This window comes from Poecilia mexicana, unplaced genomic scaffold (assembly GCF_051168715.1).
Source record: "Poecilia mexicana isolate PSO_F unplaced genomic scaffold, ASM5116871v1 scaffold_14, whole genome shotgun sequence".
NCBI classification, from domain to species: Eukaryota; Metazoa; Chordata; class Actinopteri; order Cyprinodontiformes; family Poeciliidae; genus Poecilia; species Poecilia mexicana.
The window spans coordinates 3,926,941-3,998,667 of NW_028263383.1; the positions used below are offsets into that span (position 1 = coordinate 3,926,941).

Sequence of the window (71,727 nt, forward strand, 5' to 3'; positions counted from 1 at the left end):
TTAAGAAATGAGTGGGCCTGTGTGTAGGCTGTGCAAGGAGAAGCAATCATTGAACTCTGGATTCTGAATATAAATGCACATTCTATTTCCAGATGTTTTGTTATGAAAATGTTGTGCGCTACTTTGAGGTTATCTAGTTCAAGTTACAGATTTGGAATTCCAAGTGTGTGAAAATGTTAATAACTATGAATACTGTTCAAACCGCTGACAGAAATTATTTAATTTATCTTCATATATTGCACCTAAGACAGTTTTACAAGAAAAAAAAAAACTAACCAAAAATAGATGTTTTCATTATTATCTCACACTTGTGTTGCATACCAATGATATAAGAAAGGAGTAGGTTCCAGCCAGTAATAAAAGCCCATATCTCCCCCACGGTCACATAGCAGTAGAGATAGGCTGAACCTGTTTTAGGAACCCGAGATCCAAATTCAGCATAACACAATCCTGCAAAGACGGAGGCTAGCGCTGCAATCAGGAAGGAAATAATTATGCTGGGACCAGCTGAGGTCCTGGCCACTTCTCCTGAGAGCACATAAACACCAGCCCCCAGGGTGCTGCCGACCCCCAGAGCCACCAGGTCGAGGGTGGTCAGGCAGCGCCGAAAGTTGGACGCTTCTCCTTCAGGCTCCAAAGGTTTCCTACGGGAAATGATCTGGAGGAACTGTAACATCTTTGCCCCAGACATCTGTAAAATCAGATATGTTGAGTTAATGGTGAGGATTTTTCAAGGGTATCTAAAACATTTATCTGAATTATTGTGTATCTACAAAAAAACCCAAAAAAACCCAGATACTTCAGTTGTTGGGAAATATAAGAAATAGAAATGAAATAGGTGATTTTATTCGATGTACGCCAATGTTTATAATCAATCCAGTAGGTGTTTTTGATATGGCTGACTTACACCATTGAAGGTACGTTACCTCTTTTGAAATGGCTGACTGTGCAGGGATACACCCCAACATGTTCACTTTAAAAGATGGTGCTCTCAGGTATTCAACACATTATATAAAAAAGCTTATGGCAGCACATCATAAAGCTGGTATCTGCAATTTGGTGGTAAAGTAAAGGACAACTTTACTATTCTTTGAAAAATCTCGACTGTGATCTGTCGCGTCTGTATCAAAATTTATACCTTGAACAAATATTCCTTTGAATATTTAAAATATTTGTTCAATATTTGCAGTTGTGGGATGGTGCTAAAAAATTTGTTTGGTAATAGGCAACCATAGAATGATACTCAGATTAAAGCTGCAGTACATAAACTGGTCAAATCTTATGGTTACAGTGTTTACAAATCAAATTTTCTTTCATTTACAAAAAAAGTAAATAAAATACTGTCCCATTCATGCCAAGTTAATATTGTGCATAATTTCCAGGTCTGGCATCTCTTTGAATGGTGGCAGAAGAAGAATGGGGTTCACATAGTTCACCTTTTATACAACTGTTAATGGTGACAACTGATGCATGTTTAATGACTCATTCAGTTGAACCGAACCAACATCATTTTGTTGTGAAGACCCACACTTGTCTCCTTATTCAGAGTTTTTTTAAAGAAATGCTTAACCTGTAATTCAACTAATCTTTCAAGCCAATAATAAGTCTTTTGAAAAACTTGCAGAATAAGATCTTGTGTTTTAGGCCTCAGGAAGCTACAACGCCATTTATCAGAACACCTAGCATTAACTTTTCAGACACATTTTCTTCTTGGCTGATTTACTAAAGTAAATAATACATATTTTGTCTAGTATTTAATTCAAACACCACCAGGACGAGCCCAGTGTTGATTTAACTCCCACAGAGTTGATATTAACACCTTTTCAGCAGTTATATAGTCCACACTCTTCAGAGTTAAATTAACACTTTCAAAATAGTTACATTTTTAACACTGGATCAGTTGTTTTTTTTTAAACTCACAAAACAGAGTTAAATTAACTCTGTTTGGGATGCAATGGTTAGTGTTAATTTAACACTTTCAAGTGTTAGGTATTTACTCCAAAATGTGTCACTTTATAGTTCTAGTTAAAATTAACTATAATAAAGTAAAACTAAAACAAATAAATCAATTTTAAACACTTGTTTTATTTATGCAGCTGTGTTTCCAACATTATAAACTGTTGTACAGTGAACAAACATTCATTAGCAATCCATATGAGTTTTGAATATCAAAAGGCTTATAAAATTTTAGATCTGGGTTTTTCACAAGATATCTTTCACTATAAAAAACCCTGAAAGCATAAAAATGAACAAAGGTCTCTGTAAATAGCTGTTTAGGTAACAAAGGAAAAAGTAATTGTCAACTGAAACTGTATCACTTATCTTGCTCTCAAGTCCCCTAACTCTAGGTGATTCCTTCATTTTGCCAACATCAAAGTTATACAAAGAAAAAATGTATAAAAATTAATTAATGCAGGGTCATAACAGACATAACACAAAATGTATTTTGAATAACTCATCAAATTCTGCAAGAAAGCAGTTTGCTTGGCAAAGTCACTTATCCATCATGATGTAGAGCAGTGGTTCCCAAACTTTTTCTTCTGCACCCCCCCCAGTGGTTTCCTATAACCCTGAAATTTTAACTCTTCAGTTTTTGCTGTGTACCTCATTATTAAAACAAATGTGTGTTTTACATAATCCCAGTTTAACAGGTATTCATATTCAGCTAAAAAAATGTATTTAAATACATTATAAAGTAAATACCTTTGAGAAAGAGATTTTACCTTTTCAGCTGAATCTTGAAGAAGGTTTCTGTTTAAATGACAACAAAAGTGTTTTTATTTGTTTTGCTCAAATATTGTTTAGGTTCAAATTTGGTAATATAGTTTAGGTATGGTTTGTGTTAAAATTTGTAATTACAAATATATAGATAACGCGGTGATTGCTGTCTTACTATTTATGCTACTTATGTCTCAATCCTGCTTTTTTAAAAATATCAAGCTGCAGTTGTCTTATTTGCTAAACATGATTTGATGTCCCGGTTGTTAACATAAAAGCAGGTGGCCATTTAACTTCGGTAAATATACTTTCCATGTCAAGTTTGGGGATTTAGAATATGGGAAATGTCCTGGTAATTTTCTGCCAGTACATTTTCTGTAATTTAACAGGTTTTTTTCCTATAATTTCACAGTTTTCTGTGTTTAAAATTTGACATATGAAAACTGTTAAATTACGGGGAAAAAACCCTGTTAAATTACGGAAAAAATTCTGCCGGAAATTCTGTCAAAAAAAACAGAAAATGTACTGGCAGAATATTACCAGAACATTTCCCTGTTTTTTTTTACGGATTTTTTTTTTTTTACTGTGATATTCAATCTGATACAGAAGCTGTGGCATCTGGCACCAAATCAGTGGCAGTTGTACTCTGTTTATTATTATTATTGCTACTTATTTGTTCGACATAAAATTATTCATATTCTATATTAAATACTGTAAAATCTACTAATCTGGTAAGTCGCCTGTGACAAGGGGATCAATGAATCTTTATAATGAAATAGCATATCAGAACAAGGTTCAACTAAGGAGGAGCAAGGGATAAATATGTATTTTGTTGAACAAAATACATATTTATTACACATTCTGACAATAACACAAACAGAACAAAAACCATCCATCCTCTCTGTACACCCTTGTCGCTTGTGGGGTCGGGAGGGCTGCTGGTGCCTATCTCCAGCTAACGTTTCGGCGAGAGGCGGGGTACACCCTGGACTGGTCGCCAGTCTGTCTCAGGGCAACACAGAGACAGAAAGGACAAACAACCATGCACACACACACCTAGGGAGAATTTGGAGAGGTCAATTAACTTGACAGTCATGTTTTTGGACTGTAGGAGGAAGCCGGAGTACCCGGAGAGAACCCACGCATGCACAGGGAGAACATGCAAACTCCGTGCAGCAAGACCCCGGCCGGGGTCTTGCTGCAAAGCAACAGTACTACCTACTGCGCCACTGTGCAGCCCGCTTCTTTTAACATTGAAACTAAAAAATGAAATTACAATCTGACTTTTAGTACAAAACAGCAAAATGCTTGTGGCTAATCGATAGCCAACGAAGCCCAAGTGTTGCTCAAGAACCTAACATCCTCAAGTAAACCCTCTCTGAAGGATCTTCTGGTTTTCTTCATCCATTGCTGGCAACAAATGCTCCTCTTCATCCACTGCCCGTGAGTCTCCAACGCAAGTCAAAACCATCTGTCAGCTCTCGGCTCCCTCCCCAGAACCAACCTAACCCCACCTTACTGGATAGATGGATTCTTCTCCACCTATCCAGTAAGCTACTTAGTCAGTCGTCAAATTCTCACTAAGTTGTACATATCTCACCTCTGCTTTCATTTTCCCTAGTGTCCCAGCAGCCTGGTTTGCTGACCAGTAATCAAGACCCCACTTAATGTCATTTTTGACATTTGCAAAATAAATCAGCTTTATCTGATTTCCAGGTTTCCCTGGTATGTGGGTCAGGCATCCAGCCTCCAACATGAGGCTGGATCGAGGTGAGGCTGGATCGAGGTGAGGATAATAATGCTGTAACACTAATCAGTGTTAACTACTATCGTAGTTATTGTAGGATTGATAATAATGCTGTAACACTAGCCAGTGTTACAGCATTATTATCAATCCTACAATAACTACGACAGTTAATGCAATAACATATCCTGCAATCTCTGCCACACACAGCTTTCTGAGAGGGCTGTTCTCATATTCTTTAAAGGCCTTTTTAATTTCCTCTCGTAACAGCTCGATCATCTTGGCAATGATATTTTCATCCTTTGTTGTTAAAAAATGTTCTAGTTCTGAGCTACTTTGTGTTTTTTTCAGCTCATCAAGAACATTCCTGGCCATACGTTTCTGCTTTTTGGAGGTTGCAGAAAATTTCTTCGGTTTGGTGATCCCTTCTGTCACCCTGTCTGTCATTTTGTTGATGAGAGCGATTTCCTCTTTGCCGAGCTGATCAAAATCTTTTAAAATCCCGCCTTCAATCAGCATCCTAAGTGTAAAATTTAGTGCCAACAGCTTCAGCTGTTGTCTTTCACGTACCTTCTCCGTAGGATCAGGAACTTCAGGAATATTAAAAAATATCCTTTTTACATTCATTTCTTCTTCAAAAGTCTGCAAAACACAATTCTACACTTTTGACTGTAAGAACTCTTAGAACTTTTGTTTGTGGGAGACAGTAACTCAAAAGGTATGAAAGCCTTTGAAGTGTTATCATTCAGTTACGTCCTGTTAGTGACGTCATATGGCATATACCTTGTCAAGTTTCCCGTTAGTTTTCCGACCACGTTTTGGCCCTAACGTATTTTTCCCGCCGCGCTCCCGTATTAGTATTGTTAAGTAAAGTTCCCGCATTACTATATATTAATTTAAAATAATTTCTGTGCCTCTCCAAGCAGAATTAAATCACTAGTTTCGCGAGAACTGATACCGGCGCGCTTCGAGAGTGCATTCAGGCTACTTGAGCTCTAGTCTTCTGTCACTGAAAGAGCCATAGGCGTAAATCTCGGGGGGAATGGGGGAGAGATCCGGACCCCTCAATCTTGGAAAAGTCTAGAATTGCGCCCCCTCCAAAGAAATCAAGAAAGAAACCCTTGTGTATCAACCCTTGCAATATCAATATAAAAAAGACAATAGAAACAAAGAACGAAGTAAATCTGTCATTCATCTAAGAAAGAAAAAAAAAGAATACAGTTTTAGTTCCCCCCACCATTGTTAGAACAATGGTTCAGTCCAAAGTGTAGGACGAGCAACAGCTGCGCTGCTGATCGGTAAAGGCTCCGTTTGAGCCGGAGAAGTGAGGAGCTGGCTGTTAGCAATGACTGCATTACTCACAAAAAACCCTCCAGTAAGTAAATACTTAAAGCAAAAGACATGTTTTAATTACTTTCACTGCTCAATAGGAAGAAACCCATTGACAATAAAAATCAGTCCAGTTTGTTATTGCATTACTTTGGCTTGGAAATCAAAACTAGCGAAACTGCTACATTTCTTTCATAGACTTAGCTCCTTTTTCTGTCGCAGGTAGCCAATATTTCAATTATATTTAGCTCTATAACTGTTTAATAAGAAGAGTTTGAAACATTCAATATAGCGGACGCTGTGACGCATAGCAGCAACGGGCCGACCCACTCCATGAGGCGTCTAGGTGTTCATGTCTATGCGTTTAAAGCCGGGGGAGGTGGGAGGGGACACAACGGCGGCAGCGCGTCGGTTGGTCTGTGTTACCCAGAAAGCAGTTGGGCACAATATCGCAACACCATGAGTGATACAGTAATACCCCACTGACAGTGGAGAACCATTCCTATTTGAGTTCTGTCGCAAAAACTTTGATTGTGTAGATTGTGGTCTGCTAGTCCACAATCTACATTAGCATGTGTATACTACTTTAGCTTTTGTTTGTGAGACGGTCAAGCACGTGGTAGCTCCGCAGTGACGTCAAATGGGCATTAGCCAATGAAACGCGGACCCTGTGGTAAGGTCCATAGTCCACCTTTCATACAACTGTTAATGGTGACAACTGATGCATGTTTAATGACTCATTCAGTTGAACCGAACCAACATCATTTTGTTGTGAAGACCCACACTTGTCTCCTTATTCACAGTCTTTTTAAAGAAATGCTTAACCTGTAATTCAACTAATCTTTCAAGCCAATAATAAGTCTTTTGAAAAACTTGCAGAATAAGATCTTGTGTTTTAGGCCTCAGGAAGCTACAACGCCATTTATCAGAACGCCTAGCATTAACTTTTCAGACACATTTTCTTCTTGGCTGATTTATACTTTATAGTTCTAGTTAAAATTAACTATAATAAAGTAAAACTAAAACAAATAAATCAATTTTAAACACTTGTTTTATTTATGCAGCTGTGTTTCCAACATTATAAACTGTTGTACAGTGAACAAACATTCATTAGCAATCCATACGAGTTTTGAATATCAAAAGGCTTATAAAATTTTAGATCTGGGTTTTTCACAAGATATCTTTCACTATAAAAAACCCTGAAAGCATAAAAATGAACAAAGGTCTCTGTAAATAGCTGTTTAGGTAACAAAGGAAAAAGTGATTGTCAACTAAACCTATATCACTTATCTTGCTCTCAAGTCCCTAAACCTAGGTGAGTCCTTCATTTTGCCAACATCAAAGTTAGACAATGAAAAAATTTATAAAAATTAATTCAGGGTCATAAAAGACATAACACAAAATGTCTTTTGAATAACTCATCAAATTCTGCAAGAAAGCAGTTTGCTTGGCATGGGATGAGTCACTTATCCATCATGATGTAGAGAATGTCAATCTTGCTCTTCTGACATCAAATAGCAAGGAGGTGTGGCTGCAGACCCCGTTGGTCCAGGAGATGTTCCTCTAAACTGCAGCATGACTAAAACTAAAGAATACATACACCAAACATAAGAAACCAGACATACGGCTACAGCCAAAACTTTAAGGATTAATAGAAACCAATAAAAGAAATTAATATTTTCCCAGACATATTCAAAGCTGCCATTTAATCTTGGAGACCACCATATGGTTTTGTAAGGAGATATCACCGTCCTCAGGGTATACTCCTCTCTGATTGGTTTAGCAGGAAGGTGTCTAACAGGAGATTTCCTTTTGACTTTTTAACATAAGGTCACAGAATATTTCTCCATCAACTTCAGTATCTGTTGCACCACTGGATGCAACTTTGGCATCAGATGACAGGCAAAATCTTTTAATGACTGGAAAAGTAAGAAGGAAAAATTTAGAGTGTAATTGTATAATTAGCAAGATTTTGTAATTGGCTTTATTTGAGTTACTAATTAGTATTTTGAGTTAATTACCCCTTTTACTCACCACAAAAGTAGTGTTATGAACTAAGAACATTTAAAAAAGAAAGCCTATTATTCCCTCCTACCAACCTGACCGAGATTAAAATCCACAAACCTTCCTCATGGAGCTGATGAAAGACAAACTGCCCTCCAACCCCGTCCAAGTTCCCATACGTGTCCAGGTAACATGAAGCTGGATCAGCATTTTACTGATGTATGGAATGTAACCGGGTGGTTTTACTGGAAAACATAGTTTACATCCAGTGGTTGTAAATTCCCACCCGGTTTGGGCCCTTGAACACATCTAGGCCCCGTTCCCCACCTTCACTTCCGTTCACAGCCTTGTCGGGCTCATTAGCGTATATAGGCACCGGGTGTGCACGCCAATCTGAGTGTGTTTGTTGGGTCCGTTGTTTGAGTTGGCTCTCAGTCAGATGAGCGCTGGCGCCGTGCTCATCGGGTTGCTGTGAGAGTGTTTAGATCGTGGACATTTGATACTGGTATGATAAATGGATTTTTGATGTCACTACTCTACCTGTCTATATTATTGTCAGCAGATACGTCATTGTTTTCTTTTGGTATTGCAGATTGCTGCTGTTGCCTATTATGCTCCCACAAACAGTGCAGAACCAGAACAGTGCATAGCTCCTTATTTTTATTAGCTTATTGGGCACAGTCTTAGGACTGGGTTGGGCCAATGTGGGGTTTGTTTTTCTTTTGTCTAACATTATTTTGTGTTTCTACTAATTTGGTTTGCTTTTGTTTTTGGTTCCAATTGCTTATAGTCTTGTCCTGGGTTTTTGAGCCTTATTGAGTTTTAAATTAGAATGTCTATTTTTAATATTGTAAAAGAATGTATAAATAAAATATATTTTGTATACTATTTCTGTTTCATCATTCTCAGCCAGACCTACCTGGGTATAATTAATTGGGAAACTCTAGACCACTTGATCTTTCAGTGGTCTACCAGTTGGCTTTAGGGCCACGTCCTCAGTCACGATCCGGGTTGTGTTACAGGAATAAACCTAGACAAAGCAAATGTAATTTAGGTCAAGTGTTCCCCTTGGTGTAATACTCTATGCACGTTGGAGGACGTAACACTTCAGCATTGCTACCTATGTATTAGCCATGTGAATGTACAGGCTGGTAACATTGACATTACCATGGCAAAAATTATGATTTAAAATTATACAAAAATGTAACTTTATTTTTCATAAGTACACACCCCAATATTTGTGTGTAAAAGTTGCAGTTACAACGGTGTTAATGTTGTACGTGCTACAGCAGCTAACTAGCAACCCACACAATTGGCTGCTAGCTAATACATCGGGTATAGCTGTTGCAAATAGACGAAGTATTAAACATCACTATCAACTTAAAAGTGCTTAACCAAAGTTTTAAGAAGTTGTACTTACCGTTTAGAACAGGAGAAGGAAAAAAAGTGGAGCGGTTTTCAAATTTCACTCCAAGGAAGACGATGAAGGAGGGAGGAGCTTATTTTCCTCCCATCAGAGTTGATTGAACACGATGGAACCAACTATGGAAAATAACTCGAACACTGGACACCATTTAACCCATCAAAGGTTAAAACAACACTTAACGGGTAAAATCAACCCTGACGCAATCAACTATTGGAAATAACTCTTTAAAGGTTAAATGACTCAACACTGGATGCCATTCACTCAAGGGTTAAAACAACTCTTAATGAGTTAAAGTCAACTCTGAAGCCTATAACCCTGAAATTTTAACTCTTCAGTTTTTGCTGTACCTCATTATTAAAACAAATGTGTGTTTTACATAATCCCAGTTTAACAGGTATTCATATTCAGTTAAAAAAATGTATTTAAATACATTATAAAGTAAATACCTCTGTTTATTTTTTGAGAAAGAGATCTTACCTTTTCAGCTGAATCTTGCGGAGTGTGGCTGTATTTTGATCTTTCAAGTCAACACCATGTGTGAGGATAAATCCATCCCCTTTGAAGTCTCAACTGCCCAACATGTTTTACACATTACGCTACGTTTCATACTTATGTGCCAATTCTGTGGGGGAAAAAAAGGACAATATCTGAAGAATTTATCAAAGGCAACGACAGGCAGTACATCTAACATTAGAGAAGGTTAGATGTACTGCTTTCTGTTTAAATGACAACAAAAGTGTTTTTATTTGTTTTGCTCAAGTATTGTTTAGGTTCAAAATTGGTAATATATTTTAGGTATGGTTTGTGTGAAAATTTGTAATTACAAATGTATAGATAACATTGACCTCATCAAATGCAGGTGGTCTATATTACCTTTGAATAATTGCACATTAATAAAATGTTAGGTACTTTCCTGCTATAAAAAGAAGTTTGTAATTAAATGTCCTTTTTTTTTAGATTCTTGTACTTGATGGATACTGAGCTGGTTGGGAACACAAATGAGTCAACATGTTGTAAATTGAAATATTTTTCCTTAGGTACGTCTGCTCAGCAACAAATTGAATACAAGTTCATGTGGGCGGAAGGAATTAGCCCACTGTTTGTGGAACATTGTGGTGCAATCCAGCGCGTCCAAGGGTTTCCCTTAATCATGCTGCGGGTTAAGTTTAAGCATTTCAAGGAAAAGCAATCATGGAAGAAAAACAGTTGATTTTGGAGACTCTGTCAATTAGATTTATTTCTTATATGACTTTCCTTATGTATTGGGACCTCTGGTAAACAAATATTTGTTTTAATTTATTAAAACAGAGTTATGATCTTGCTCTGAAAATGTTAGTAAAATTATCAATTTTACTAATATTTCTTTTGTAAAGAAAAATAATCCCATGTTAGAAAATTATTTTCTTTTAAAACACTGCCACACATACTGGATCCTTTGCATACCTCAGCTGCTTTCTGCATCTTTGTCATAAAAAACAAACATAACTTTATTAATTCTGTCATAACCACATTTTTTTTGTTTTATTTGCCTAAATTTAAACATTTAGATATTTATTTATTTTATATAATAAAAGCCCATGTTTTATGCTTTATATGATGCTTGATTTGTCTTTTGGCATACCAGGTGATTGCAGCTCATTTTTATCACTTTTCCATTGATTATTTTCTGTGTAATACTTTGAATTACCTTGTGTGTGAATAGTGATACAAAAATAAGATTCCCTTGATGTACTGGGGCTTTAAATTGAACTATGTCATTTGATCACATGAGACTATAGTTGAGTATTTCTGTAACAAACAGTCCAGGTGAGATTAAATATTTAACAACCACAGATAGGTAGATGGGTAATCTGTGATGTTGTGGGCCTTTTTCCTCTGCCAAAGGCCTAAAAACCTTATTGTATTTGATGTCATCATTTACTATTTGAAATATCATGATATTTTATATAAAAATCCAGTGGACTTGGAAATCTAAAAGTAGCTTTGCACTGGATTTTCTACAGAATAATCATCCAAAACATACAGTTGAACTACAGTCAGCATCTCCCTTGGCCATCCCAGTTCTGTAAAACTAAATTTTATAGAAAACATACAGGAGAGCTAAAGAAAATGAGTGTAAGCTAGAACCCAGGACTTTGCATAACTAGAGAGACTGTGTAAACAGTATTATTTAAACATCTCTCTCTTGTGCCCTCTAAAATTTTAGTCTTGTGAAATATTATTGGGCACAATGCTTTCTTTTGCAAAAGGAGTTTGTGCAGCATATTAGGAGCACCAACAACTGTGCTGTTTTGTTAAAAGCTAAAATTATTTTTTTAATCCACTGAACAAATGTTCAAAGTACTTGTACTTTAATGAGATATAAACCTCCTGTAGTAAAAGATGGCTTTTACTACAGGAAGGTATTTGTCTGCACCTGTACCTTAGCCCATACTTATTCTTTATCTGCTTGAAAAGTGGCTAAAGAATAATTGACAGTAGCAATAACGTAAAAATACGAGACAACTTTACATTGTGACCACTTTGGGAGGAATTAACCATGAGCAGACTTCATTAGCTGAAGGAAATGAACAATCCTTCTCTCTGTTAATGATTTATCCAACAGAAAGAGGTTTGGACGGCAGCGGAGTCCTTTGAATTCATTCAGCATCCCGGACATTTCAGATAAAGTGCTTGAAGCTGGGTAAGAGCTGCAGGATGACTGTTTGAGGTTTATCTGCTTTGGAAGAACTCGGATGGTAAGTTTTCTCCTTATGATTCATCTTTAACTTTCGTTTTTATAGTTGGAAATTGTTCAAAGTTGCAAAGAAAATGCGACTGGAAATATTTTAAGGTTTTTTTCTAGCTCAAATCAGAAAATAACACTTCTCTTGGGACTTGGAGGTCACTTATTTTAACTTCCTATTAAGTATATTTATTTATTTTTCTTTGATGTGGAAGCACAAAAAAAAAATCTGTGGCGTTTTGTTTACATTTTTACATTAAACAAAAAGAAAAGGCCCTTCACAATTTAAACTAGGAAGTTGTATTATTTTTCAAGGAAACATTTCCCTTGGACACTACAAAAGCTCTTCTACTGTTCCTTCCTCCAAAAAAAAGTTTCAGGGGAAGTAGTGACTTCATTATCAGAGCTCTGCTCCAGCATTTTTCCAGGAGTATTAACTAGTTTTGGAGGAGCAGCCATGGACTTTCTCCATGGTTACTGCAGTTCACTGGCCACAGCTTTAAGGTCTGCCTGAAGGAGGGTCGTTATGGTGTGACTCAGCTCTCAGCTGTGGAAATCCTGAGTCTGTCCGGCGTATTTCAAGTAGTATGCTGACCTTATTACTCAGGAGAGAAATGTTCAATTTTGTGTCTGTCTAATATTATTACCCAAATAACTCGCATATTAAACGAACTGTTGGTCAGTGATTAACTGTTGCTTTATTTGTAATGTAGTCCTTGTTATTTTATATATAGAGAAGCGATCTTGGCACTTGAGGTTTATTATGCGCAAAACTCTTAATATATGCTAATTTAATTTTGTTGTCTGAAAAGGCAAAACATGCTTTCCCTTTTTATTTCTCCCACAGGTAATTATTCTCACAATTACAAACATGAATAAAAGAAATCAGAGCATCAAGGAGACTGGAGGAAGAAGAGCATAATACCACCTTAATTCTGACAAGGCACAGAAAATACTCCTACCCAATTGAAGATGAGACTGTTCCTGTGTTACCTTATAGTGTTGGGGTCCAATTATGTGATTTCAACATACGGGCCCCACCAGAGAGCACAGATGACTGGAGACATTTTGCTCGGAGGTCTTTTCCCCATGCACTTTGGTGTTGCATCTAAAGACCAAGACCTAGCAGCTCGACCCGAATCTACACAATGTGTTCGGTAAGATTTGTGATTAACTCACCAAACCAGTTTTTAAAATGTGGTAGCAAAAAAATATGCAAGTAGAGACTTAATGAATGTCTACTGGCATTTCAAATAAAACTGAAAGAAAATCTCATGGTTTCTTCACAGGGCACAATATTTTTTTAAAACGGCAGAATGGCAAGAGTTGAAAGCAAGTTATATTCACTCTCCATATTTAGCTTCATGACACACGTGTTACTTGGATGGTAAAATAGTGCTTATATGAACTCTCTTGCAACAGTTTTAACCAATATGTAAAGTATATACATTTTAATAAAAGTTACATACTGCAGCTTTAAGTGAATGTATATGACTTTTAAATGTTTTGTTACACAATCTGCCTCTTGACTGAAAAGAGATTTTATCTCTTTTGGGAAGAAACCTAAAAATTATGGTTAAATTAAAAAATATATATAAATTAAGTCTTTGATGGTACAAGGCCATTTATTATCACCCTTATCTTTAGCTCCCTACACATATTCTCAATATGGTATAATAAATATCTCATTTTTATATAACTCTTGTAGGGGAAAAAAACCCCATTTAATATGATTACTCTATTATTATTCCTTTTAGTCAGAAAATGATTAGTCTGAAGTAGACCATAGACATTTTGCACCTATTAAAGTCCAGTGCAAAATGAAGAATAAGATGACATATGGCATGAGGGGGGAAGTTGACCAGCAATTGTGCGAGTGTGCTGCATATACATTTACTTTTCAACACTGAATTTGTTGAACTCATCTTGTTTATTTTTACAGATTCAATTTCCGGGGTTTTCGCTGGCTGCAGGCAATGATTTTTGCCATTGAGGAGATCAACAACAGCAGCATTTTACTGCCCAACATCACCCTGGGCTACAGGATCTTTGACACGTGCAACACCGTGTCGAAAGCCTTGGAGGCTACCCTCAGTTTTGTGGCTCAAAACAAGATTGATTCCCTGAATTTAGACGAGTTTTGCAACTGCACTGATCACATCCCATCAACCATTGCAGTTGTAGGGGCTGCTGGATCTGCGGTCTCCACAGCAGTTGCCAATCTCCTTGGTCTCTTCTACATCCCTCAGGTCAGTATCTGGTCAGTTTGTAACCAAATTTATTGATCCAACTTATCTGTGAGGTTAAATTAAGAACCAAAGTAGAGATGATGATAAAAGTATGCAGAGTACTTGAATTACAGAAGAAAGTTTTCTGTGGTTAAACAACATGAACCTGAAATATAAATCTTTCCTGTTTCAGATCAGCTATGCTTCTTCTAGTCGACTCCTGAGCAACAAGAATCAGTACAAGTCTTTCATGAGAACCATTCCAACAGATGAATACCAGGCCACGGCCATGGCAGACATCATAGAGTACTTCCAGTGGAACTGGGTGATTGCTGTTGCTTCGGATGATGAATATGGGCGCCCAGGAATAGAAAAGTTTGAAAAAGAAATGGAAGAGCGAGACATCTGCATTCATCTGAATGAACTTATTTCTCAGTACTTTGAGGATTATGAGATCCGAGCTCTGGCCGACAGAATCGAAAACTCCACAGCTAAAGTAATTGTTGTTTTTGCTGGTGGCCCAGACATTGAGCCTTTAATCAAAGAGATGGTCAGGAGAAACATCACAGATCGCACCTGGCTAGCTAGTGAAGCATGGGCAAGCTCCTCTCTCATCGCTAAACCAGAATTTTTAGACGTTGTTGGAGGAACTATTGGTTTTGCTTTAAGAGCAGGACTTATACCCGGCTTTAGGGAGTTCTTACAGCAGGTCCAGCCGAAGAAAGACAGCCATAATGAATTTGTCAGAGAGTTTTGGGAAGAAACCTTTAACTGTTACCTAGAAGACAGCCCAAGGCTTCAAGAAAGTGAGAATGGCAGCACTAGTTTCAGGCCCTTGTGTACTGGTGAGGAAGATATTACAAGTGTTGAGACCCCATACCTGGACTACACACACCTTCGTATTTCCTATAATGCGTATGTAGCAGTTTATTCCATTGCACAGGCCCTGCAGGACATATTTACCTGCACACCTGGATGTGGACTTTTCGCAAACAATTCCTGTGCAGATATTAGGAAAATTGAAGCATGGCAGGTAACATGTTTTGTAAATGATTAAGACAGTTTTACAAAACCAAGTTTACAAATGTGTAAATCATCTAAATATATTGGTGTTTGTCATAGGTACTGAAACAGCTGAGACATTTGAACTACACCAACAGCATGGGTGAAAAGATGCATTTCGATGAAAATGCAGACCTGGTAGCAAACTATACCATTATAAACTGGCAGAGATCCACTGAAGACGGCTCTGTGATGTTTAAGGAAGTTGGATACTACAATATTCATGCGAAGAGGGGAGGCAAACTGTCCATTGACAAGACAAAGATTCTTTGGAATGGATACTCCTCAGAGGTCAGTCAAATTAAGATAAAGATATTCTTGAAGTACACTGATGTCTTATGTTGAAGTCCGCCAGGGTTACCCCTTATCTCACCCTCACCTACAGTCATGGGATATGGGTCATGACCAATGAGAATACAAGTAATTGAAACTAGTTTCCTCCAAATGGTGGCTGGTTTCAGCTTTAGAAATAGATTAAAGATAGTGTATCTGTCATCCAAGGAGAGTTTATAGTACAGCTGCTGCTAATTTATGAATTGCGTCAATGTATGATGGCTTTATTTGCCAAATGGACAATTAACACCAACTGGGATTTTCAAGAGGAGTTAGTTTTTTTTTTCCAACTCCTCTTAATCTGTCTCAGTGTAATATGAGACAGATTATTATACTGCCATGATGACATAGTGACAGTTTTAACAAATATGTAAAAAAAAATATATATTTTTTAAAAGTTACATATTGCCGCTTTATTTGCCCCAAAAGCAACCCCTGGTATTGTTATTCTGACTTTATGGAGTGTTTTTATAGATATGCAAACAGGAAGCGTCCAGTCAACACGCAAGGTGCTAGAACGTGCATGAAAGCCACAGAAAATTTGCTTAAGGTGCAAATTAGAGCTGCCAGGATATTTTCTTAAATCAGTATTTTTAGATTCTGAAAAAAAGAAAAAAAAAATCTCCTCATGGTTACTGAATTCCAGTTAAAAAACTGTAAAATCAAAGACATTGGGAGGCAGTAGTGTTTGACGGAGATCCTGATCATTGTTTATGGAATGCAAAACCAAGTCTTCTACACTTCTCTATAATAATACTAATTTGTACTTTGTATTTTGTTTTCCTTGGCAACATTTTTTCTTAATTGTCAGTCATTTCATTCTGGAAAGTGTTTCTCATAATCAAAGTTTTTTTTTTTAAAATAAACAAACAAAATCAAACAAAATAATAAAAAAAAAAAACCCTCCAGAGTGGACCAGAGGTTCAAACGCAGCAAAATATCTACACGTTGCTAAGTACTGATATTAGCATGAACAGGAGAAATGTCAGCACATCTTTATATGTGTGTCACTTTTTGTTCTCCTCTATCCCCATGACGCACACACCTAAGTTACTAATCAGATTTGAAAACATTTGCATTCATTTGTCTGACATCTTAACAATAACCTAGTCATTTTCAATGAGGAAATGCATCCAGGTTTTTACTGCTACTCTATTCGTCGTACATTTGTTTTTATGTTGCTGTCCTCATGCAACTTGTTTACTGTTTGCAGGTGCCGTTCTCTAACTGCAGTGAGGACTGTGAACCAGGCACAAGAAAAGGAATCATTGACAGCATGCCCACATGCTGCTTTGAATGCACTGAGTGTTCAGACGGAGAGTATAGTAATCACAGAGGTAAAATGCTATGCTCCTCATGGTAGTCCTTGTAGTTATTTTAGTTTCTAAAACAGATTGTGTTTTTGGCTTTACACAGATGCCAGCGTCTGCACCAAGTGTCCAAACAACTCTTGGTCCAATGGGAACCATACGTTCTGTTTCCTGAAAGACATAGAGTTCCTCTCTTGGACAGAACCTTTTGGGATAGCTTTGGCCATATGTGCTGTGGTTGGTGTCGTCTTGACAGCCTTTGTGATGGGAGTTTTTATCCGATTCCGCAATACCCCAATAGTAAAGGCCACCAACCGCGAACTGTCCTATGTCCTCCTGTTCTCATTAATCTGCTGCTTCTCCAGTTCTTTAATCTTCATCGGAGAACCACAGGACTGGACATGTCGCTTAAGGCAGCCCGCCTTCGGGATTAGCTTTGTTCTCTGCATCTCCTGCATCCTTGTGAAAACTAACAGAGTGCTTTTAGTATTTGAGGCAAAGATCCCTACAAGTCTCCATCGTAAATGGTGGGGTTTAAATTTGCAGTTTCTCCTGGTGTTTCTGTGCACATTTGTCCAAGTCATGATATGTGTGGTCTGGCTTTACAATGCCCCTCCTTCAAGCTACAGGAACTATGACATTGATGAGATCATTTTCATCACATGCAATGAAGGTTCAGTGATGGCTCTTGGGTTTCTCATTGGATATACATGCCTGTTAGCAGCCATTTGTTTCTTTTTTGCATTTAAATCCAGAAAGCTTCCAGAAAATTTCACAGAAGCCAAGTTCATCACCTTTAGCATGCTCATTTTCTTCATTGTTTGGATCTCTTTTATCCCTGCCTACTTCAGTACATATGGCAAGTTTGTGTCAGCTGTGGAGGTCATTGCTATCCTGGCATCCAGCTTTGGACAACTAGCTTGCATTTTCTTTAACAAGGTGTACATCATCCTCTTCAAGCCATCCAGGAATACCATTGAAGAGGTACGATGCAGCACCGCTGCCCATGCTTTCAAAGTGGCCGCCAAAGCTACGCTAAAACACAGTACACTTTCGAGGAAAAAATCGGGGAGCATTGGTGGGTCCTCTGCCTCAACTCCGTCCTCATCCATCAGCCTCAAGACCAATGGCAATGACTGCGACACGACTTCAGGGAGGCACAGGCCGAGGGTGAGCTTCGGCAGTGGAACAGTCACTCTGTCGTTGAGCTTTGAGGAGTCAAGAAGGAGTTCTCTGATGTAGTTGAGAACGCATTGGCGTGATCTGCATAACCTGACCTCAACAACTTCAATAAACTAGACACTTAGCTTTTCACAGAAATGTTAATACTGATGGATTGTCCAAGTTACACATGAGAAGACGATTTTTTTTTTTTTCTTAGAAAGCTAAAGTGCCCACCATGGTATGCACAAGAGTGTAAGGGTCAGAATGAGGCACCAAGATGGGAACGGAGATTGACAAAATGAATTCATAAAATCTAAATAAGTACTAGTTTAAAACTCGGACCCATTAGTTGTACACGGAACAAAAATGTATGATTCACGGTACCAACTCAAAGATTCAATGTGGAACCACTTATTTTTTATGAATTGCTCAACTTCTTAAATTCTAATTAATCAGTCAAAACATGAGATGTATGTCAGATTTTATTTTTTAATAATTGTTTTTTTATTTTAATTTTCTTTGTATGTTGACCAAATTTTTTTTTTTACCAAATACAGAAAATGTCAGTCCAACTTACACTCAAACTTTGAGATTAGTTTTCAGCTTAAATCTGCTTTACAGTAAGGATTTTAAGAAACAATTGAATATTTTGTATAAATAAAGCCTTTAAATCACGACCTTATGTTTATTCTTTATGTGAGTGGGATATCTACAGGACATTTGTCTTTATTTCTTCACTGATTGTCACTTTTAGAGCTGGAGAGGGTTGGTAATGGCCTTGCTTTTCTTGTCTTTTCTTTTACACATTTAAAGACACTTTGAACTTATGTTACATTGTACAGCATTTTCACCTCTGCAACTGAACCAGATGACCCCACATTCTTAGTCAAAGAAAACAAAGACAGTCCTGAGGAAGAGCCTTTCAAAAATAATCCATAGTATTATATTATCTTACAGTCATTGCCCTCAGATTATAGGGATTTTATGTGACAGACCATTACAAAGTAGCACATAATTATAAAAAACATGTCTTTTTTTATGTAGTGTGGAAGCCCCTTTGCTCTGATAGGGGCTTTCATTGTTAACTAGGGGCTAATATTGTTAATTGTAAAAAAAAAAAAAGCTACAAAAACATGGCTGGAAACATAAACTGAGAGGAAGGGAAAGGAAGACTTGAATCAGAGGTCAGAGAAACAGCCAAGAGCCCCATAAAAACTCTGGATGAATCTCACATAGCATTGTGCTCTAAGGATGCCTTTCAACACAGACAGAAAAGCTGATCAGTGCTGAATAGAAGGTGAAATTCATTGCAGAAAACCAGCAAAAGGCGTCAGAAAATTGGACAAGATTTGCCTTCCAGCAGGACCATGAAATAAAACATGAAAGACCAAAATTGTTTGTAAAAAAAACGTTTGAAAAACATGTACCATTTTCTTTACACATCACAATCATGGTCTACTTTGTTTTGATCTATAACATGAAACTCTAGCAATGTGTGGTTGTGCAGTGATCATATGTCTACGCTGTTCTGTTGCTTTTCTTTCGAGGAGTGCTCTCTGTCTGCTACTTGCTAATCACAAGTCTCTGTTAAATGCAAGGAGTGTAGGTCAACTTGACATGTTAGCCTCATTTTGAGGAAGCCTATCATCATGTCTTTTCAACAGAAAGAAAAAAAGAAGAAGAAAAAACAGCTTTCCAGTTCTTAAAATATGAAGTTTTCAACTATTTCTTGAAAAGCTGTAGTTCAGAAAGTATAGAGAGAAACGTACATTCCAAGAGGCTTCTTGTGAGATATAAGTGTGGATTTGATGAACAAAGACTGAAACAGAAGATGCAGTTTGGAAATTTCCAGCTCCCATAATGCTGACTGGAATTATTTATTAAGAACTGCCTTTCTAATGTGGTAGCATTCCTCATTCCAGTCCTATGGAACTCGGTCTGAGGTTTTGGATTTCATTGTGACATGCAGATAGAACATTTCTTTTTAATGCTCAGGTTGGAAGCCAACTTTACAAGTTATATGGCTGTGCAAATGTTCACAGTTTTACCAAATAAAATAACAAAGTCTACAAAACTGCCATGATGCTCCACCTATCATGTTCTTTCTCTCAGCGCTTTTTTGTAGTACTTTAATCCGCTGTCTGCATCTCTTTGTTAAAAATTGCTCCTTGTTTTTTGACAACAAACACTAAAAAAATCTCTCCTTTAGTTTTCCCAAGAGGTATTTGTCAAATTTCTGACTGAGGAACATCTGTTAAAACCATCTGAGATAACCCTTTTGTTTTGGGGGCATGAATATAATCCAGCAATCAGATCATCTTGTGAGTGAAAAGCACCACATACTGGGAATATCTGGAATAGCCTCTCTTCTAATTACAAAAAAAGTTTGAGAACTTTAGTAGATTTTCTTTCTTTGCAGTATACATATAAAATATAAATAATTTTAAGAAGTTGGGACCAGCTGATGATAGTATTACATTGATTTGGATGTATCAATTGTCAAACAAATACACAAACATAGGTTAGCTGAAATAGATTAGATAAAAACAAAGTGAAAAACTGTTGAATCAGATTATACAGTCAAGTGATTAAACTTTGGTTCGATCTTTATATAAAAAACGCCTCACAACAAAGAAAAGAAAGAAACGATTGCCAGGCGGGAGTTCTCGCATAAAAAATATAACAAATACGAGCATATGAAATATATGATCTATAATAGCAGACGTTTGTATAGGATGCTGTTGTTAATAACATTTTACACTTGCGTCTTATTTTGGTAAACGTGAACCGGAAGTACATGACAAACCAGACTTCAGCTTCATATTAAATGTCTTTCAGTTTGTAAACGATGCTTAACAATTAAATCAACATCATATTATTAAGTAAAGAATTATGAAACAGGAATGTAAATATGTGAATTTTTGACAGTTTCTTTTTATCTCAAGATACCAAATGCATATTGAAACGCGTGGGAGAAGTTACAAATTACTTTTAAAATGTGAAAAAAATGTCTGCTTACGTTCCGTAATGAAAAAAATAAATAACAATAGCATACTTAGGCTATTGCTATACAATTCCCAGCGTTCACCAAGAAAATAAAAATATTAATTTTATTTTGAAAATACTGTAAGCGGAAAGGCTTGTAGCTGACTTTACACGTTATTTGTTCTTGATATCCGGCGTTTAAAGTTGGTTTTAAGGTAAGCTGTGCAATTTAAGCCTGTAACAATCGTAAATTGTCAATATAAATGCTCTTTTCCCTTTAATTATACTAACCCGTGTGTGGTTTTGGCTGTTGTTTATTACTATTATTACGCTAACATGTTAACTTATAAAACACTGAGTGATGATGTAGACATTACATCCGCACTCGACTTCTAGCCCGTAGTTTAGTTGTTAAGTCTGAACTTGTCTGGCTCAGTTATTATTAACATTAAACACTAATGTTAACGATATAGACAGATTGTAATGGTAATATTCTTGCTTCAGTCTTTGCATTCATAATAATGAGCTACCTGTGGTTAGCATGTCTATGTTGTCAATAAAAGAACAGAGAATATGAAAGGATTTGAAGATAAACGTGAGGAAGTTTTTTAATTGTGATAACTTCAATTGCTTTGGTAATATGTTTGTTTTTACAGGGCAAAATTTAGTAGCTTCAGACCCACGTTTTTTTCAAATAGTTTCGTCATTATATATTGCACACTTTCGTTTAACATAAATATCAGTACAGTCAGTTGCTGGTTTAGGGAAGTTATGTATTATCTATCAAGTTTAGTTTTTTATTTTTTTGATCAGAGTGTGAGATTATATTTTTAAAAGCTGTTTATAGGTAATTTATAAATGAAGTTTTGTATATATATATTTTTTTTTTTACATCAAAATAGTCCAGACATAAGCTTGAATATCTGGATGTTTGACAAATAAGGACTTTTGAAATGAAGAATATGTATTAACCATTTACGAGTTTTCTATTATGTTGATTAATAAAGCATAGACTATTCTTGTCTTTTGAATCACATGTAATAGAACAATTTGAATGTTGGCAGTCTTGTTTGACCTACACTTAGAAATATGAGAAACAGGCTCAGTTACATGCTTATTATGACTCACATTCAGTATCCATGACAAAGCAAGCTGTTCCTATAAAGCCCTTTTCATACTGCTAAATGTAACACAAAGTGGTTTACAGATGTTGAAAGCAGAAGGGTTTACAAGAAGTAAGCGACAATCATTAAAAATTATCAAACAAGTAAAGAGACAAACAATTATTGATAAGACCATGTAGACTTAAGGGATAAATAAATCAATTCGAGGTGAAGAGGAACTGTGGAACAATAAATATGTAACTTGAATATGTAACACTGGAGGTGCACATATTATTAAATGAAGTGAAACAAAATACAACTTAACAAATAATTTAAAGTCACAGACCTAAAATCATAGAGAGCAAAGTTTAAAAGCACACACGCTAAACAATGTAAAAATATAAAAATAATAAAAAACAGAATTATAAAAAAAACAAATGACTATATTTGCCAAGATTAGTGACTTAAATATCATTAAAATATATCTATTAATGAAAAGTTGCTAAAATTGTTCATAGCTAAAATTGAGATGATATAACAAACCATGAGATAACAAATAGACATGAGATTTAAATAAAAGCAAGGTTAATTAGCTAAAAAAAAGAAAAGAAAAACCCTGCTAAAACATATTTAAAAGACAAACTAATGGTTTTGGGTTGGCCTAATTAAAGTCTGCACTCACATTAAGTGAGGGTACTGGCCATTTATGCTTGAAAAACGTTTCAGTGTGGCTGAATTAAACTAAAACCTTGTGCCAGTTATCACAAACGCTTGGTGGCAGTTGTTGCAGGTTGGATTCTTTTAAATAATCTTTAGAAAACAATATTTTGTTTTTAGTCAGGTTATGTTTGTCTGAAATTTGAATTTGTTGATCTGAAACAACAAAAAAATGATAAGGAAAATGTAATCTAGCAAATAACTACTCCTTTCGCAAATGCAGTTTGCTGTTACTTTTAGAAAAGAAGTAAACTCTTACTATTTTTTTTAGCAGGTGTGTTTTATGTTTGTACTTTATCCTGATGTAAATGATCCATATCTGGTAACCTGTTTTCTCTCTTTGTTCTCTTCACAGTTGAGTTCCTGTGTTTGGCTTCAGATCTGGGGACAGATATTTTCTTTTAATTAAACTTTTATTCTTAAAGCCATCTGAGCGAAAGTGATTATTCCTGCAGTTTGCTGACTTTGTAGTCAAACAGGATGTTTCATCAGCATGGGATGACTTACCACTGATTCTGTGACCAACTGTATTTCTTCAGTAATGCCCTGTATGGAAATCTCCTAAACTACACATAGCAGCATCTACATTCGCTGCAGCTGTGGTCACATCGGCAAAATCATGATTATGTGTACAGCCATCAAAAAGGTTTCACGAAGGTGCAAATATGCTGTTCTGATTGGTCTCTTGTTGTCAGTGCTGGCTTGGAAAGCCAGTTTCACTGGGGACAGAAACGGGACCATTGATGAAAACTTTGTTACAACACAAACTCCTGTAAAAGAAGACAAACTGACGGATGAACTCAACTCAAGGATCGCAGAACCCAGTCACTCAAATGTTTCAGCAGAAAAAGATGAGTGTCCAGAGGAGTCTCCACTGCTAGGTAAGTATATTTCAAAGTGATATTCCAAATGGTGATGACTAGTTTTCTACATCCTTCATTTGACTAAATAGATTTGTGTTACTCATCTTGGTTGGTATTTACATAGAAAGCAAATAACATAGTTCTCATACTCTTGTTAAAATGCCAGGTCATAATGAATCATTTTAATTTGCTTGACCACGGCAGGGTGTTTTCAAACCTTATCCGGATGACTTGGTTCAAATGGGGACCCACAATTCAACATTTGTTACATTTCCAGCAGGAGCAGTTCCCTTTGACACTGCATGGTGCCAAACAAAGCAAACCCTTTGAACAACCTGTTTTACCCCCTTACCTGTGGTGACACTGCACCAAGAACCACTGAAGGAAACAACACAAAAACATCTGAACTTCTTTATTCATGAAATGTAAACAATAATGTACTGCGATTAGATTTTAGTAGTTGTAGGATTTCTCTTTTGTCCTGGGCAAAAGGCCATGAGGCGTTTTGCCCGCTAACGCTAGACTCATATGTTTGTTTTGATTGTATTTACCCATAATGTCCTAAGATAAGTCCGCTTCCTGCTTTTGGTGCAGTCTTCAGTTCACTTGTTATTGACATGCATTTGAACCACACCAGAGTTCACTTCAACCGAACTAAGGACTCTGTTTTTTAGGCAGACCAGAGTCCGCATTCACATCTCTCCAAATGAACCTGACTTTCAAGGCAAACCAAATTAGAGTTTGACTAAAATGGACTAAACAGAGCGAAAGCTGTAAATTGTAATTTATTTGATAAACCTTAAATCAAATCCACCTATGCTATGGAGAGTTTGATGATGCACTCATAGTTTATAGCAAAGCTGTGAAGTGTTAAAGACATAAATCAGAGAAAGTTTATACAAATCTCCAAGCATAACAGAAACTGGTTAGGGACGAGTTTCGGCCCAATTAATTTGAGGGCAATCTAATACATTCGGGAGCTTAACCCTCCCAAAAAAGAATGTGCCACGTCGGTTTGAACCAAACATACCAAAAGGTGTGGGTTGTTTAAAAACGACTCATTGTTGAAACAAGCACAATACTCTTGGGCAGCTTTTCTTCAGGTGGAGCAGGATTTTTATTCAAAGTGAATGAAATCAGGAACAATTTCAGTTACCAACTTATTTTGACCTAAAACGTCCCGGTGTCCATTAGAAGCATTTTCAAATCTGAAATCACTATACAGTTATCTTATTCTTTCTTTTAGTAACTTAATTCACTATATGAAGCATATATCAGTCAATCATAGACAGACCAATATGTTCAAGTCTTTATTTCTGTTAATAAGGACTAATGGACTGAGGAAAACACAACATTTAAAATTATAGTACTACTACATCACATATAAGTTAGGCTTAATATTTGCCTAAAGCTTTATTTTCAAAGGTTAATTTTTTTCTGACAAACGACTCATCAGAACGCTTATTCTAAATATAACTGTAAATATAAAAACTTACTTGTGCTTAATTGCTGTAAGTATTTCAGTTATTGAGAAACTGACAGCAGTTCACAGCAGACTTGAATAGCTGCCTAAATTTCTCTCAACATTGCCTCTCCAGTGGGAGCTTCGAAGCTGACCTTTGAATCTTCGCTGAACCTCAAGGATGTAGAGAAGGAAAACAAAGTAGTGACTAAAGGGGAGTATGAGCCCTCAGACTGTACAGCAAGGCACAGTGTAGCCATCCTCATTCCACATCGTAACCGGGAGAGACACCTACTCTACCTCCTGCACCACCTGCACCCCTTTTTGCAGCGGCAGCAGCTGCACTACGCCATCTACGTCATCCATCAGGTATATTTCTGCATGCGGTGCAGTTCGTTTGTGCTTGGAGGCCACCATTGGTTTGCTGATGATATCGCTTACCGGTTCTCCTTGTGTTTGAATTGAGGTTTTATTGTGAATTGGTGTTAATGAGGTGTTTCAAGAGGGAAAATGCAAACTCAGGCAAAATTTACAATGAATTGCAACAGTGCAATAACGATGTCTAGATTGCAAAACATCACTCTCAGTTGGTAAAGGTGACTGAGAACATTACCGTCTACACCAGTCAGACGTTTTTATGACAACACAGGTTTAACCAAATTAGTGGGCGTCATTCTTTTAAAAACATTATTTAGTATGATTGTACTTGGCTCATCATTTATTGTACTTTTTTAAGATTGTCCTTCCCTATATCAACATTCATGGCAGTCCAGATCTTAAGTGGTGTGAAGAAAAGATGTTCACATTATTGTTTGAATGTTGCATCCCTGCTTTTTTCCTTCCTCCTTTCAGTTTTCTTTGTGCTGCCTCTCTTCTTTCAGTGCTCTGCATTCCTTTACTTCCTTGTGTCCTATTTCATTTCTTTACTTGTGTTTTGCACCTTTCATTTCACTCCTCCTTCCTTGGTTTTCTTCCTTCTATTCCTTTACTCCAGGGGTGTTGAAATTGTGTCCCCCTTTTTTGATGTGTCTCAAGTCCACTTGTGTTTTATTTCATTCTCTCCTTGTTCCCTTTCTTCCTTCTTTGTGTCCTTCCTTCCTTTCTTTCTTTCTAAAGTGTATTGTTCTTACATGGAAAAATATCTAGGAACCCTGCCGATAACTTAAAAATAAAACATGTTAAAAACATGCTATCATGCAGTGCTGACATACTTTGTTAGGGAACATTGAAGTGAATTAGGTCAACATCACCCGCCAAATGCAAATTATCCCTAAGTAAATATGTTAATGTGATACGCCAGATACAATCTGAAAATAAATGGGGCTTCTGTTTCCTGTGTTTGGTTTCTCTTAATAAAGTCACTGTAGGTTTGACTATAATCCCGGATATTTAGATAAAAGGATTTCATTTGTTTCCTTGTCAGTCGTATCTGACTGTAATATAACAAAATTAAAGAGATGAACAGAAATATGACCTTGTATTCTAAACAGTACCTTGAAGTTCATGTCAAATTTAGGGTTTTCATTTTTCTTTCTTTTACTCAAGGCCGGTGATGCAACTTTTAACAGAGCGAAGTTACTTAATGTTGGATATTTGGAGGCAGTAAAAGACTTTAGCTGGGATTGCTTCATCTTCCATGATGTGGACCTGGTTCCCGAGAATGACCACAACTTATACATCTGTGACCAGCAGCCCAAACACCTGGTCGTCGGCCGCAATGTCACCGGATACAAGTACGTATTATGATTATTCTTCACTCTGCTCCATTTATTAAAAAAAACAATATTAACTGGTGACATGCTTCTCTGGTGAAAACTTTAAGTCTGTTATTATCAAGAAGACTGTCTATTTTCTCCTCAGACTCCGTTACAAAGGCTACTTTGGCGGAGTCACTGCCATGACCAAAGACCAGTTTTTTCAAGTAAATGGTTTCTCAAACAACTACTGGGGATGGGGTGGAGAAGACGACGACCTTAGAGTGAGGTGAGGAATATTATGGTGTTAGAGTAAGAAGGATTATCTGTGTGCTGTCACATTTGAAGCAGATGTGATCCACTACAATGACATATTTGATTCATGTGGCTCTGCTTTACAGAGTCGAACAGCAAAAAATGAAAATTGTGCGTCCCCCTGCTAACGTAGCGCGCTATACCATGGTGTTTCACAAACGAGACACTGGAAATCAGGTTAACAAAAACAGGTGAGTGGATATTTGATTTTTTTTCTTTTAATTCTTGTCGTTTTGTGTGCACAGAAAATATCCAGTCTGTTCAGTCAATTGTAATATATTTATCTTGATTATAATTTCAGTACTTCTTCTTTTCTAGGATGAGGTTATTAGGACAAACGACAAAGAAGTGGAGAGTCGATGGACTCAACAGCTGCGTATATGACACTTTATCAGTCGGGAGGTATCCTCTCTATGTGAATATCACAGTTAACATTGGTCAGCCTCAGAGCTGAGGACTCTGGAAGAAAACAAGTCCTTGTTTGTCTTGATATCATTTTCAGCTCGGGCCGCATCAAGATAATGAATTTCCTCAAAGGGCCGTTGCAGAATATATTAATCAAAACTAGCTATTAACAAAACAGTTTAAATAATATGGCTTGACATGATGCCAAGGCACATTGCGACCGCCAATAGGTCAGTTACTGACAAACCCACTGGATGTAGGGTAATGTCAGTACGTCTTAAAATTAATTCATATTCAACAATTCTTCACATTGATGTAATTTGGCACTAAAAACTAATTTGACTTGACCGGTAAAATAATATTTAAGCACACAACCAGTATCTTGAAGTTCTGTTTATGTCACCCTATAGACACTTGAGAGCCACATAGACAGATGTGGCGGGCCAGATTTGGCCCCCGGGCCTTGAGTTTGACACCCATTATTTTATATTATAAGGTGGAGACCACCGTGTGCTGAAAGGTTATTAGATCACTGACAAACTGAATTCTCTTTGGTGAGATGATATTCCAGATATTTAACACAGTTTTGCATATCATTCCATGTCTTCATTCATTGAAGACCACGTTCATTCCAGTAGTTTTAAATTTTGTTTTTTCTATACCGTTGTTACCTGTCAGACACTGATTAATTCACACTCATGCCTTATTATTTGCCTGTGTCTCCACCACTTTATACTGACTAGGTCCTTGTTTTGGCACCTGAGAAACAATGGTTGGTTGTTGTATGACCTAACAAAGTCATAATCTGTTGATCTTGTAATAGGATGCTGAATAGGTTCCAGGATGCAGGTTATCTTAGAGAGAGAGAGATTACTTAGTGAGGCCAGCACAGGTAAACATTACCTAACAATATCTTAATAAGGAGGAATTTATACTATTGATTTTTTGCACATGAAGTACCTCAAATGTAAGCAGATCGTTTGCAGTGCTAAGCAAAGGTAAGGATACCCTTGAATCTTTTTATTTTATTTTATCAAGTGACAAGCACAAAGTTGAAAGATTTTTGGGAGGATTTTTTGTGACGGAACAACACAAAGTCATGCATTATTCAGAAGTGGAATGATTGACAAAGTATTTTGCAAATTGTGTATTTACATTTATATTCCCTGCATAATTACTTGGTCAAACAACATTTTTGCTGACACTGGAGACACTTCAAAGTTCCCTGTCTCTACTCAACAGAAAATCTTATTTTTTAAAATTATTTTAATTTCTTAATAATGCCGTACTCTTATTTTGTCCCACATAAAATCCCAATAAAATACATTTTATTATAACACAACAAGTTTATATTACTAGAAGGGTATCAATACTTTTGTAAGGCCCTGTGTTGGGACAGCTTTTCAATTCCAGACTGATCACATCATATCTCCAGCAGAATCAGTTTATATTGTTTAGTTAATTTTATTGGAAATAGTACAGGTCTGAGAAAACCCATTAGGTCGTTCAGAGCCCATCCAACTTTTGAAGATCTAAATATGATCACTTTTGTCACAGATGAAGGATTCAGATTTGTATCAGTTTGACTGCAAATGACAAACAAAACCTCTTCTTCCAAGATGGAAAAAAACAAACTTATGCTACAAATACAGTAACATCAATATACTATTGTTAGTATGAAGTCAGAAATGCAGTTAGAGATGGTATGATGGTTTTAAGTGGTGGATTTCTTCCTTTTTAAAGGTAGTCTCATAGTGACACTGATTTTTTTTTACTTTGACATTTGTCTTATGGCATAATTTAAGGATACAATGACATTGTAAGTTTTATCACTCCAAAGTCATTTTTAGTTATATTTGTACTTCTATTGCATTAGTAAAACAAAAATCTGCTTTAGTAACTTAAGTGATGATTACAATCATAGGAAGTTTCTATAGGAAGCGAGTTTAATGAGCCAAAATTATTTTCTTTGTAAAACTTTTATTTTCTTTGTAATTTTAAAGCCTTATATGCTTTTTTTGTTTCATGTGGGACTTACTAATAGGTGACAGATTGTATACCACTTTGTAACTTTTAAAGAAAATCAACATTATAAAAAATTGCTGAAGGAAAATCTGCATATTTGCTTCAATTGTAGCATGTTTCTGACATATATCAAATTATTTGAATGATTTTTTTAAATTATTATTATTATTATTATTATTATTATTATTATTATTATTATTATTATTATTATTTTAGAACATGGGGTGCTTTCAATTTTTTTTTTTTGGAAATGAAAAGTGTGCCCATGCCAGCACAGGTTAACAGGTCACTCCTTGTATGTTTTTGTGTCAGAATCATGTGTCAGAATCGCCAAAGGTTGCTTCTCATTAAGGAAGCATTTATGTACGAGAAACAATTTTGCACACCTGATAAATTGGCAGTACGCTGTAGTACTAGTAATTTACAACATATTTTAAACACTAAATGTGTTGTTTTTTTTAAAAATCTCTCCTTAATGAATGACATTTTTTGTTTGGGTGGTAGAATGAATGTGTAGACTGGTAAAGAAAACCATTTAGTTTTAAAACAACTCAGCTGACATTTTAAAGTTTAAAACAATACCATTTGAACTCTTGAAGAATGTCACTTGACCAATTTTATTTTCAAAGCTTTTTTTTTTTTTTTGGGTGGATGTGTCAAAAGTGAGACTATTGTTATGTTGAGCCTTTTTTTGTATCTTTAGGTTTTTACAAGCTTATAATAAAAATAGTTTATCTAATTGATTCTGCTGATGTTTTTTGTTGTTGATGCTTTATGAAAGAGTTCTAAAACTGGTTTGTACAGTCCATCAAGTCAGTTTGGATAGTTTTGTTTCTTAATAAATGAAGTCATCATTTTGAAATGACTCTTTGTATTTATTCTTTTTATCTCTGATAATAAAATTGATTTAATAATTTAAAACATTTTTGTGACATAAAAGGAAAAATGATCGCAAAGTTACTTTATTTGCACCATTCACATTCCAGGTGACACAGGCTTGAATTATTGCATAGTAACAGAGAGACATGTACATAGCTGTATTTGTGACAGAGATTTTCTGACAGTACTAATATATTTGTCAGTGTCTCCAGCATATATTGGAAGCATTCTTGTTATAAATGTGCATTTATCAGGGGTAACATTGAATTAATTTTCAAATTGTGCTCCTGATGTATCATCAGATATTTATAGGTTGAAATATCCCTCGTTACAAAACTAACTTTCTCAATTATAGCAGTTTACTAGAGATAGAGACAGGCGTGTTTTGAGCTTGTTGAAGACTGTAAAAGACGCAGTTTCACCAGCAGAGGGCAGTGTATGAGTGTTATCATGATGTAGGCCTTTTATTACTATATTAAAAGAGATTATTTTTGCTACTAAGCATTTTCACAATATATCAAAGTCCTCAGAATAAGAAATAGGTGTTTTTTTAATGATATTTCATAACACTAGCATTTGGATAAATACTGTTGATCTGATATTTTTTCAATATGAATAAAAATAATTTCATTATGTCGTTCTTTAGCTGATAACTGTACAAGCCAGCATGAAGCACTGAAAAAACTTTATTTTACTTAACTGTCTTTAAGTCTTTAGGTCAGAATTTGATGTGAACAACATGGTGTGTTGTGTGTCATAAAATAAGGAATGCAAAAGATTGGCTTCGTCACATTTTACAAAAATGTTGAAAATTATTTATTCATTCCTCAGTGGTGTTAAAATTAACATTCAATAGGCTTTGTATGGGCTACATTTCCTTACATGCGGCTGACTTTGAGGCTCGTACCTTCATGAAATGGAGGTAAATATTTCTGATGCACCAATATTGAAAGAAAGGATGAAGTTCTTAACACTACATCTATTTATTAAGAAGTTTTTAGTTCTTCTATCATGCACCATCAAAAGCAAAGATGTATGAAATTAAGCTATCATGCTAATCAGTTGTGTTCCTCAAGCACAAAAACACAATCCAGGTGTGTCATACTGAAGGCTTGAAACATTGTTGTTCGTTTTCTGTAACCTTCAGCAATGACACTAAAATGACTCTTCTTTAATTATTCCATTAGAATTTAAAAAGTGGCCATGAGCGGCACAATGTGCCCAACAAAAATAAATGCTCTATTATCATTTGAAGAGGAAATTAACATCCATCCGTGCTTCTGACTGCATGGGTCTAAAACTGAATCTGCTGGTTTGTTTTGGCACCTGCTGACCCGTGCAAATTTATTTTACCACCTCTGAGTTAAATAATGCATTGTCTAGTTTGTAGTGCAAAATGATGGCCACAGAATATCATGTCTTTGTGAAATGTACTTAAAAATACATCGGTGACATTGTTGTAATGAAATGCAAATCCCCCTGTATTTTGCATTAAAACAAATACCTGCATAAGTTGATCTGCAAATTCATTTGTGGTTACTAAAGTATGCTTTTAGACTTTAACAAGGCTTTGCAGCTGCCAGCTGGCACATTGACAGGAAGCATGGCCTGAACAAAAGAGCTTAGGTGAAAAGTTGGAGAGTACTACATGTGGCAAAAGGAGTTATCTATTCATCTGTCTGAAGTTCAAGCAGCTTGAAACTAAATAAACAGGTATATAAAAGAAACATAGGTAGATAGATAGAACTCACCCCCTTTAATGTTTTACTCTTTCATTGCTATTATAAATGAGTTTGGATCTCTTTTTTTGTTCCTCTTTTAGCTCAGATCTATCCACACAGACTTGCTGCAAAAGTTAGTATTTATGCATTTTTATTTTAGACAGTTTTTTCCAAGTACTTATCTTTGTAAATTATAATAATTTTCTACTTATATCTAAAAAAAAACATGACAATTGGGATTTTAATATTACATTATACCAATAAAAAATGTAATTCAGAAACAGCTAAGAGAAAAGGCTGTCTAATACCTGTTTAAAGGTTATTTTTTAGTGTTTTTCATTTTTAGAACGTGCATAATCAAATGATTTATTGAGTCGTACATGCACAGTAATTATTCATTTATGTCTTGATTTTTTTTCTTCCCTTTGCATCATTTCCTCACTAAGCTGAGCACCAGATGAGTTACACATATAAAAGTCAAAGCATTACACGTCAGACATGTACTCAAACACTAAAAATAAAGACACAAGTGAACCCTATTATTCACTTACAATACCATGTCTTCTTTTTTTCCTTTTTTTTAATTTACCAGCCCAAAGAAAGGGTGGGATATTGAGGCTTTGTATGAGCAGGATGATGTCATGTCCTTTTCCTATGGTGTAGAAAGAAACCTTTGTTTTGCAGAGGGTAGGCCTGGTCATTGCTCAAACATGTGACATTCACAAAACACTTTTAGCACCAAAACAATTTCTTTCACAAACCAGACCTCTCCATTAAAAGCATGTCCATATTCCCTGTTATGTATTCAGCAACGTGTTTATTATAAAATGTACAAAGTACATCATGTTAAATAACCTTATTGTATTTTTTTTCTTTCTGGTATATCAACTTCTATGCTGTCTGAAGTTTCTTTGAGGTGCACGTCCCCCAAACTGCTTTCTTGTTTGCTTGTCTTGGACATTGGGGAGCAGAATAGATAATATAGAGGATATTAAACAGAGCAGTGATAGCTCTGGCGCGTTGCCATTAATCGCTGGCGTTCCTTTTAAAGCTAAAATGTTATATTTCCCACAGCTGCTGGGAAGGGTCAAAAGGTAGGTAAAAGTAAACCAGATATAGGACTTGGACAGAACATGTGGCTGAAATCCCTTTTTTCCAAGTAATGTTGATGTTGCTTCATGCCTACTGTATTTCCAAAGTGCTAAAATAGGAGGAAACTGGACTTTTATTTTGGTTTTAGGTTGCTTGACAGGCTTCTGTTCTGTCCAGTCGTCCTCCTGAATGAAAAGATGCACCTAAAATTTTGCAGGACACCGACCATCAAAGGCTGGAGTTCAAAACTGCTGGACCCTTCTTCTCTTTGTCATGCTGTTTTTTATTTTCTATTTTTGTACTTTTTTCACTCCTCTTCCAAAAACAGATCTTCTTTCGCTAAAATGAGCACGTTAGTGTTCTCAAGAGATTGTCCCTTGTTCTAGAAATGTAGACAAATAACTGACCTGTCCTGAGAGGTTGGCTGCTCTGTTCTGTGTTGTGTATGTTTTCGGTTTTATCCAAACAGACATTTCAACACTCTTCATCGCACTGTACTGCAAACATCACACCATGTGGAGCATGTGGAGAATATCCTATTATAATTCTAGTTAAATAATTCTCCTTAAATAATTCAGGCACATTAAACAGGCACATTTGATTCTTATAAAAATGAGACTTTTTCCCACGCGGCTTTTCTGTGGATTTTTCTTCAACCACCAGGGGGCTCTTTAGCAGGAAGTTAATCATTGGAAGTCAAAATTGGAAATCAAAGAAGAAAGCGCTAATTTTCATTTGAACAAGGACATGCTAGCAGCAGGCATCACAGAAAAATGTTTTCAAACTCGTATCCCCTCATCATGGAAACCACACGAAGAAGTTCATGTGATTTAGCTTTTAAGTTGAAGGTTGTCGATCTGTCAGTGCAGGAGGGAAATAGAGCCGCTGCATGTAAACTCTGCGTGATGAATCTATGGTTCGCGTTGGAGACGAAGGGCTTCGTCCTTAATAGCAGATTTATTCAGGACCAAGCCCTCTGCTTGGAAAACCGAGAGAGGCGGAGATACCAGCGGCTTATAGCCCGGTGCTGCTTATACATGTACGTTTCCAGCTTTTTAAAAAAATACTTTGTGGGTGCGGCTTATAGTGAAGTGCGCTCCATAGAAAATACGGTACTAAACAAATGTGTTTTATAGTCATTTCATTGAAAAATGAAATCATTAACTTAATGAATGGTTGAATATGTGTTTATATCCAAAATATATGCAAAATCTAGAGGTATTAGTAATTTTGTGCTTAACTTTGTTGAAAAATGACCCCCATCCAAACTCAGAACTAAAAACCTATCTTGGATAAACATAAAACATTTTCAAGAAACGGGTGAAGTAATCCAGTTGCGTTCTGTTCATTGAATTGGGATTCATGACTAGAATCTTGATCTGTGTGTACCAAGCATTGGTTTACTATGACATTTACCATATTCATTTAAAAATTGCATTATGAATTTTAAAAACTGACAAAGGAATGAGCCAAAAGTTATAAGCACCAGATCACAAGGATATTTAAAACCAAGCCCCAAAACGGGGTCAGGATGGCGTACAGCAAGGAACTCAGTGTTTCTCAAAGATGAGGAAGATTGATTGGAAGAGCGAGGATCTGGTGAGTCTAATTTACAGAATGTGGAATTACTGTGTCTTAAAATAAGATTTAACAATTCTGGATTCGTATGCTTCACCTCTTCTCCAAGGTGAATCAGCTCTAACAAAATGCAAATGAAATTTTGACATTCTATCAATTTCATGGTTGATCACTGCATCTTTTTATACAGTTTTATACAGTAGGGTGAGGTGTGCAGTCACAGGCAGTTCATCTATCCTTGGTTACGAAGTCATAAAATTAAATTTACTGCCTTAGCGTTTTATTTTCTCACGTGGTGAGAGTCAGAGGGCTCCGGTCGTAAGGTATATCCTGCACTATTACATGATATTTACCAGGCTTGGCATTCCAGAGCTGGGATGTAACTGAAATAGATCTGGTGGAGACATGGAGGGCAGCTGTGGAGGAAACCGTGATTAACTAACTCCCTGCATTTAAAGTCAACACGTTGCACTAATTAATTCTGTGTTTTCATTGACGCTGCAGTCTAATTTAAAAGGAAAACAATAAAATACAAGGCAGTTAGTAATGAGAACCACGTGTTGTCCATCTTGGTCCACCAACTCTCTCTCCCCCCCCTCGTTTCCCATCTGTGCCCTTCAGGCCCTCACTTGAGTCACCTCCCACTTTCCTCTTCCTTCAGAGCCCGTCTGTTTTTGTTTTTGAGCCTGGGCTCTTTGCACAGGAAACTGTGTATACATTGGGAGCATTCAGGAAAGGCAGGGAGAAGCTTTCCCATTAGCTCCAACTTTGAGGACATAACGGAGGGGAGAAAAAAAATATATAAGAGGGGTCAGTAACTAGGAGAGAAACAGATGTCAGCTGTTCTCCTCCTCCCATAACCTCGTCTCCCTCCCTCTTACATAGTCTGGACGCTTGAAAAATCCCTGCCACATCACTGCCACGAGGCTATCCCTCAATTCAGAAAACGCAGAAAGTCTTTCTCAAAAAACAACTATAGCCATGTTCCTAATGGATGGGTGTCTCAGCTGCAGAAGAAACCAGTGAGGAGAACAGACTGGAATGAAGGAAAAGAGGAGGAGATAAAAGAGCAGAGAGAGGGAGAGCAAGAGAGAGGGAGAGAGACTGGGGGTGAAAAAACAACAGGAAACCAAACAATTCTAATGCTGTTTCTCTAGATCAGCTCACATAATTCAGCTGAGCACCATGAGGAACAGTCCCGCCGCGTCTTTTCTCGGCTCATCTCCCGAGGAACGAGCCGTGTAAAAAGAGCTGAAGTTTGAAAAGTGACGTCAGCAGCAGCCGTGCGGTCTGTCAGGGTGCGAGCGGATGCAGGCATTTGGGAGCTGTGTGCTGGGATTCCTGTGCGGCTGCCTTTTGACCTGCCGACTCATTTCTGGTTTTTGGGCTCATATGGATCAATTCTGGTGCTTTCAGGGAACTTTCTGTTTCAATCTTCTGGACTACTAACTGGAGCCCACATGAAGAATAAAGGAAACAAGCAGAAGACCAAAAAGAAAGGAAGTGAGAATGTGTTCGGCTGTGACCTGACAGAACATCTCCAGGGCTCAGGACAAGATGGTAACGCTTGCTTTGAAATCTAACACTATTGGGCAATTAGCACTTCCTACCTAGACAGTATGTCCTTCACTGGTTGCTTTACGCAGACACATGAAGGAATACATTTTTTTTTTTGAACTACTTTAGCTGTTTTAATTTTTTTTTTTTTTTTACAAACATGCCATTTGTGAAGAAAGACAAAAGATATGTAGTTTTTATGTAAGAAACAGTTTTTGTTTAAAAGACTACAGATGTCTTTTATCAAAATACATATGTTTTCCATTTATTATGAACATTCATTCACCCATTGGCTGCATTTAATGAACCCAGGGTGGGGCTCTTAGATTCTTTTTGTGTAAATTTCCTGTTGTGTGCAGCTCCTACGACAAGTTTTATGTCAAAATTAGACTATGTATCACTATTAGTTTTGTATGGTGGAAAAGTAAAAAGACAAAAGGAGATAACACAGCATTGTGTTAAGTTTAATAGAAAAACGTTTTTTTTATATACATATAAATATAGATTTTATTTTTGACTTCTCACAACCTTTGTGTGAAAGTTTCCATACATACGGAAAGTTAAGTGAACGGAAATCACATGAACAGACGCTTTAAAGATAAATTTAAGAAAGACCTGTTAGATGGGATCAGTGTGAGGTGGAGCATTCAGAGCAGGAAGTGAGGGAGGAGGTGTGGGTCAGAGTCTTGTGTCATGGCAGCAGCAGACATATTGTCCTTGCTGTTGGTGGGCTGTGGAAAACCTATGAGGCAAATAATCACTTTCTTTCTTTCTCTTCTGCTTTCTTTCTCTTGTTTTTTGTTTCTCCCTGTTTTTGTCGCTTCCTTCTTTTTCTTTCTTTTTAACTTTAAGATGAAAAATGAATTCAAAGTCTTGTTCTGCAGTAATCATAAGAGCGGTGTAAACAGAAACTTGAGGTTGTGTTTGTCCTGCAGTGTATTTCGGTTTGATCGGAGCTCATAATGCGTCATAGTTTTTAAGAGTCATCTGACCCAGACATGGATCAAACCACAATCAAGGAGATTAGAAACTAACACTATGTAAACTCTTAAAAAAAGGAGTAAATTCAATTAAAACGAACCATGAAATTTGAGCATTTTGTTTATTATCGATCTCTGCATTTTGTCAAAATACTTGCTTAACAACAAAAGTAACCTTCAATGAAATGATTATGTATATTTGTGTATCTTTGTATATTTATACCAAATTGTCAGTAATGGGACGATATAACAACACCTGCATATGATTCAGGGTTCCGGATTGGTAAAGGTCTGAATCGACCCAGAGCCCAAATGTAACCTTAAAATAAATCTTGTAAATCTGCTGTTTAGCCATTAGCAATACAAAAACACAATTTGTAATAAGTTTTTAAAAATATTATTATTTAAACAGAAATAAAAGGAGCGTAAATAAATCTATTCTTAAAAAAAAAACCCTGTGATCCAAATGGTTAGCCCTTACACAATGCTGTTCTGTAGCAGGCTCTTTTCCGTCTGTTCAGGCAGGCTGACGTCATCTGTGTATTTTTTGATATGTTCATCTCTACAAGAGGCAAAGCGCAGACAGGCTGTCTAGCCACAAGTTTTCTTGATGTAGATAAACACAAATAAAACCAGCTGACGTCCACCACGCTGCATATAACAGAATGTTTTGCTGCTGCAGATGATTGAGCCATCTCCTCTGCAAGAACAAGCATATTTATAGACAAATTAAATAGGTTGTTATTTTCATTTCCACTGCAGTTAGTTTTATTAAATTGAGTATTTTTAAATCACTATGGAAAACCTGTTTGCCTGCATAAAACCTCTTGTTATAGCTCCATTTACTGGTTTGATTTTATTACTTTAGTATTGCTTGCTATGTAAAGTGACTTAAATGCCTTAAAAGGTGCTCGTATATAAATGACAATACTGTTATTATTACTACTACTAATAGTACGTTTAGTTTCTTTGTGATTATAAAATTTGCAACTCAAACAAAACAAGTAAATACAAATGAAAAGAGGCACTTTTTTCTAATCAAAACAGAAAATGTGCAAAACAATTTTCGTTTAATTACATAAAAGTGTTTATTAAAGTTGTGTTTGTGTTTGTTCTGTGTGCCGAAATGTCACTTAAGTTAACAAAATAGTACTGTTGTTGTGAAATGCTTTTTTTTTTTTTTTAACTGCACTGCTCTTAAGGGATTTAAAAAGTTACACTCAAAGAGAAAGCTACAAATATAAAAATCTGTGAAAAAAGAAATGTTTGAACTGATCCCATGGACTGTTTCTTTTTTCAAGTTTAAAAGCTTCCCACAAATTATTACATGTGCTGTTGTATCTTCAGAAATACGTCCAAACTCCAACTATATTTGTTGCCAGTCTATGAGAAAAGTTCACCCCGTGTCTAAACAGAGAGGAGCTAAATGACAACCCAGGAGTCGCTCGTCTTTCAGATTCTGACCACAAGCAGGCAATTAGAAATCCAATTACTTAGGTCAGAAAGACGAGAATTTAAATATCTGTTGCTTTCTGTGGTGAGCTGTGAGAAATTAACTCTTGCCAGAAATATTCGGGCGTTCGTTTTTGTGGAAGAAGGGTTCTGCATCTTTGTTTCCAAAATATTTGAAGTTAATAGCAGAAAATAAGGCACTGAGAGAGAGAAAGAATTCAAAATATGAATAATGTACCCAGCTGTGCATGAGTATGAAACTCTTACTAGCCAAAATAGATTGAGTTAAATAGACTTAGCACAGAAAAGATTTCTATTTTGTGTTAAACTTGAGAAAAACGAATGAGGATTATTTTTTTAATTAAAAAAAATAAGTAGAAGCCATGTATGTAGTACTATTGCAGAACAAAAACTCAGATTTCTGATTACATGTCACACTGCATCACAAAAACACAAGACGTTAAATCATAACTCTGTGTTTTACTACTTAAAACCCTTCAGTAACGTAGGAAAAAGATGATTAATCTGTTTAAAACTGTCAAATCACATGCAACATTGCCCAATACTTGACGACAAAGCTCACTGATCTGTTTCTGCGTCACAGCAAACCTTGTGAAAACCTCGGTGAATAAAACTGAGCTGCAGTCGCTTATTAGTATCGTTATTAGTTGAAGTGAAGCTGTGGTCAGAAAAATCAGACATGTGATTTCACAGACACTTTAAAAACCACAGCCAGGCTGTTTACTGGGATGATGGGCTGTTGTTAGGAGAGCAGTGTGTAGGTCAGTGGTAACATTACAAAAGCCTATTTCTATTAGAGGAAATGTCGTAAGTAATACCAGCCACAAGGACTGGGTGTGTCAACTTTCCTCTGAAACAAACAAACCATTTTTAACTTCCTGCCTACATCCACCTACAGTCATCGACCCTGAGGAGCAAAGGAGCAGGCGTGTAGTAAAACAAACCACATCACATGGGCTTACTCCTCTGTGCATTGTTACAGTTAAAGTGTGACTATCAGAGCTGTTTATTTTTACTGCTTTATTCCTGCTGTCTGCGTAGTGCAAAGAAATTGAGACATACTAAACGAAATCCAATCTCTTCATGCGATTTCCTTCCCACAGTTCCTCAGGTTCTCCAGAAGTGTGCGGAGTTTATTGAGCAGTATGGGATTGTGGATGGGATCTACAGACTCTCAGGGGTCACCTCAAACATCCAGCGTCTCAGGTACTCCCGACAAGAAAAGGACGTGTGAAAAAATATTTGCCTACCTTCAGGTTTTTTTCTTATGTTTTAGCCTCTTTTCTGCACATAAATGTTTCTGAGTTACACTGTGTAAATAGAAAATGCAGTTTTCAAATGATGGTTCCATTTGTTGTGTAAAACAGGGTAACCAAAGCAGCTCAGTCCGATAAGAAAAAAATCCCTATTCAATTGTGAACTTGCTGGCATTTACCTCTTTTTAATTTGGATGTTAGGTGTAATTTTACTTGCCAGTCCCAGACCTGATTACTGCCATACCTGTAGGCTAAAGACATGCTTTAAAGAGGACCTATCTGACAACATGGAGTGAGCAAAATAAGCTCAAAAAGCAACAACTAATGCCTTAATCAGAGCCTAATAGCTAGAAATTCAAGAAAATATGAGAAACAAAGTCACTGACACTTAAAAGTATTGACAAGATTACCATTTCAAAGGTTATGGGACTTTATCAACTCAGAGTGAGAACCGTAACTCTCAAACAGAGAAAACATGAAACAGTTGGAAAATTTTCCAGACTACCAAAATTACGATACGATCTCATCAAAGACCCTGAGGAGTCTTAGGGTCAGTGTTCACGATTAAACAATAAGAACAAGGCTGGAAGTAAAGTACATCTATAGAGCAGTCCCACGGTCAAGCACCGACTCAGATTAGCCTCCCAAAAGTGTCTTGATAATCCCCAAGACTTTTGAGAAAAAAATAGTCTTTGGACATTTTTTTACAGATGTACATCCTTTTATAACTGGTGCAAAATTACCAAAGCATTTCCGTTGCCGACAGTCAAAGATGGAGATGTCAGTGTGATGGTCTGGGGCCATTTTGCTGCTTCAGGACCTTGACAGCTTACTGTAGTCGACGAAATCAAGAATAGAAGTAATCCTCAAGTAGAGTCTGTCCATCACCTCAAGTAGCTTCGATTATGCAGCCGGAAAGAGGTCCAAAGCACTGCAGCAACTTTAACAAGTAGAGGTTTTGAAGAGATAAAGACAAAGTCCATATTTAAGTCCAAAATTCCTCCACATGGATGTAAAAGATATGTTGCTAGTTAACATAAATGCTTGATGACAATTGTTGCTGCCAGTGGTGGAACAACTAGTTATTACAATTTACCGCAACAAATAAAATCAGCATGAGTTTATAGTTTTCTGATGATAAAGTTGTTTGATGACCTTTAAGCCTTTAAGTCATTCATAAAAATCCAATGCTTAAGAGGGCAAATGCATATTTTTTGCAGCATTGTTAGTCATAAAACAACAAAAGTCAGATCAGATATGAGCAAATCTTTCAATGGCATCCTTGAAATAAATGAGATTCTCTAATTCAGTGTTTTCCTGTTTTCCAACATCGGCCAGACGGATGCATCTCAGTGTGACGAGCCTCAGAGGGCAGCAGAAATGAGCTGGGGTGCTGAACAGTCCCGTCATTCAGCTAACTCGGTGTGTGTGGATGTTTTTGTGCAGGCAGGAATTCTGCTCCGAGGCGTGCCCTGACCTTACCAAGGAAGTATACCTCCAGGACATCCACTGTGTGGGATCCTTATGTAAGCTCTACTTCAGGGAGCTGCCCAATCCTCTGCTCACATATGAGCTCTACAGCAAATTCACTGTGAGTACGTTTAGTGTCATCTGGAGAATGAAAAAAATCCTGTATGAATGAGACGGTATGGCTGTGGATTACGCTAATGTTCATCTTGCATTGTTTTTGTAAAGAAACAGATGTTCATGTACATCAGGTAATGATTTTTTTTCAAATATAGTTGCTAGCTAAAATAAAATAAAAATATTTATGTCATCGGACTTCCATAATGGAGGAAAAGACTGTAAGCAGAACAACCCAAATCTGGCCTATGAGAAAATAAAATTTAAGTTTTTGCCGTCATGAAACATACTTCTTCTTGCTTTTGTTTTATACGTAGCTTCATATATCAGCCAGAACATATCGTTCCCATCATGAAACATGGTTTTGACTTCGCTGGGATTCTGATCAGAGTTCAGAGATTTTGGCAAGATGTTTAGTCCAGGGGTGGGCAATCCTGGTCCTTGAGGGCCGGTGTCCTGCAACTCTTAGATGTCTCCCTGGTCCAACACACCTGGATCCAGTAGCTGAATCACCTCCTAAGTGCAGTCAGGTTCCCCAGAGTCCTGCTAATGACCTCATTATTTGACTCAGGTGTGTTGAAGCAGAGATGCACCTAAAAGTTGCAGGAGACCGACCCTCAAGGCCTGGAGTTGCCCACCTCTGGTTAAGTCAGTGTCTTTGTTTTTGTATTTAGAAGGGCTTCACTTTGAGGGACAGCATGCTATTCTCCAATACCAAAAAATCTTTCCATTTCAGTTCCATTAAATACAAATCGAAACAATAAAATGTGACCAGATCCCAAAATGTACCCAAACTTGAACCGATAACCAGCAAAGACGAAGTGTCGGTTGTATAATTTCTACACTTGGTAGTAAAGAAAAGTTTTTGGCCGCTTTTCTGGATGCATGCAAATATGAAAGAGACTTCAGCAGGAGAAAATGGGACAAAAATACTCAAGTGTAAGAACTGCTTTCTGTGGAGCAGTGTGTGTACTTTGACTGGGTTATTTGCATACCTTGGCTTTCTTACATCTCTTGCTGGCTGTGCCTTTAACTCCAGCTCTCTGGTATGCTTTGAAAAGCGTTTCACTCTCCTGGGGTTCTAACAGAAATCTGGCTGATCACACATCTCTTACCCACAAAGACTGGACATCCATGGTTTTACTTTTATGGATATTTCAGGTCACTTAGGTGTCCTTATTTAGTCAAAATGAAAACGTTGACTGTTTTTAGCCCGCATATGATGTCCGAATTTGGCCTGAAAGAAATAAAGTCAGACTTGTTTCATCCTGACAACTTCTCAAACACATTTAGACATGAGCAGATGCTTTTGTGTCTTCAAATATCATTTTATATCCTTAGAAAAAAAAATTGTACTTGGATAGTTTTTGTTTGAAGGTTTTTTTTTCAATGTACTATAATGACTTCAATAAAAACTCAAATAAAAATAAAGCTCAGTGTTGTTTAACTACATGCGTTGCAGCTCTTCTATTTTAATATTTAATGAGAATGAACTTGAATGAGTCTGTAGCTGGATGGTTACTCAGAGAGGGATTGCTGCAGTGACCCCATGCAACCAGCTGGGCCTCCCCAAAACAATGTTAGCACTTATCCTTAACCGCTAACGTTGTAGCTGAGTTAGCTACTATTTTGAATTTCAAATCGTAATTCAAAATAATATGATTTGAATCAAACTAGATCTGAATGCAACCATGTAATTGGGTTGTGATGGAATGAATCTGGTTGTTTTGAACTGAATTATAACCGATTTACATCCCATATATGTGGACATAATTTGAACTTGTTTGTGCCATGACTGTCGGTCTCTTAAAGCGTTGGAGAAAAACTTAAAAATACATAAGACATGACACGACTGCCATTGTGTTTATCTTTGTTTCTCACACAGGAGGCTGTGTCGTTTCAAGGAGACCAAGACAGACTTTCACATATTCAGACAGTTATCAAAGAGCTTCCCTCCCCTCACTTCAGGTAAACCACACATGTTTCGCTCTCAGCTCCTCAAAAACAGCAGTCCAGCTTACTTTTATTGACTTCAAAGCTGTGAAAAAATATGATGAAATCAACTGTTAATCAACTGTTCTCAGGACTCTGGAATACCTTTCCAAGCACTTGGCCCGTCTTGCTACCTTAAGCGCCCAGACAAATATGCACACGCGCAATCTGGCTTTGGTTTGGGCTCCAAATCTGTTAAGGTGAGTTTAAACCCACACAAGTACTGGAAATATTTTAGCCATACGGCGCCGTATAACATTTGCCCCCTCACCAGTCTCTTCTGTTTTTCCTTTTTTTGTTACATTCATTGATTTTTATCATCAAACAAATTTGAACGTCAGACAGAGTTGAGCTAAGTCAGTGAGTATGGTGGAAAATATAAATTAAACTTTAGATATTTAGCATCCCAATCCTGAATTTGTCCACCGTTATTTTTTCCAAAACAATCTTACGACGAGGCTTCTAATAAATTTGAGATGTAGTGCTTCTATCACCCCACACAAAACCTTCGGATGTCCTGCATTACCAACTTTATTTTTAAAACCTTACAGCTGTGCGGCATTTCAACATCTGCACTTGTGATTTCTGAAGAGCCATAAATGACTCATCTTTGCAGGTTTATGATGAAAATGTTTAGTGAAAGAGCTTTAAATCACTGACCTCTTTCAGTCTGGAATAGGTTTCAAAGCAACTTTTAACACTTTGAAACTTTATCAAACTGCAGTGGGAGACATCATTCACAAATGGAGAAAATAATAGAACTTTACAGCTTAAGTGGACCCATTTAGGGTGAACGTTCATAATCCAACAATAAGAAAGGGACTGGGCACAAATGTCATCAATGGTAGCGTTCACCCTTTCAACAAAAAAAGACGTCATCCCAGCAGTCAAACATGGTGGTGGTAGTTTGATGACATCATTTTATGGTAATCAATGTTTTTCTGCCAGACCAAGGAAAATGGCTGAATCAAAATAATTTTGCAAATTAGAGTGAGCCACAGTTTTTCCACAGGGAGCAATTAAAAAAGCATGATAGTGCACGAATGGTGGCACCAGTAACATTTCTGTTACATTTTATTTAGATTGTTTTATTTTGGTTACTGCCCTTTATATTTAGACAGTCCATGTTTGTTTGATATTAATTCCTGTTGATGACCATTTTGAGAAACACTTGTAATCAGCAGTTTATCCTTACAATCCTACATCTTGTGTTTTTTAGATCCAAGGACATTGAGACTTCATCTGGTAATGGAGACATGGCCTTCCAGGAAGTGCGAATACAGCAGTCAGTGATCGAGTTTATCTTAAACCACACAGAGCAGATCTTCAGTGGTGATTCAGATCAAATAAGACCCAAAGAAGGTGTGATACAGGTCTTGCAACACTGAAATTATAAGAGTTTTTTACTGATACTAATAGAATATACTTTTGCAGGACCGAGTTTGATGTGTGCAGAGAAATATGCCACTCTCCCGATCAGTGGTGGGAGTGGGCCGATGAAACTGATGAGCCTGGAAGAAGCCCAGGCCCGCTCCTTAAGTCCAAATCACCCAGTGCACAAAGAACGTCAGCGAGAGAACAGCCTACCTGACACTAGCACTGCATCGCTCTATCACACGGTCATAGAAATATCAGACAACAAGTAAGATCCAAATTCAGCCTTTCAAGTTAACGATTGATAGAAAAGCAGAGAAAATAGATTTGATTTCACTTCTTTTTTTTGCTGTTGTTTGTTTTGATTAGGAGGAGGTTCTCTGGTAAATCTAAAAAGTGGAAGTCTATCTTTAACCTGGGAAGATCTGTGGAGTCAAAGGGAAAACTCAGCCGCAATGGCAGTGTGTTCATCAGAGCACAGGGAGCATCAGGTCAGGCTTTGCTCCATTCGTGTACTATAAACACACACAAATAATGTTCTAACTACAAACACACTGGCAGACTTTAAACTTTACTGCATTCTCAGAAAATAACAAGAGGATGCAGACAATAAGGTTAAATAAATAAATTTTTAAAAAAAAGGACAACAGTGTTTTGTATGCTTTAGAAAGTGATTAGGGTTAGTGCTTAACTAAGACTAGTTCCATAAAAACTAACATTTTGAACCATGTTAAAACCATCTAGAAACAGGCCTTGGACTCTGAATAAGCCCAAAACATTCATATCAATTTGTCCTGCTTGACTTGAGGATGTAATAATGTGTGTCATTTTGATTAAAAAGATGAAACTTCCAAGTATGAACTTGCAAAAAGTAACAGAAAATTCCCCTGAAGCTCAACACCAGTGTGAAAAGGTTTTTCAGTAACTTCAGAAATTCAACATAAACACACACAGTATTATACATTGTTCTTTGCTAACCTTGCTGAAAGCTTTTGAAAATACAAAATGTTCTGCTGTTAGCTTATATTGCTTTTAGCTTTTCAGTTTACTGGAAAATGTTTAAGTTATTCTCAGATTACAACTTCAGGGATTAATGAAATGCCACATAAGCAGCCAAGATGTCTGGCATCACTAATTTAAAGAATATCTGAACATGCCACAAATAGCATGACTCAGTTTATAGATGTAGATAGATTTATTACCTGTCCTGAGAGAAAGAAAATTTTTTTATAGAGATGCCAAAAACAAGATACTAAAATAAATTAAGTACTTACGACACCTAAACATTAAGTTAAATATATTGGGCACAACAAGATTTTCATGTCCATATTGTCTTAAATTATTACTTATAAAATAACTGGTAACTTTTTACTTGTTTGACTTTTCTTTCTACAGAAAAGGCAGCTCTGCGTCCTTCCAGAAGCATGGAGTCCTTATGCTCCTCGTCTCCAGGTGAAGCCAGTTTTAAATACTATATATCACAGCTGAGCCTTCTGACACGAAAAACCTTTCACATTTTGTCATGCTACAAACACAAATGTATTTCATGTAACAGACCTAAAGTCGTGTACAACTATAAAGTAAATCAAAGGAAAACAGTGAAATCTGAAAAGTTTGGCATGTATTTTATTCAGACCACACCTTTTAGAATTTATTTATATAAAAAAAAAACAAATAATAAACTTTTACCTTCACTACAGCTTCACAATTATGGGCTACTTTGTGTTGGTGCAGTACATAAAATATTAATACATTGATGCTTGCAGATGTAACGTTCTAAAGCACTGTGGGTATAAACAAAAACTTAATTACTGGCTTAAAAAAAACAAAAAAACAATTATATTTTCTATTGCACAGATGACGACGGGGCAAGAAGCAATACCTCAGCTGATGGATCCAATAGTATTTTTATTCCTGATGTGAAATCCAGAACACTGGGATCTGACTCCCTCTATGATCTGAATCATAGCCAAAACTGGGAGATGAAAGCAAAGAAAGGTGGTGCAAAGGCCGGCTGGAGCTCCGGCCTGAACCAAAAAGACTCACCGGGAGCGTCCTCTTTCCAGAAAACAATGCCAGAGCAGCTCAAGGTGTTCAAAGGGGATGACCTCAGCAACTACAAACCGAGTTCTCCAAAAAACAGGAGGATGCTGTACTCCGGCTCCTCCCGGCCCTCGTTCCCAGGCAGCTTCTTCCCACTGGAGTCTTCGCCGAGGCACCAACGCAGAGCCGTCAACATATCTGAGCCTTTTGCCGTGTCCGTGCCCTTACGTGTGTCTGCCGTCATCAGCTCCAACAGCACGCCGTGCAGGGGGCCCAACAAAGAGAAAGCAGCCACTTTGAAGCCTTGCAGGGAGCCTACAGAGCAGAGCAGCCACCTTAAAAAGAGCAACACGTTCCCTCTGCTGGAGCCGAAAAGGCAGGAAGGAACAGAGAAGAAGCACACCGAGGTTCTGACCTTCAGAGTGTCGCCAGAGGGTAAGGAAATCTCTTTTACAGCTTTTTTATACGTGGCTTCACTTCAGCTAAGTGTTTTATTTGAAATGAAGGAAAATGTACGTTTCTTTCAGATAAAGACAAGAAAACATTGCAAAAAAATGAAGGAGTAAAGATTGTTTCTAAACTGGAAGAGCTACCTAAGCCACAAAAAAGTGAAGACAAAGATACAGCGCCATCTTCTGGGGAAGACATTCACAATCTCACTAAAGATACACAACTGGTAAATTATTTTCTGTCCTGTCAGTTCTTGTTATCTTCCTTAGAATGATTAGATTTATAGTAGGGATGTGCCGATCAGGTTTTTTCCTGCCGATACCGATACCGATCACCCATGAGGGCCGATACACCGATACCGATCACCGATACCGATCACATAATTATTATTATTATTTTTATTTTTTTTATCATAAACACTACCGGTTACATTATGTGGAAAAAGGAACCATGAATTCACCTTAATTTAGACAAAAACTTGTTTTTAATAACTTTTTTCAAGAAGAAAACTAAACAAAACAGGCATTGTGCAAATTGTACTGCTATTGATAATACTATCTTTAACAGACTGATAACATATGAAGGCTCTGAAGAGGCTAAATAATGCAAAGAGCCAAAATAAAACCTCTCAACATTGCCAAAAAAATTCAAGTATAAAACTTAACATTCAAAGGCAAAAACAGGTTCCATTACAATAAACAATCCAGAGTTACTGAATGAAAACTTCCTGTTAGCATGGCGGCTAGCTGATTACTGCTAGCTCTGATTGGCTGTTTCTGACTGAGCGGAGTAATTATGCAGAACAGGGAGGAGATGGATTATTTTTTTTTAGAGATTATCTGTCTCATGTTAGGACAGCGAAAGTTTTAATACGTATGTAAAATGTATTTTTTTAGGTTAGATGCTGCAGCTTTAAGCAGGTTCGGTGTGAGAGTCACTACCATGTGGAGCAGAAGCGAAGCTCCGTCTGTGAAATATTACTACCTGTAGCATAGCAGCGGTTCAACAGCGAGAGCAGAACCAGCGTCTTACATCGCAGCTCGAAGACTTAAATAATTTTCCAGGTTATTTGTTTAGCTTTCTGACCGTCATGCTAATCCGGGTGAGTGTTTGTAGCTGTGCGCTGCTTTACCTGCTATCTGATCGCTCCGTATGTCTTTTTTACTGCAGTGAGCCTCGATGTAGCCAAACTCCGTCAAGTATGGCACTGTTTTTATGTCGTATTAGCTTCGTTGTGTTGATGCATTTTGACCTGCTTCAATTTTCCGCCGCAACACGCAAACTTCCCCATTCACTCAGTGCGTTATAGTTGCACATCGCTTAAGATTTGTTGTTGCGCGTTTGCGCAGAGTGAAGGAAAGAGGAGACCAGCTGCACAGGCAGGTTGGAAATGAGATGCAGGTGATCGGTATCGGTAAAAGAGACAATGATCGCCGATCACCGATCATGCACTTTTTCACAAAAATCGGCCCGATTATGATCGGTGACCGATCGATCGGCACACCTCTAATTTATAGTTAAGCCAAAAACTATGAACACTCATGGGAGATTTAGAGTTAAAGTCACTGAAATGTCTTAAATGTTTGTGCATGTTGACAGTGGAGCTTCAAGACAAGTAGATATGGAGTTGTAGCCATTTCCTGAGTTTCCCTTTCCTCTGCACAGCCGTGATTTTCCACAAACCAGCTGCAGAGAGTTTCTGCTTTTTCACCTTTTGAGTTGATATAAACAGCTGTCTCTAATTAATCAGTGCAATTCTTTATCTATTGCACGATTTAAGTTTATATTGTTCCCAAAGAAACATGTTTGTCAAGTTAAGACCTCTCAGTCTGCTCCCGGTATGAATAATATTGCATCTTGTTATTATTTCACAACAAAAATAAATTTCATTTGGATTTTTAAATTTTAAGCTTGTTAAAATCCAAACCCTTGCTCAAAATAAAGTCAAAAGATAAATATTCAGTCACTTTGTGATTAATTCGCGTCTCCTTTTATCTCTCAGGATGTTGGACCTGCAGCTGGGAAAACGCTTTGGCCTGACCTCCATCAGGAGCTGAAGATAACTGAGCCTGAAATCAACCTGCTGCATAAGACTTTCAAACCGGTTTTTGCTTCAACAAGCACCAAGTTAACAATGGACGTCAAGTCAAAGCGAAGCCGCAGCTCTCCGTCTTTATCTCTGCTTTGTAAGGAGCCTTCATCGAACGCCTCTTTGGGCGAGCGTGTAACTGCAAATAGACCCGACTCAAAAAGAAAACAACCCTCGGAATCAGACCTGTTGTTTTGTGTTCACAAAAACTTTGACATCCATATTTCAAGCACATTAGATGCAAAAGAGAAGCTGAAACCTTTGCATAAAAGTGCACCAGCTTACACCAGCCAGGTTGCCAGGAGGGAAACCAGGGCAGACTGTGTTAGAAATCCTCTAACGATAGAGGACGCCCCACAGGTCGCAAGCTTCTCAGACAGTGCAGACAGACAATCTGAGAAACAAGAGGACACAAAAATATCGCAGGACGAAGTAAAGAAAAGCGTGAATCCTGAGGTGGAACTCTGTCAGAGACTTTCGGTGTGTTTAGAGGAGAGACGAAACACTCCAGAGCTGGCAAACGTTGATGACGAAGACGTATTTGGAATGAACCTGGAGGAGCTGGACTTGGTGGAGTCCTGGGAGGATCTTAGCTCCACCAAGCAGTGGGTTACTAGTCCTCTGCACTCGCCTGACGTCGAGGAGCTGTTTAACCAGCTTTCCCCCTTCAGTTCTAAGGGAGAAACTCCGAATCCAGAGGATTCATCTCCTGAAAACATTCCTCAGAGTGTTGGAGCTAACCCAGAAATTAAATGGACCAATCTGCCGTTGGTGCCTAGACGGACGAGCTTGAACAACAATAATGCAACCCAACCTCCAACAGCAAAGAGCAGCACGGCAAAACCAAAGAATACAGCATCATCTCAGAGATTCACCAGGCAAATGTCATGTGAGACAACAACGGCAGAGAAAAAAGAGGAGCACGGCTCTTTCAGACAAAGACCCTGCTCCCTTAACTTAGACCTTAGCCATCGATGCATAAGAGACATTTCAAATCAGCAAAATCGCAAGTCGTCTGAGTTTTTTTCTGGTCCAAAAGGCTTGCTGGCCGCTTCTGGAACTGTGAATAAAGGACATTCTGAGTTGGATCTGTTTCTAAATGACAGACAGGCGCCTCTCCGCCGAAACTCTGCCCCAGTCAGCGTGTCATCGGTGCGGACAGCCTTCATGATAAAAACATGTCAGGTCAAAGCTGTGCCCGTTGTCCCTCCGCAGGTGCAGTACAGCCAGATACCTCAAACAAGGCAGGAAAGTGATTGTGGCACTGTGAAGGAGCAAGAAAAGGGATTACCAAAGACAAGCACAGACACGAGCACTGCCATCCCGCCTATGATGATGTCGGACCTAAAGGAGGAACTGGAAAACAAAGAGCCACCCCCTAAACACCAAAAGCATGCAAATGTTCAGAAATCAGCTGAAGCTGGAAAGAATGCCGCCCCAGAGCTGCCAGTCATAACCAGGAGGCATGCCCCGAGTCTGGAAGTGTTTGTAGACGGTCCTAGATCCAACAGAGGAGCACTGCTGCAAAGGCCGTCCTTTAGAAACCGGCAGAGACCTCAGAGCCTCATCCTCCTCAGCCCCCCTTTCCCGTTCATGGACTATCCAACATCAGGGGACGATGGCAAGCTGCTCTCATCCATCAAGAGTCTAAATGACACGTCGGCGCTCAACGTCTTTTCCAAAGACATGACCGAGAACTTCAGAACACAAGAGGGACACGCTCTGCAGAATAAAATGACGATCCCGAAAAGCGGACAGAGACTCGAAACATCAACCAGCTGCTTCTACCAGCCTCAGAGGAGGTCCATGATATTCGACAGCAGGAGTCCCAGGCAGATCGAGTGACTGCGAGTGGGCCCGCGTGTAAATAGGTGCAGAACATAAAGAATCTTTGGAAAACAGAAAAGATCATAATAATAGTCTACGGGATGAAGCCAAAGCGATCCAAAAACCAAAAAGTGGAAACCATAACTCAGATTTCTCTGATACGTGAGGCTAAGATCAACATTTTTATTCACTCTCTTAGTCCTCACTGGTATTTTTTTATACATGTAATCATATTTTTTTATCAAATGATATTTTTATTCCCAGATAGAGTTTCAAATTAAGTTACATCGTCAAAGTACTAAGTATGACACTATGACCACTGACAAAATAAATGGCATCAAATTTCTCTTCCTCATCTCACTTGATAGAGGCCTGAATAAATGAGGCAGCGAGTGAACATTGTGTTATCAAGGTTGGCAAAAATATGCAAGTTTAAACGGGGACAAATTGTGGTGGCTAATTTCTCTCCACCATTTCTCTCCCAGGTTTAACGCACCTGGATCAAATAATGGCTCATTAGAAGGCCTAAGAAGAACGTTGACATACTGAAAAGATTGTTATTACTAACTAACTAAAACCTGCAGGATGCAGGATCACCCCTATACTAGATAACAAATCAGACCCAAGAGAGCATGTGCCATGACTGCTGATAAAATTTAGGCTGCTGTTCTACGTTAACTTGATGGCAAGATGACCTTTCACTGAGCGATAATGACATCTGTAAAGAACAACAAAAAAAAAATAAGAAAAAGTGGGAAGCAGGTTCTGTCCTAAGATGTGCACAAATTGCATGCATTTAATTCAGAACAAACTGAAGTCAATCACATGTTGCTCTTTTTTTTCAGATATTAGCTCTGCAGCATATGGTTGCTAAACTCTCTAACTTTTTTCCCCCCCCGAAACCCATTTTGCAAACAAACTCACACAAAGCAATGATCACAAGAAGACATGCTCACCTCTACAACATCTACCAGCCATGAGCATTTTTGTTGATCACAACACAAACACCAGATGGAGCCAGATGAACCAGATTTAGGCCTGTGGCATATAATACAGCCCTGAAATCACCTTTTGCACGCAGAGGAAATGTTCCTGTTAGCGAAAGGTTTCTGACACTGATGCAAACACGTGCCAGCACAATTTATATTCTGTAGCTTGTGGCGTCCAGGTTCAGGTTAGTCCCTAATCCATTAAAATCCAAAAAATGATCCAGCAGCTGTGGGAGCTCCAGGGATGGAGCAGGATTATTTTAGAAGCACATAAACACCTGATGTACTGTTTTACAGATGAAGCATAAAGAAAGACGAAGTGATGCAACACAAAAAACTGTGTGTTAAACAGGAAATGACGTATCTCAAGAATTATCTACTGAAGAAGGACAGCTGAAGTCTTAAAGGAAAATATCGATTAAAACTGTTTTTATCCCTGAATTAAAATTTTCCTTTCAATCAACTGACTCTTATGACATTAATTATTATTTTTTTATATATATTTGAGAACACATATTGAGACTGGATCTGTGGCACACTGACGTCAATGTGATTTTGTTCAACTGATATTTAAATGATTTTATTTTCAGATTTCTATGTATCAGAAAGTTTAATAACAGTATTTACCAGCCGGAGGAGTGTAAGTAATGTGTATCTTGATTGTATCAGAGTTACTTCAGCAGTTTTTGTTGTTGTTGTTGCTGTTGTTGTTGTTTTCGAATATATGTTGTAATATGACAAATGAAAAGTGAAGTCAAAGAGCTGTTAATCAGACGGTAAATATGCAGGCTGCCTCTGTGCGAGCTGACTGTATTCACTTTGGAGCTTGAAGGTGCTTTGAGTCAAAGTCAGATTTTGCCATCTCCAGATTTTTTTCTCTCTCTTCTGATGTGTTTAGCAGATCACTTGTAAATGCACAGGATAATTTTTTTAATGTTGAACATACTTTGAATGCTATTGAGCTGACTTTTTTTTTTTTTTGTATGAGCAGGATCGAGTCTAAAGTCATCTAAAGTTTTCCGTTGGTTTTTATAACTCCTGTATGCTTGTTGAGACTGACAAGAATTCAATATGTTGTATGAATTTACATAAAAACGTATCAGTGTTACAGATTTTGAGGTGAAAGTCTTTCGATGATAGCACCTGCAGTAATGTACATATTATTACTGATTTTGTTACAAATCATCAGAATAAAAAAAGAAAGTATTGTGACAATAAATTTGTTGAACTGATATTTTTTCTGACATCTTTCTGAAATTATTGGCATTATTGGCGCTGCTATTAAAGATACACGAAAAGGATTTAAAATAAATTTCCTCAGTCGGTGCGTCTGGAAATTGGTTTTGTTTTAGCTGTATTATTTTTCAAAATCATTATTTAACCACAGTCTCATTATTAAAAAAAAGTCTAATTTTAACAAAAATCCAACCATTAATTTGATTTTATGCATACAGTGGGGGGGGGGGGGGAATGGAGGAAACTTTCGCTTGAAGATGTCAACTCCTGTTTACGGGAAGATGAGCTCAGAATCTTGATTTCAGATTATTAATGAACCTCGGTATAACCTAAAAATAAGAAACCTCTAAAAGCAATAAAGCAGAAACGCTTTGGAGAAGAACAAAATGTCTAAAATATTTAAAACTTCTGGCCTCCACCGTTATTCAGGTCTGGTCCAAACAAACTCAGCCTTTGCCGCCAGGTGCCGCTGCTGTGCCGCAGTGTTCCTGCTAAGTGGTGGAGAAAACAGGCAGATTTGAAACTAACAGCGGACAATCTTGTCCTTGTGCATTTCACGGGTCTGAAAACTGTCTCCCAAATCCACTGTGGCACATAAGTGGCAGGTGTCCTGATTATATGTGCCGGCAGGGGCTCCACCTCTCATCGGTTTGTGGTAACTTGTGTTTGTGCGCATGGGGTTGTCGGTGCGCTCTTGGATGAAATCACACAACTTGTGCCCTCTTTTTTTTTTCTACTTCAAATAACGCAATCCTTCTTTATACCGCTACAGTGAAATTAAACTGCAAACATATCAGTCACATTTAAAATCAGCAAGTCAGGATATGAAAAACTTGATTCAGATATTTAAAGGCTAAACTAAACTTTTGCCATCGATTTTCTTACTTCACAAAATATTTCAACTTCCAGGCCCTTTTGATTCTCATTTTAATTTTCTGACTTGTGAGTCTGCTGGAATTAATAAAATCCACTAAATAATCAAATATCTGCATATCAGAGGATCTTCCTTCACACCACACAGAGGCAACTCTTCCAAACGTCTCTTCCATGTCTGCGCAGTTCATTATTTCTAGACCTTTGACACCGCTTGTGTATGGGCCGAGAATTAAAAAGGGCGTATTCTCAGCACACTGAAAAAGGCAAACAGGGTGCGCGGTGCGCGCCTTGAATATTCAATTAGAGCCGGGGGGACCGAGGGAAAGCGGAGCTGCGTGCCGGTCCTTCATCTTAAAGTACTGATTAGCTGTTAAACAGATTATATACAGCTGAGTGGGTTCAAATGTTGCTGCAGAAAAACAGCCGCAGTTCAAGGCAAGCGGCGAGCTGCTTCCTGTTCCTGCAGCCACTTCAACACTTTTGTCGGCAACGGCAGCTTTTCTAAGACAGGATCCTGCTCCGTTTTGGTCGAACAAAAACATTTTATAGAATAGAAACAGTTTTTAATCCATTTCTTAAGGTCGAGTTGGTTACATGAAGATGAAGCACAAGCCTGCCTGTTCGGATTATCTGGCTGCGTTCTTGATGTCAGTGCTAAATTAGTTCATTAATTCATTTTTAAGCCACTTGCATCCTCTTCTGCATTTTTTACTCTAAAAAAAGTATTCAGTCTGTGAGATTTGATGGCAGATAACAGCTTTGCGCGAAATTAGAAACACATTTCTTTTGCGCAACAAACTACAAAAAAATACATGTATATTTCATCAATAAATGATTTCTTTAAAAACAAACTTAAAATAAAATCCTTCCCCCATTCAAGAAAACAAACATTTTTTTTATTATTCCAGTCGAAGTTGAAGCTCACTTTTGTATTTTAGAAACTGGCAAGCAAAGTGTTTAAAACGTTATTCTAAGTTTATTAAATGTTTTGTTAAAATTTATTTCTCGACTTGTTAAGTTTTGCTACTTTTTATTTGAAGCAAAAGAAGTTTAAACCAGTTTGAATGTGCAGTGCCAGAGCAAGCCACGCGGGTCCAAAAAAGAGCCCTCATTGAGAAGCCACGTGTCCGTTTCCAAAGCCTCTCCAACTTAACCACCTCCTTTGTACCACTAACCCACATCGGCAGCGTCCCTCCACATAAAGGGATTTGCAATTTCAAGATATTTCAGCTTAAATGTTTCTGACAGTTCCCCCGCTTTTACCTCGGCTTGGTTATTTTAACTGTGCCAAATGGGTCACCTTGGGTTGCTGTCTGCGCGCAAAGGGCTTTTGCGCGCATTCAGTCTGAATTTTTTCCAACTTTCCTTGACGGGGAAACCAGCTGCTGGTCGTGAAAAGACGGCTTATTAATTGTCCTTTGTCATGCAGAATTGCTTGATTTCTAAAGAAACGTACAAAGGCTCTTTTTCAGGATTCAAGTATTTTGTTTCGTGCGTATTTTTCAAACCATCGAATCAGCTGCAGCGCCGCGCCGTCTACCAGACTCTCAGGTACTGACTGCCTGCTCCCTTTGTCCCCTTTTAATGCTGTTGTAAATCGTGCAGACTGATTTGTTACAAGCTGTTCTTTTAATCTGATAGATAAGAGACATGTCAAAGAAAAGCCGTAAATAAAAAATTAGCCCGAATAAAGACAAGGGCGAGTCTGCTAGATGGGCGCCTGTTGACTCAAGCGGCTCTCCAGCGTCAGGGGAGCCCTCTCCTCGGCTCTGTCAAGGTTACGTCCACAATTCCCCTTTTCTTCTTTTTAAAAAGACACCGTAGTCCTTTTTGCTTCAATGAATTGATCGGCACAAAATTAAGAATAAATAAATTGAGCATTTGGGAACAGCGAGCGTATAAGCTCCCCCAGGGCGCATACCCCCGGGCTATTGAATGGATAAAGGGCGCTTTGCAGAGCACGTTGTGAGCAAAATGGGGACTCTATGGTGCAATTAACAAAATAGTCTAATCCCATATCTTAACAAATGCAAATATTAGAGTTTTGTTAAAAATGTTTAAGTGAACCATTAAAGGAAAGTTTGCTGGCGAAACTCAACATCCATAACAGACACAGAGATGCAGATTATAGTCGGTACGCAATTAAAAAACAGATTTTTCTCTCTTTAAGAAAAGTTAGAGGCAAGTTTACTGCAGCAAACATCCTTCAAAGGCTATTCAAGGCAGGAAAAACACATTTCTAAACCAAAGCCTCGAGTCAGATGCTGGTTTCAGCGGTGCGTAAAACAGACAAAACTAAAACTGCGTCTAGAACACTTTTTTTTATTTGTTTTTGTTTGTATGTTCTGTACATTAAATAATATTTTCATGACAAAAGCTAAAAAAATAGAATCTTTATTTTTACTTTTGTTTTTCTTTAACCAAAAATGTTTTTTATTTTTTATTTTATTTTATTCACCAAGATTACTTTATGCCATATGGATGATGCGTCTAAATTAACCTGGCACCGCAAACTCTTTAATTTTAGGTTTTGTTTTTAGGTAGGTAAACATAATTACAGGTTGTTTAAGTTTATGTTTTGATTAAAAAAATAGCATTAGTCAAGCAGAGAATATTTGTATTGGTGCTAAAAAAAAAAAAAAAGGCCCCGCATCTTAGAGAAAAGCTGCTCTGACAACGGGAACAATCTGGGTCATGGACACAAAACTGCTCTCACTCCTCATTTATTTTCATGTTAGATCGATATCTTGAAGATACGCTCTTATACACCCGCTGCGATTATTAACTCGCTCACACAACACAGATCATTTCAGCTGGCAGCGGAGCTGAACGGAGCCCTTAAGAGCCAGAGAAGGCAGCGATATGAGGGCTGGTTTTCCCCAGGGAAAGGCCCATCGTATAAGAGCCCCATCATAATGCAGCTTTTGTCTCTGAAGCGCAATAGAGGTTATTATGAATTTAATTTATCAGTTCAAATGAAAAATAAAACTTTCAGCGTGCTCCCATCCATTAATAAAGGTTTGTTTGAATGTTGGATCAACCCCATGCTGGGCATGTAACCACCAAATTGTTTTAGACGAATTTGAAATATTCCTGAAAACGACAATGTGTCCATTAATTTGAGCCTAAATGAGATAATATTGAAACATATTATTTTCATGAAAAGAATAGCTTGAAATTGATGCTTGTCTCTGAAAAGAGCAATAGTTCATATCACAATCGCGCGCTTTCACAAATTGGAAACCATTGCGTTGAAATATTTTCATTGAAAAAAAAAACACTACAAAAAATAAAACAATCTCACTAATAATCAGAAATTATCTGTTTTTACTACACGATATATATTTTTTGAATGTTGGATTTAAAAGCTCTTTCTCTGGAGCATAGCAACGCGTCTGTGCGCAATCTTGTGCGCAAAACGTCCAACATTAATCTCACAAAATAACAAAGTCTGTACGGTTTAGGAATAGTTTTTATTCAAGTATCAACATTTTTAAATAAATAAATATTTTTCAGGTACACCGGAGATATAATTTCAGAGTGGTCCTGGTCATGTGACAGTGGAGATTTATTTAAGTAACAGTTCAATCCACATACTCACCAAACTGTCCCACCCCCAATATACAAATAATAATGTTGCTATGGACTGGGGGATTTGTCTTTACAAATCTGTCCACCGTGCTCATCGGATTGGCAACAACAATGGACTGTTTTCAGAAAAAAACTACATACAATACGTACAACGTGTATACAGCTATACAATAATTCAGAGCATTTCCCTGATTAAATATCTGTTAATGACAAACGACTGAACACAACTGGCCCAGTCTTCCTTCTTTTCTTTCCTTCATTCTTTTTTTTGGCAGCATTCAAATCTCATCAAGATATATAAAAAAATCATTTCAGACAGCAGTAGTTCTGTGAGACTTTTACGGGGAGACAGACAGGTCCACATCCTCCTTTTCTGACGAGGATGGAGATGCGGGAATGTCGTCGTCCTCCTCCTCCGAGCATCTGGCGGCAGACAAGGACGAACATTTGCAGTTGTGTGATCCAGTCCTCTGCCCGCCGCTCTTGCCCTCCTTTTTGTGCTTCACTCTGCGGTTCTGGAACCAGATTTTCACCTGCTTCTCGGACAAGTTCAGGTACGTGGCGATCTCGATGCGCCTCAGTCTGGACAGGTACATGTTGGAGGTGAACTCCCGCTCCAGCTCCAAAAGTTGCGTGCTGGTGAAGGCAGTACGCATGCGCTTGCTACTCTGAAGTTTCCCGTTGTTGTTTTCTGTTGAAAAAAAAAGTAATATAGACTGTTAAAAACCGGTAAAGCAAAAAAAAAAAAAAAAAAAAAAAAAAAAAATCAAGACATCTAAATTTGGTGATATCTGCCTCTACTCACCGATGGAGATGCAGTGGAATTGCCTTGGGTCTGGAACCGTGTACGCAGCTTGGTATATCCCTGGAGCGTGGCTGAGGTTCACGCTGTTTGACGTGGAGTGCTGCCTGGACAGAGCGGAGTGGCAGTACTGCGAACCAAACGGAGGGAAAGAAGCTTTGAGGAGCGGCAGGGTCGGAGGAGAAGGATGAAGCTGGGACGCGGCCATGCACAGCGGGCAGAAGCACAGCAGACCGGCTTTCCTGGAGTGGCAAGAACCCGGCAGCCCGTGCGGGTGGTGCGGCGAGTGCACCGCGTAAGGGAACAGAGGCGGGCTGCTCTCGCTCCCCTTGTCGCTGGCCTCCCTCAAAATCAAGGAATCCACGAGAAAAGACCTCGGCATGTTTGCGAAACTTGTTGCTCGGCGTGGCTGTAGTCTGAACCTCGTTGCGTCACTCGGTGCGTCAGTGTGCTCTCGGTGGCGCGGTGGACAGCGAAGTGGTGCTGAAGGCGCACGGCCTCGCCTTAAATAGCTGCCGATGGACTCGGTCCGGCCATGTGACGGTTACGCTGCAAGCGGCCGAGAGCTCTCAATAGGGTTTTGTGCCTTTCTCTAGGCATTCCCACTGCACGCTTCCCCATTATTTCACTTGTTAACTAAATGAACTGCATAATGTAGTCTATTCTTGTCAGCCCCACCCACGCCGAGAGAGGCGGCTCTACCCATTCTCCCTTTTATCATCACTCTCATTTCGATCATAGTGCCGAGCTTAAATTTCCAGAGAAAGCGTCTCTGCTTCATTTGGGAACTAAGTTAAGTTTCCTCTGAGATATTAAGCAGGGTGAGTTAAATACAACCGAGAGACGAGACAACTTACACTGTACAGCTGATAACTGTAAGGTGTTAAATATAATTCATTCATTATTAAACTTTTTATCTAGCATATCATCTCGTAAATGTACTGTTTAATAATAGTCAATGAGCTCAAACAAAGTTAGCACATTATTTCCCACTTTATTATTCTTCCAACCTGAACATATTGGTGAAAATGTCGCTTATTGTGCTGTTTAAGTCAAACTTTATTCTAATTGGTGGAAGAGAACGGTAAGCCACATTAGTTTATAAGGATGAGGTGCAATGAATTTATTAAATTGGTAAAGGCTAAGACCTAAATGTTTTCGCAGAGCACACATTTAAGTTTGTTTCCAGCAGCAGGTAGTTTCACAGGAACTCTATTCTGAATAGAAATCTTTTGTTTTTTCTTTTAATATTTTGGAGTTCATTACATATCAGCAATTAATATAAGTTTTTATTTGAATTAATCAGATTAGATTTTAAATGTAAAACTCAAATCTGAGTAATTTGCTTGTTTTATTTCAGTGACTAATATTTGGATTAGAATTCAAATAAGGATGTTGGTTCATTTCTTCTCTTTTGTCTGGTCAAGGAAACACCAGACAAATGATATGTTTATGTGGGTCAAATTGTGACTGGATATTTCAGGTAGGAACTGTTTTATCCTCCTGACTACCAGTAGTTCATTTTTGTCCTCTGTAGAGGACATTTCTAAACTTGAATATCTCCCACTCCCTGCATTCTACTGAATTAATTCCTTTTGGTATCTGGAGAGGACATTTAGGGCTTTTCAATGATACCACATATGAAGGGGTGGGACTTTTGTTCGTATCTTTTTCTAATACATAAAAATTGTGTTCATCAGTAATAACACATTCTATGGGACGAGACAAAGTAAGTGCATAAAACCTTTTATTACCTTACGAAGAATGTGGGATTTAAAAAAAATGGTGATTGGATAATATTTTTTTTCCTGGTAGTCAGGAGGATAAGACTCGCGTTTGAGAAATGTTCTGAAATTAAGTTCGTACTCAACTTATTGTTTAATCAAGTTACTCAAACTGAACTCAGGATCTTCATAGATGGAAGCAATCTCTGCAAAAGATTTTCACATCTTAGGAAATAAAGTTTAAATGTCACCTTTAAAGAAAAGATGTGGAAAAAGTTTATAACTATTTCAGTAATGCTTTACATCTTTCAGTTTCTATTCAGAAATACTGAACAAAATCAAGTTTATTGATGGAATTTTAACATTTTGCTGCTTTTTTCATTATCATCTATTCAACATTGAACTTGGTTTCTACTCCCCATCATCTGTTCACCAGATATGGCTGCTGAAGGTCAAAGTTGGGATATGAATAATATCTTCTTTATTTTCTGTAGTTCCTATCTATAACATAAAGGGAAACTTCCACACTTTAGTTTTGCTACTCTGACAGCTTCACCAGAAGGAGTGTAAAGCACATTGTGTTGTTTTGCAGCATCTATCTTTGAAGAATTTGGGGATGAAGGATGCCTCTTTGAACTTTCTGGCTTTCATACCTTTAGTTAAAACACAGCTGATGTGCTGCAGTTCTTATTATGCACTGCAAATGGTGCTGGGGATAAAATCTGCCTTCACTCAAAAGTGGCAGCAGAAGAAGAAGTGCAATCCTTATACAAGTCTATCTGGATATATTTGTAAAAATGAACATACATCCAGACTTTACCCTGTTGCTCTTAACTGTTTTGGAGAGTGTCACCCATGCTACACATGACTGGCCAAAATGTCAGAACATGCATCTCAAAAATAGCGCATAAGCCGACATAAACAGAGCATGGACCAGGTGTTGCTGTTCTCAGGTCAGCTCCACACACACTGAATGAGAGCACTGAACTAATGCCTCATTCAAGCTGAAATATTTTAGACACAATTTATTACCAATATGAAGATGTTGATTATTGGGATTAAACTATTTACAGCTTTGATTAAAATTCCTATAATTTTACTGGTTTATATGTAATACCTTCTGTACTTGTATGGCTTCTTTCACTGACATAAACATACACGCAACAGCTGAATGTAAAGTTTATGCATATCCATTTTAGGGTTAATGTGTCATTTCTGGGCACAAAAAAAGGGACAAGTCATTGCCTGAAGGCAGCGCTGTTAAAGAGCAGTGATTAATTCCTTTGCTCGGGCCCCTGCCGAGTCGGAGGGGGAAAGAATATGTAAAAATAACCAGGTTTTCACTCCGCGGCCCTCATTGAATGTCATTGTGGAGGGCTTTCAATGAGAGAGAAAGAGAGTCGAATTAAAGTGTGTGACAGCGGCGGATAGACGCAACAAAGGCGACTCTGTCATAGAGGAGCCCTGCGCGCTGCGCGTCAAGCCCCCGCCTTGCGCTCCGATTGAATTAAGTAATAGGAAAACATTTTCTTTCACTTTAAGTCCTTTTTGAACAACATCTTCAAAGGGACCGCAGTCGTAATGTTCGAGTAAAGAGTGGAGTGTGATTTATTTATTTTTTCTACCTTAGAGGAGACAACACCAGAAATAACTCTATAAGGTTAGGAACGTAAAAGGATCTCACCGAGTGCGCCTTTCTGTCCTAGAATGGCTGCATCAATATTTCAGTGTGATGCGGTCTGTTTTGAGCTCGTAAAAGCGGCTCATTGCCTTACATTTACACCAGTAATCTTCAATAATTAGGTTGTGCCATTAAAGCCAGATTAGGAGCAGTTAAGCGATCTAAGGAGACCGAACCACCGACATTGAAAACCTGTTGTATCCCTGCGCGTCATTTTCAGTTTTCAATTAGTCTGTCTCTTTATTTCCACTAGCAATTCAGCCTCGTAGCGATTTTCGAAACACCTTTATTCAAATTTTAATGAAGGTGACAGGTTAATGATATGTCATAATATGTCACCCGACGTTAAAAGCTCTAAAATGATCACAAAGAGCTCTGGCTGAGTGTATGTGGGAATGCTCAGACATAAAACAGACCAAACATATAAACGATTCAGTGAATATCCCTTTTTTTTTCTTTTCTTTTTTTTTTTTTTTCCAGCGGCAGGTATAGTCTGTGTGCGGGGGCAGCGCAGAGCCTATTGCCGAACATAAAGATGTTATCAAAGGCCCTAATTTTCAAATTATGTACAGCAGTCATCCCGTGGATAGGAATAGAGGTTTCACAGGGCCGTCACGCAGGGGAGGCTCATCCCTAATTTGCAATCCCAACTGGAGACTGACAAATAGTTTTGACCTCCCTCTGGAGGCTGCGGGCCAGAAGTGCAAAGAATCCCATTCTCCCCATGATCACTTGTTACTGAGACAAATAATCGAGGAAAATAGCGCTCTCACATTATAACCACTCTGTTGCGCCTCTGCACAAACTGGAAGCTAAATAAATAAATAAATAAAGATACATCTATAGCCACTTCTGATAATGCACCATCACCCCCATACCTGCGTTTTTTTTTTGTCTTGTGACAAAGCAGCATCCCAGCCTAACTCAGCAGTAAAAAACTGTTAGATTTGAATCAATACAGTTGTAGAAAGATTGTACTGTTTTAAGTTAAGATGAAAATGAATCACTTCACTCAATGCAATGTATCATAACCCCTCAAATATAAACAAGTTGGACTTATGTTGTTTCATGAAGCTGCACTGAAAATCTCACTGTTACAATTTAACTAAAAAAAAAAAACTGTTATATTTTTTCAGGTTTGAATCAAGACTTTTACATTGCAGCTGAAAGACTATTACTGCCTGGTTTAGAAACATATTTACTTACAATAAGATAATTACTTAAGTAACAGCTTATTAGCACTGTTTTTCTAATTTGATTTCACTCCGGTTTAATCAAAAGTTAAATACAATTGTAAAAGGTAATTAATTTGTGATTAAGGCATAAAAATGATTTTAAAAAAAAGTAAAGTAAACCTCTAAAATTCATTGCATCAAGCTGAAAAAACAAATATGTCTCAGCCATTGTAAATAATGTATTAGCAATAGTAAGATTACTAAACTAATTACAGCTTGATGCAAGCTTTACCACTTGCAGCAGGATGCAAACGTCCATCCTTTTTCCTACACCCTTGTGGGGTCAGGATGGGTGCTGGTGCCTTTCTACAGCGAGACATTTCGGGCGAGAGGCGGGGTCACCCTGGACAGGTGACCCAGTCCATCGCAGGCCTGCAAACATGCCCGTTTTTATAACAGTTTAAAACTTTTAATGAGCTTACCTCATATAACAACCCATATCAGCCTTGCCATTCCCAGCTGGCCTTCCCACATTTTGACAATAACAACCAAGTGAACCAACATAATCAGTTCAATTCTAATTTAAATCTGTGGCTGAGATTTGTTACCAAAATAAGGTTAATGTTGTTAAAGTTGACCAATTTCATAACAATACTTTCATAACCTGGTTACAATTTAAATTAATGTAATACTTTCCCTAATTTCATTTTAAAAAGGTTTTTGCTAGCATCAGCATTAGTGGTCAGTCAACCAGATTACACTAGCAGAAGCTGGATACAAGTTTTATTTTTATCTCCAAAACTCTATTTCAATCATAAGTTTGTGTTGACTTTTATTCAACTTACATACTGAATCAAGTTTCATCGCAAAAAAACCCCCAACTTTATTGTTCTCTGCAAAAGACAATAAATACAATCTAACTTAACCAACATGTTGACTCCAGAATTATTTTCTTATAGTTCAGCTTGCTGTTATGTTTGACTTTAGCCTTGCTTTTAAACCTAATTGTTGCACAAAAAGAATACGACTAAAGCAACAAATTTGTTACCAGCTGAAGAAGCTAATATCACTAAAACTAATTAATGTGCTTAATTAAATTTGAAGTCATTTCAATGGCCAATGTTTAACACCCTCCAAATTTCTCCTTTTAAAGCGTGTTCAACAAGCAGCTGGGAAAACGTTTTAACATAACTGTTTGATTCTGGGGGGAAGCAATGCCCCTGATATTGTAAATTATTTATAAGATATTAGGACGGAACAATTGCCATCACTCAAATTCGACCCTGATGATAACGCTGACCACTGCCTGCTGTGCCGCTGGTGGAACGCATTTTCACTGGGCTCTTTTACGCAATTATAACCAAAGATCTCGTGCCTGATGACATAAAGAGAGCAGTCTGTTTATGGAGATGTAGTCAATATCTCCTTTTCTTTTTGGAATGAATAATTCATAGTTTAAGACATTATACCCCCTCGCTTAATATGTACACACACTTAAACACCCACACATCTTTAATACAAGTGATGGTTTTAGCTGACAGTGTAACAGGATTTAAGGTCCCACTGGGGTTTGGGACAGCCGCGGATGGGTGCTGTGACTGGCGACGTGACACAGAGGGCCGGTTTGCCCCTCCTAATCTCCCCCCGAGGCAACATCACAAGCTGCAGATCCCGCTGCACCTCCACGGACACACAAAGGCCTGATTATCATTCATATGCTCACCAGAAACACCAGTCCAATAGATAACAGATGACACATAAGCACCAGCTGAATGGTGCAATATGTTTGGGCTGCTGGAGTCTATAGGGACTAATGAATCCTAAAGAGAGAGAGAGAAGTGGACAAAGAGAAGCTGTCAGCGGAAGGAGCATAAAGTGACAGATATAGGCCTCTACAGGTGAACCTATGGGGAGAAAACAACATGGCTACAGACATTTATGTTCATAACGTCAATTTTTTTGAGTTGAATTAAAGATATGGCATCACATTTGATTAAAATTAAAATACCACTAATTAAATGATCCACTAGATGAACTTTGAAAACCTCCAAATATGTTTCCATTAGAAGTGTTGCTCCATTTTATGGTAAAGTTTATTACTTCTTTGTTGTAACAGTTCGTGCTGAAAATAACCCCATACTGTGGGAAAGCCGATTTATTTCCAATAATTCTCTTTTTGCAAATTGCATTACCATTTGCGCTTGTTTTATTTGCTGTGTGAATGTTATAAACAATTATCAGAATTCAGACCCTTCATCGATGAGGAGACAACATCAATTCAAGACTCACATGGGAATAATGTCTCTTTGTTGACTCAACAGGCTCCTTGTTCATCACAGGATTGATTATGATGATTAAATGATCTTAAGAGGGATTTTAATGCTGCTTTTAAAAAAAAAGAAGTTTTTTAAGGGTCTTGCTCACAATATTTTTTTCCAAATCATTGTACATCAATAAGGGCAGTGAGTACATACAATAGTAGAGATGATCAAGTCTTCTCTGCTGGAAAATTATAAAATTATTTAATGATCTATATAAACTCAGCTCAGATCAAGAGACTTTTGCTTTTAAATTGAATAAAGTCTGAAATTCTGACTAATTCTGGGATTTGCAAAACATAAACACCTTGTTTATCGTCGTACCACAGCATCTTAAGCATGAGTTGAGGCAAGAAGACTATAAAATATAAATTTTTTTGAGCTGGCATGAACTTAAAGTCACTAACTAATGACCAAACATTCTCCTTTGGGACCTTCTGGAAGAGATTTTAGTTCATACATCCATGAATTACAGCAAGGCAGTCAAGTCAAGAAGATGTAAAGGAAACCACCTCACTACCATCGCCATGTTTGACCGTCTTATATACACACTTTCCAAAAAGTTCCACTTTAGCCTCAATTCACAGAATATTTTCCCAAAATTCTTGGGGTTAATCAATTATTTTTTGAGCAAATGTGGTACAGTTCCCTCGACTCTTTCCACCTCAGTTGGGCATGAATTCACAAATTACACAACACCATATGTTTTTACAGCTGTACCTGTAGCACCTAAATGAATAGTAAGAACACATCTTGTATTTTGATAAGATTTTAATTTTGTAAAAAACAAAACAAAAAACCTTTATTATAAGTCAAAAAAGACCTTCATTTTCTCTTGAGAAAGACAACCAGAATGCAGAGACAGTCTGAAAACCACCCAGATGGTTTTCAGACTATTTGATTAGATTTACACTGAGTCCTCTTGTGATATATGTGGCTCTCTAATTTATGCCTGGGTCTGTTGTAGAGCCACTCCGATGTGTTTGAGACCAGGTCAAGAGCTGCTGCTTGGTGCATCCTCACCACTAAACCACGCTGACAATCTCAGCTCAAAATACCACGCAGTTCACCAACATCTACTGATGACAGAAACAGATAACAGATGTGTATGTAAAAAGAAGACGTGCTTTAGTACTTAAACAGATTGAAAACATTGACTTGTTTTGAATAATACATTAAAATAAATACACAATGAGGAAAAGATAGCGACATGGTGACAGCCTTAAAAATATGTAAAAAAAACATATTCTTTATAAAAGGTACATAATGCACCTATAACAAGCAAGACATAAACAAATAAACATGAAATATAACTATAGTGTTTTTGAAAGGCCTAGAAAACAAAGGTTTTCTTTAGCATTATTAAGCTGAAGACATTGTTATCTTTAGCTTAATAATGTTTAAACACATTACTAAGTGTTTAAACATTAATGTTTAACCTTAATGTTTAACCTTATTAAGTGATCCGTGTCTTCTCCCCTCTCAGGGAAAGTAAACTCACAATTTACATGATTAATTTGGATTTCTAAGTACATGTCCAGAGTCTTAGACATACATTTAGCAATCAGGAACTCAAAGACTTTTAACCTTTGCATAAAAAAAAATTATGATTTTAAAGATTGCTGAAACTATGCAAAATGTTTCACACATAGCATCATCATTGCATTTTGGAAAATCTTTTAGGAACAGAGTATGTTTAATTAAAAGATTATCAGTTTAGAACAAAGAATTGCCAATGTGCAACAAATGTTTGACAAACAAACCCGGGAGCTGCCGTGGGCGCTGGCCTCTCTGACAAGAACAAATGAGGAGAAGATGCAAACGTAACAGTGTGGCCTCCCTAATGAGCCTATTTACATCTAAATGTGAAGATGCTGTGAGAACTAAAGCAGTTGAATGTATTTACTCCCAAACTTCCCTGTCAGTCTTTGGGGACAAAACGTTTGGTTATCTGCTGACTTCTCGCACGGCGTCGTTTCAGGAAAAAGTTGCAGTGCTTCTCACAGTGTCCTCACGCTTAAAGAAATCGATCTGACCAAAAAAATAATACATGAAAAGTGATTAGTGGACTAAATATATTTGGATGATTTTAAATTCCCTTTTGATGTAAATCCATTGGTTCTGCTGTGGATATGCTTCAAACCTCCCCTCTGACCCCATTCATATAAAAGCCTTGAAACACTCTTCAAAAGGGTTTGTTACCCTGCGGAGGTCAGTCTGCTATTGCGGTGTGGCTGACTCACATTTTTCCAAATCAGTAGACTTTTGGCCTAGAAATAACAGGTCAAACCAATGAATTTAATGAACTCTCCGAGACACAATGGACGTCTTTTGCCATTTGAACCTCAATAAAAGGATATGGGCAGGTCAGCAAGCGCTTTCAAGGGGTTTGTACACAAATGTGACAGAACGCAGTTTCTTCAGTGTCTTTGCTGACAAGTTGTTCAAAGTGCTGGGGATGGCAGCAATAGTGCCTTCATCCAAACTGCTCCCCCTACCCGCTTTGTTCCCCGCTGCCCATTCACCGACAGTCCCACAGCGACCAAAAGTTAAAGAATGCCGATGTTGTGTTTGCTGCACTTCTCTTCGCCGAGCTTCACGCTGACGGCCGAATCGTAGGAGAAGTTAGGAGAACAGCACTGAACTGCAGACGCAGAACGTTTCTGCTCCACCCTCCTTTTCGCTGCTTTCCTCCCTTAAGTCGCTTTTTCACTGTGTTTTCATGTTGGGTTTCTCTGATGTTCCCGATAGCATCTTCCAAATTAATTCAGACGAAATGATCAGTACTGAAGAAAAAAAAATTTTTGCCTCATCCCGTTATTTATCTGGTAAATGAGTGCATCAGCGTGTCTAGTCGTTGTGGAGTGGTTTGAATGGTTGAGTAGAAGCATATGGTATTTGTTTGTTCACATAATTGAATCAATTGGAGGCCCATGGGAAAACACAGAGGGGGGTAAGAGTTAAGGAGGAGGGAGGTCAGACAGTTAGAGCAGGAGGGAAAAAGGAGGGGTGGAATAAACGCTCCCACAAAAATGTACTCATGCAACCATTACTTACCCATTTTCAGCTGAGCGGCTCATGATTACCCCCATTTTAGTAAATACCCCGTTTCGAAGCGGGATGAGAACAAGCTGCGGGAAAAGCACCCTTACAGGAAACTAGGTTCTCTTTAAGTTTATGACTTTCCTTTTAATGGCCCCCTGCAGTCTGGCCCATTTCCTCTCCATTCATCTCACATTAGTCTCCTTTCAGGAGTCACAATTGTTTTAGAAATGTTTTTCTTTTTGTCATTCCACAGCACAAAGGTTTGACAGAAAACATAGAATCTTACATTTTAAAAACACGTTATTCTAAGCTTGAAACAAACTGGGTTTTAAGCCCTTACTTCCTTGGATTTATTAATTAAATTTTGATTATCTGAAGCAAAGGAAGTTCTTCTGCTCAGAGTGATGACCAAAGAGTTGTTTGCACGAGGAAAAGCAGGGGCCTTGTGTGATTTTTATAAGTCATTATCTTCTTTTCTTCTCTCATTTCCATTGGAATCTTTCTGATCTGAAGCAAGCTTTTGTTTGAATAAACCCCCCTCACCCACTTTGCAGTTGTTATATTTCACTTCTCTCCCTCTCCTTCATCCTAATGACCTCTGCAACAGCCTTTTTTCCCGCTCTTGTCCCACACTCAGCTTTTATCAAATCGGGGGAATATATGGCCCGGTCTCAACTTTCCCTCAAGAGTTATGACGTCAGCGGCGTGAAAGGGAGGTTTAGGCTAATTCAGCGTCTACATGCAGCCATATATGTGAGAGCCGTTGCAATGACGGGTCACTGCCCATCTCTAAGGGTCCCACGTTTTCTGCAGATGCGCTCTATTGAGGAGGCGACACGCGGCGGGATGCTGCTGGGAGTTGCTTACTTTTTCTCCATTACCATAGGAACAAACACACTGGCTTTGAGTCAGTCCAGGCCAGGGGTCCACTGACACCAACTTTCACACTACTCTGGGTCCTGACAAAACCCCAAATGGCTCTCATCACACTGAATAATAACCATTTGTACCCAGTTCGCTGTCAAAAATGAGCTGCCAGCAGTATGAAGTGATAAAAAAAAGAAAGAAAAGGGGCCCAAGAGGTTTGCTTCTCAGAAAACGCTTAACAACATTAAGTGAGGCGTCTGAGTCACAGAAACACTTTCTTTTTAGACGTCTTTTGAAGTGGAGTTCTTGAAGTGGAGAGGTTATGAGTATATTACCGATAATGGAAAGTTGCATGAGCAATCGCTTTAGATAAATGAAGATTATGGTGCATTTATATAAAAACTTTCACAGCATTGTCACTTTTGTAGCAAGTGTTCTTGGATATAAAGATCTGTGGATTTAAAATGTAATCACCAACATCATTCCATGGGAAAGAAGCATCACTGGGTAGAGTCTGAGAATTTACAAGATGGTCGCAATTTAAATATCCAAAAATATACCAGCTCAAGTGAAGGCAGTGCACAAATTTTCAGTTTTTCAGCAGAGTACACATCAGATTCTTTAAATTGATGAAAGTCTAAACTTTGACCTTCCTTTCTAACAGGTTTCTGGTCTCCATGTTGGTTGTCTTGTCTGATGGGTTTCCAGTCTTTCTTCCAGTGTTGTCTTGTATGCAGCCATATTTTGATCATCTCCGACTTGCTTCTCTGTACCTGCTCAAGAAAATAATCCCCCCATCATGATGCTGCCACCACCATATTTCACCAAAGGGCTGATATGTTAAAGTTGATCTGCAGTGTCAGTTTTCTGCCACACACAGCTTTTTGCCAAGTATTTAAGTTTTGGTCTAATCTGACCAGACGACTTTCTTCATGTTTGCTACCTTCCCTTATTTGACTCCTGAAGACAATTTGTTACCTTTTTATTTAGCAGTATAACAGCAAAGTCATCTGCATACAAATGCAGGATTATATTAGTAAAATATTTACTTCATGCATCCCTTTGTGTTGATCTCTCAATTAATATCAAGGTAAAATAGACTGAATTTTGTGGATGTAATGTGACAAAATAAGTTAAAGAGGGTTGGATACTTTTCAAAAGCACTCTATATTTGTCTATACTGTTAACCCATTAAAGTGCATTTCTGTGGTGTGGTTATAACAAATAGATTCGATCTTTTCTTTGAGCTCTGTTAGCTCTGCAAAGTTTGATCAAAGGTAACTTTCACTGGATCCGTTTTTTTTTTCATAATTTTTGAGGCTTTATTTTGGTTTATTTCATTAAAACATGTACTAAGTGTAGTTTTAAAAAGAATAAATTACCTAATCAGTTTCTAAAAGTCCTTTTTGAGCCACAGCAAAGTTCCATGTTTTTTGTGAACCAGAAAGCTTTTGGCGTCTTAACTAATATGTCACATTCCCATTTGATAAAGCAAAAAATCGATAAAAGGAATAATTCTGTAGTTGCACATGTTCTACATATTTTACTCACTCTTGATGTACGGTGTATATATTACATGCTGCATGTGATAATTGGGCATTGTGGAAGGTACAAGGTCAAAGTTCACAATTGATCTTACCCCCTGGCAGGTGCAGCTCATAGGAGCGAGAGGAGGTGGCCCCTCATCTCTCCCACCTCTTCACGGTGCTCAGACAGAGAAAGGGAGGAGTGTAAATGAGTGCACTCCAGAAAGCCATCACCTGCTCCCTCCACCCTAAAATCCCCACCAACTCTGCCAGGCAGCAGAGATGTGCTGCAGACCCCGACCTCAACTTTCTCCGGCTCCGATTATTGAGGGGGACATAGAGACAGAGAAGAGAGATGGAAGGAAAGAGGGAGGGAGAGGAGAGGAGAGG

At 37.8% G+C, this 71,727-nt stretch overlaps 5 protein-coding genes across 5 annotated transcripts in view; 3 read left to right on the top strand and 2 right to left on the bottom strand.

Annotated features, from left to right (window-relative positions):
- Positions 1-691, bottom strand: part of LOC106923473 (cationic amino acid transporter 2) — a 4,192-nt gene extending 3,501 nt beyond the window's left edge. Inside the window, exon 1 of the mRNA XM_014996510.2 lies at positions 322-691. Coding sequence (XP_014851996.2) covers positions 322-691 — 370 coding nt within the window. The remainder of the gene's footprint in view (positions 1-321) is intronic.
- Positions 692-12,802: 12,111 nt separating this feature from the next.
- casr (calcium-sensing receptor) lies at positions 12,803-19,564 on the top strand. The gene is made up of 6 exons (XM_014978124.2): positions 12,803-13,103; positions 13,889-14,195; positions 14,368-15,207; positions 15,297-15,527; positions 16,783-16,906; positions 16,986-19,564. The coding sequence occupies exons 1-6, from the start codon at positions 12,919-12,921 to the stop codon at positions 18,119-18,121; spliced, it is 2,823 nt and encodes a 940-aa protein (XP_014833610.2). The 5' UTR covers positions 12,803-12,918; the 3' UTR covers positions 18,122-19,564.
- A 1,605-nt stretch (positions 19,565-21,169) lies between these two features.
- b4galt4 (beta-1,4-galactosyltransferase 4) lies at positions 21,170-30,474 on the top strand. Its single transcript, XM_014978125.2, has 7 exons — positions 21,170-21,243; positions 23,204-23,729; positions 25,310-25,542; positions 26,719-26,906; positions 27,034-27,156; positions 27,269-27,373; positions 27,501-30,474. The coding sequence occupies exons 2-7, from the start codon at positions 23,468-23,470 to the stop codon at positions 27,634-27,636; spliced, it is 1,047 nt and encodes a 348-aa protein (XP_014833611.2). The 5' UTR covers positions 21,170-21,243; positions 23,204-23,467; the 3' UTR covers positions 27,637-30,474.
- Positions 30,475-35,564: 5,090 nt separating this feature from the next.
- arhgap31 (Rho GTPase activating protein 31) lies at positions 35,565-53,715 on the top strand. The gene is made up of 12 exons (XM_014994022.2): positions 35,565-36,442; positions 39,996-40,098; positions 41,595-41,739; positions 43,618-43,700; positions 43,817-43,924; positions 44,944-45,086; positions 45,159-45,366; positions 45,468-45,589; positions 46,494-46,550; positions 46,956-47,576; positions 47,669-47,817; positions 49,594-53,715. Exons 1-12 carry the CDS (start codon positions 36,343-36,345, stop codon positions 51,523-51,525), a joined length of 3,771 nt encoding a protein of 1,256 aa, XP_014849508.2. The 5' UTR covers positions 35,565-36,342; the 3' UTR covers positions 51,526-53,715.
- Positions 53,716-58,458: 4,743 nt separating this feature from the next.
- gsx1 (GS homeobox 1) lies at positions 58,459-59,740 on the bottom strand. Its single transcript, XM_014992586.2, has 2 exons — positions 59,005-59,740; positions 58,459-58,890 (listed from the first exon to the last, which is right to left on the bottom strand). The coding sequence occupies exons 1-2, from the start codon at positions 59,381-59,383 to the stop codon at positions 58,538-58,540; spliced, it is 732 nt and encodes a 243-aa protein (XP_014848072.2). The 5' UTR covers positions 59,384-59,740; the 3' UTR covers positions 58,459-58,537.
- Positions 59,741-71,727: the final 11,987 nt, after the last annotated feature.

Coding starts and splice junctions, on each gene's coding strand:
- arhgap31 (XM_014994022.2), top strand. CDS start 36,343: ATGAAGAATAAAGGAAACAAGCAGAAGACCAAAAAGAAAGGAAGTGAG. Junction 45,087..45,158: donor TCAAATAAGACCCAAAGAAG/GTGTGATACAGG, acceptor ATACTTTTGCAG/GACCGAGTTTGATGTGTGCA. Junction 47,577..47,668: donor CTTCAGAGTGTCGCCAGAGG/GTAAGGAAATCT, acceptor CGTTTCTTTCAG/ATAAAGACAAGAAAACATTG.
- casr (XM_014978124.2), top strand. CDS start 12,919: ATGAGACTGTTCCTGTGTTACCTTATAGTGTTGGGGTCCAATTATGTG. Junction 14,196..14,367: donor GTCTCTTCTACATCCCTCAG/GTCAGTATCTGG, acceptor TTCCTGTTTCAG/ATCAGCTATGCTTCTTCTAG. Junction 15,208..15,296: donor GGAAAATTGAAGCATGGCAG/GTAACATGTTTT, acceptor TGTTTGTCATAG/GTACTGAAACAGCTGAGACA.
- b4galt4 (XM_014978125.2), top strand. CDS start 23,468: ATGATTATGTGTACAGCCATCAAAAAGGTTTCACGAAGGTGCAAATAT. Junction 25,543..26,718: donor CCATCTACGTCATCCATCAG/GTATATTTCTGC, acceptor CTTTTACTCAAG/GCCGGTGATGCAACTTTTAA. Junction 27,374..27,500: donor AATCAGGTTAACAAAAACAG/GTGAGTGGATAT, acceptor CTTCTTTTCTAG/GATGAGGTTATTAGGACAAA.
- gsx1 (XM_014992586.2), bottom strand. CDS start 59,383: ATGCCGAGGTCTTTTCTCGTGGATTCCTTGATTTTGAGGGAGGCCAGC. Junction 58,891..59,004: donor ATTCCACTGCATCTCCATCG/GTGAGTAGAGGC, acceptor TTTTTTCAACAG/AAAACAACAACGGGAAACTT.